This window comes from Equus asinus, chromosome 6 (assembly GCF_041296235.1).
Source record: "Equus asinus isolate D_3611 breed Donkey chromosome 6, EquAss-T2T_v2, whole genome shotgun sequence".
Classification (NCBI taxonomy): Eukaryota; Metazoa; Chordata; class Mammalia; order Perissodactyla; family Equidae; genus Equus; species Equus asinus.
Window position 1 is genome coordinate 91,826,200 of NC_091795.1, and position 72,089 is coordinate 91,898,288.

The 72,089-nt window shown below is 36.4% G+C and overlaps 1 pseudogene; it reads left to right on the top strand.

Moving 5' to 3' along the window:
• The first annotated feature begins 14,134 nt into the window (after positions 1-14,134).
• On the top strand, positions 14,135-55,877 carry LOC123286410 (Y-box-binding protein 1 pseudogene; annotated as a pseudogene).
• The last annotated feature ends 16,212 nt before the right edge of the window (positions 55,878-72,089 follow it).

Here is a 72,089-nt window from a genome sequence, read left to right on the forward strand (position 1 = left end):
ATTGGCTTTGTTAATTTTCCCTATATCATCGTGGGAATCAGATGCACTGGGAATACCAAATGAATCATGGTTTGATATTCCTTTGTGTAGTGCTCACCTCTTAAATCGAAGCTTTTCTTATGACTTACTGTTATGGCCTGAATGTTTGTGTCTTCCCCAAATTCGTGTGTTGAACTTATAACCCCCAATGTGATGGTTTTAGCAGGCCTTAAGGAGGTGATTAGGTCATGAGGGTAGAGACCTCATGAGGGCATTAGTGCCCTTAGAGACCCCAGAGAGTGCTCTCTCTCTCCCTCTGCCGTGTAAGGATACAGTGAGAAAAGGGCCTCTGCAACCCAGAAAAAAAGTCTTCACCAGAACCCAACCATGTTGGCACCCTAATCTCAGACTTCTAGCCTCTAGCACTGTGAAAAGCCACACAATCTGCAGTATTATAAGCCACCTAATCTACAGTATTCTTTTAGAGAAGCCTGAACTAAGACACTTTAAGAATAGAATATGGCAAAAATATTACTGTGCCAATTCTTACCTAAACTTTAAGAAGGTATATCTTCTTAAAGCTTCCATTCTGAACCCTTAGGAATCCTAAACTCTCATGTCAGAGTTCTAGAGGAGACCACATGAAGAAAAAATATGGAGAGCCCATGTGGACAGGGAGAGGCCTTGTGATTACATAGAGGAGAACTGCAAATCCAGGCATGAATCCAATTTAGCTCCCCCAGCCAGCCCTGAACCACTCGACACAGGACTAAACAAGCCATTGACAATTCTCCAGGCCTAGCAGCCATCAAGGTGAGAACAGATAAGTTCACTGCCCTCTGTGAAATCAGGAGAAACAGTAAAGTTTATTGCTATTTTAATATGCTAAGTTTTGAGGGTAGTTTGTTATGTGGAAGAAAAAAAGAGAACTTGGTGCCTAGAAGAGGGGTGCTACAGTAACAGAAACTCAAAATACAAAGCACTTGACTTTAGGATCAAGAAACAAGCATGAGCTAAAAGAATTTTGAGGAGACTGTTCATAATAGCTCCAGAGAAGGGGACCTTAATGAGGTACTGGCAGAAAGATTAGTAAAACTGCCACCTATAATTACATGGAAGATGGAAAATGCACCTGATGAGCTTGTGAATCTGGCTAAGGAAATTTCCAAGGAAAGTGGTAAAAGTGCCAATGGGCTTCTTTACTTTGCCTATGATAAAGAAAGTGAGAAGCTAGATGAGTAAAGGAGGAACCATTGAGTTTTTTCTCAAGTTCATCTCAGTCCATTCTAATTTAAATGCAGCATCTCAAGAGTTGTTGGTTGGTTTGAGGGAAATGGAAATAAGTGACAGGAAACCACCCAGGAGGAAATCACGGAACAAAATTAAAGGACAGAATTGCAGAAGTTATACATTTTCTAGCATCATTGTATCTTAACAAAGAAAGGGACTTTGGAGGTCTTTTAGCTTTTCAGAAACAGGTCCATTTTATACATATTTGACATATTAGAAACTAGTCCAGAGCAGAGGAATAAATTGCCCACTGTCACACAAACTGGTGAGTGGCAGAGCTGGAAATAAAATCTAGTTCTTCTGATATCCTTCTTGCTACACAGAATTGAAGCTTTCTTTCCTTTACAAAGTGAGACAGGCTAGCAGAAGAGACATCTGAAGGCTTAACTGTCAAACTGAATCCAGGCTACTTGGCAGTGTTGTGGGGAGAAATAATCTAATGGGCTGAAATGAAGAGAGGAAAATAGTTCTCAGCAAGTGGCATCAACCTACTCGCTATTTTTCTCTCCCTTTATCGTTACAGACATGTTAATGGCAAATCTGGAAAGATTTTTTTGTGAATCAGGTTAGGGCTACAATTGTTCAAAAAGCTCATTAGCAATTTATGAAGAGCAGCAAAACTCATTTTCCTTAATGTGAAATCACTTCAGCCTGTCACTAGAGGAAGAATAGTTGAAAAGTGAATTGACCACATACAGATTCATCCTTTCCTTAAAAAAAAAAAGTCATGCAAAGGAAAAATATCTTCTAGTAATAAGGCATATGTAACACTCAGTCAGAGTTAATCCCTGGTTAATACGGTTTTCTGAATTGGGCTACTTTTCTCATTTGCCTACTGCAGGTACCACTCAAGTAGACTTCATAAAGCGGACTTCTCTCTCTATTAAAGAGCAGCAGGGGCTCTTTGACTCAGAATTTCATTAAAACAACAAAAAGATTTGTTGCAAATGACCAAATCCACACTCTGGAATGAGAGATACATGGGTTTACTACATGCATATCCTGTGCAATGATTAAGGTGACCAGGATGGGTTCTGGTTTCAATTTCTGGTTCCTCCACCTTAAGAAATAAATAAAACTTGTTACCCAGAATGGCTGACGGGATAGGTCTGTGCTGGGGGAGATGATTTTTCTGTGTTCTGTGGGTGGTTCCTCTAGGCTTATCTCCTGCTCTCTCACTTGGGAGAGCTAGATCTTACGCCAGAGGCTTTCAAACTCTTATATTTTACACCAACGCATTTGGCCAAGGTTCAGCATATAAGCACTGTCTTCATCTGATACTTTCTGGGTTGCAAATTTCTGGCCATCTAATCCATTAACCTCAGGAGACTTGTGTGGCACTACACTTTCTGACTATTCTAGGCATGCCGTATCTGCATTTTCTCTGCCACGATCATCATTGTTCTGACCTCTCTTTCTTAATAAATGAGTTTGTGTATCCCCAGAGAAGTATGCTTGTTGGCATAGGAAGCAACTGTGCAGTCAACTCAATCCATTTAATCTTCATAAAGCAATAATTGTATATATTTTAAAAATTTTGTATTAAAATGATCATTAGTATTTCATAGAATAATAATGCCTACTTTTAAAAAAAGAGTAGAGACTTCAAAAAATATTTTTTGAAATGAGCCATTAACTCCTTTATCCACTGAGGCAATTCCATGAAAAAATATGAGAACCATCACAATCACAACAAAAGCAATAACTATCTGAACATTAAATTTTGAAAAATTTAAGTCCTGTAGCTTTCAATCCAAAATAATATTGCTCACTATATTTGTGAGTTATGGGCAGACAGATTTAGCATTTTTTGGTTTGTACCTTTTTCCATATCTATGAAAGTTTTATTTAGTTGAATGTTTCTGAGTGAAGTATCAGCATGTTAATATTTCACAAGGCCATGTAATTGAACACGACCCAATAATACTCAGGTGCTAATGCCTAAGATGTTTTTCCAGTATGACCACCACTCTACTTCCTAGGTATTTGTTGAAGATGAAAGTACTTGTCTTAGCCTGTTTGGATTGCTATAACAAAACCATAAACTGGATAGCTTATAAACAATAGAAATTTATTTCTTGCACTTCTGGAAGCTGGAACTCCAAGATCAGGGTGCCAGCATGAAAAGGTATAGGTTCTCTTCCTGGTTGCAAACTTCTCATTGCCTCCTCACATACAGGAAGTGGCTGGGGAGCTCTGTGGGATCTCTTTTATAAGAGCACAAATCCCATTTATGTGGGTTCTGCCCTCATGACAAAATCGCCTCTCAAAGGCCTCACCTACTAATACCATCACCTTTGGGGATTAGGATTTCAACATGAATTTGGGGAGGACACAGAATTCAAACCATAGCAGCACTACATATCTGCAGGGGAAGCTTTAGAAGTTTGCTACCAAGAGTAAAACAATGAGAACAGTGACCAGCAAGCTAGAATCCAGGAATTTCCAGAAATAGGTTTTTATCCCAGGCCTCAAGAGAGATCATTTTAAAAAGTAATGTGATAAAGCATGTTCTGCACTTGGTTGTCTAGAGTCCAATTTTAAGCCATTATACATTTTTGAAAAATGGTAAAACCATATAGAAAGGCATTTTATACAGTACCTGGTGGGTGTCTCATTTTATAGGTGAAGTGGCACGGCATAAAAAGACAGAAGATTCCGTCACATAGATTTGAGTCATGTTTTTACCAACTCATGAAGTCATATTGAGAACAACAAAGAAACCATTGTTATAGTAAAGTTATTATAATCTAGTGATTTCCAATTTCAATAGGATATAAAAAATAGTCCTAAGCCATTATTTGATCTCCACATTAGTTGAGGTGACCACGACCCAGCCATATATTTTTTAAAAACTTCCAAAGATGAAAAGTCAAAGCTTTAAGAGTGTCTCATTTTATAACTGTCTTCCCAAGAACTTGACTGGAGGAATAAGCTTTGTATCAAAAGTTCTCGACATAAATATTAATTCCCCAACCTACTAATTAAAGGATATCTGGAAGTTATCTAAATTCTTATATCTGTTTTGTTAGTAAAATGGGAATTATATGGTTTAATAAAGATTTGCAAAGAGTAAAGGTGATATATGTGAGGTCTGTATCTCAGTATTTGGTCTTTGTTTGTATTTTCAGAAAACATAAGGTTCATTTTCACCTCCAGAGTGTCTTCAAGTATACAATGCTATCTTATGATTTTTATCATTCCTTTTTGGAATTTCACAAAGTTCAATTTCATATTAAAACTATAAACCATGATAGTTGTCTTCTTCACTACCAAAGAGACGGTTTAGTTGGTATTACCTACTCACTCATCTCTGACTAAAGTGAAAACAGCAATTTGAGATCAAAATAATAATCCTTCTTTGGAATATTTGCATTTTACTGTTGTCAACCTAAATAAAGAGGTCAACAGAGGCAAACTCAAATTACCAGAAATTGAGTTTATTTGGGAATGGCAGAGGAATCGCAATTTGGGAAACACATGCTGTAGCAAGCTACAGGCGAGTCATTGAGGGTTTGGGGTGGGCTGTATTTATGGACAAGGAGTGCTGAGAGAGTGAACTCCAGCCAGAATCCAAGCAGTAAGTTCGTTGGCTTGAGGATGGGGAGAGATTCTTGGCAGATGTTCACTGGTCAGGAGAGAAGCCTCAGCCTTCTGTAAATCAGGCATTTATGGGAAATCAGTCTCTCAGTTCTTAAGTTCCATTCTTCTGAGTGTGCATGCATGAAATTCTCCATTTCATAGCCTCTGGTTCCATTTTAGATTGAAATCCTCTCACACTATGCAAGCATTTGAGCTTGAACCATAAAAATCAGTGATAGCCAAGACAGCTGTAAAGAATAAAATTTAAAAGAAGTCTTAGGAGTAACAGGATTCTCATACTTGTAGGTCAAGACACTCAGTGGTGGCAGGTAGAATCCCATATCTACCACTGAATTACTTTGACTTGTATGTACTATCTGAGGTGGCCAAATGTATAGACTGGGGCAATCAACAGAAGCAAAAACTGAAAGGATTCTGCTTCTGAATCAGGTGAAGGAAAGGTTGTTATCGCATGGGATTAAGCTTAAATGTTTACAAACCCAAGCAATAAGGTCTCTGATAGTCTGGAATAACCTCTACCAAAAGGGTGAATGTGTTGAGGCAAGGCTTATTAATGACTCATTGGTGTCCATGGCTTTTAGACCAATGGTTGACAAACTATAGCCCATGGGCCAAATGTGGCCTATGGCCTGTTTTTTCTAACGACACTGGAGCTAATAATGTTTTTTCCATTTCTAAATGGTCATTAAAAATTTTTAAATTAAAACCAGAAGAATACGCAGTAAAGACTATGTGCAGAAATTCTAAGTATTTACTATTTGTCCCTACAGAAGAAGTAGTCACAACCCTGGTTAAGTCCAAGTAAGGAAGAGTGGAGGACAAGCTATGTCATTCATTAATTCATTTAAGCCCTTATTGATGGCATCACCAACGTCACTGCTACATATAGAGTCATAGAAGTTAACAAATGAGATCCATTTTCTCTGGGACCTCAAAATCTAATTGAGGAGAGAGATGTGAAAAAGACAGCTGTTGTACATTTTGATACAGGCAGTGCTCAGCTGAAGTACAGGATGCAATGAGAGAAGGCACCATCCGACACAAGTTGGGGGTAAGGGACCATGAGACTAGCTAGGGGAGAGCATTCAGCAAGAAGTGATCCCAGTAGACTTCATACCAAAATACGGACAAGCCAATTAAATATAGCTCCTCTACAAATTTTAACAATGTCATCTGCAGATAGAAAAACATTACATATACGTAAGATACATCCATAGACATACATAGCACACAGACAGACACAGAGACCCTATAGGTTTCATTCCAAAATTTCAGCCCTGAACCAGGTACAACAATACAAAACTCACTAGTTTATAAATAACAGTTGAACTCAACTTGTGTCTCTGGAAAATGGGACAAGTTAAGGTTACACATTCAAATGGCTAAAGCTTTTGACTCTTTGTGGAGAAGACTTTTATTATTTGTATTTGCCCTTGATGAGTAATCTTATGGATACTGTGGACTAGATTTTGGGCAAAGGAGCTGCTATAGCAGTCTGTTATTTTTAAAAGCCTCTTTTTCTCTTTTTAAATTGTCAGCAGTGGTTTAGTTATCTCCTGGTGTGTTTACATTTCAAAGACAAAAGATTTACACCTTCAAGGGACAGAGAAAGAATGCAAGTTTTCTCCTAGGAGTTTTGAGATATATTTTTTTATTATCAGAAGTCTAGGGCAATTACTGTTTAAAATTTTCCTTTGTGTTAGAGGTCAGACATCATGGGGAGCTTTAGCTGTTTCACTGTCAATCATCACATTTTCCCCTTTGCCTTCTCCACTTTCCCAGGGATTCCACCTCTTAGCATGCTAATCAGGCTTCCTCACAAGCACTTGGACCTTAAACCTCAGCAGCTTGCACCCTCTCAGCTTTGCAAAACAGCACACTAAGGTCTCCAACTTATTATCCTGCTCTCCCACCTTGTCTCCTAGCCCTGAAGCAAGCAGAAAAGTAGACAACCTTCTATAACCTCAGCTCTTCTTCCAACTTTCTAACTTGAGCTTCAGCTTCTTCTTGGGCATCAGTGGCCAGCCCACTGGTTTCCTTTCTTTGCAGCAGTATGCTATGGGCAATTCTTTAAACACATTAAACCAGCCAGTCTTTTCAGAGTGTCACCATCCTCAGGCAGTGATTCACAAGCATCTAACATACAGGCCACCCCTTCCCACATACAGCTCAATGGCCAATGCCAGATTTCCCCCACAGATGCCTCCTTCCCAAGACCCATTTCTTTGGTCTCCTCGCTGGCACATCAATTGTTGATTCACAACCTCAGGAGCTTCACAGATGGAATCTGAAACTGGCCCCTGTACACAAAAGGCAGGGAGAGACCTAAGAAAGAGGCAGACCACTCTAGGTTGGTAGGTGGAAGGGTAATAAACAGGAGACTTACATACAAGGCTTGTCTTGGACGGCCATGAGGTGAATAGATCTCTGGACCTACTTATCAGAATCTTAAAAGTTTACACAGAAGCCTTAATGGGGTTTAGTCACATACGGTCCAGATGTCTCACGAACACTTTATTCTCTCAAGGTACATCCTTGAAGAAGCTGCTAGTATGTGAAGAATAGTTGGAACATACATTCCAAGGACAGGGGAGGGGTAAGGAGGCTCCAATTGCCTGGGTCCATCTCGCAGGTCAACCCGCTGTCATGCCCTCTTAATGACCTTCCCCAGCATTATCAAAATCCCATTGCCCAGAAATAGAGCCAAAATAGAAACGTTTTTACTCCTTGGTGAAGGACATTCTGGATATTTCTCTGTTTAGACACACTTATAAATAGATAAATAAAAGAATGATAAACTGATACAAACGATTTTGCTGGGGATTCTATGCCATACTACATTATTTTTATTTTTAGGATATTTAATTTAATACTAATTTAATTTAATGGAATAAAATGAACAAGAGGTAAAATTGTAGGATAAGTAAACTTTACTTAAATATTCCATCACAAGAGATTATAGTCCTAAAACAGATTTCTAAATTAGAAACAGCAACAATAACAACAACAAAACATACGAAGATGAAGAGTTTGGGATTGCTTTTTCTATGATTCAACTTTAAATAGTCATTTCAAATCCTTATTTAAGAGAAGACATGATATTTAATAGAAGACCTCTATTCTCCATATGGATATTTTTGGTTATGTTATAAAGCTTACATTGCCGATGCTTTAAAAAGTCATTCTCCCTTGAACTATAATTTACACAAATTCTGTTCTATTTTTAATTTTATTTCCATATTTATAGAGTTATCAGCATCATTTTACTAAATCTTCATATTCTTTGGTCCCTTATTTTAATTTCTGTGTGACTTGACTATCTCTCCTTATTCAGTAAGATTTCAAAGTAAAGCTCATGAGTATCCTGTTCTATTACATTTGCAAGAACACATGACTGGTTTCAGAATTCTAGGGTCACATTTCTTTCTGTCAGAATTTTGTAGTCATTGCCTCATTGCCTTTTGGCATTGAATGCTGCTGTGAGAGTTCTCCACCCCAGAGGCATCAATTTTGGCTGTTGCTGCTAAGATTATACTAAACTTCCAACTCTTCTTGGTGAATATTTTACTCTTGCAATTGTATTTCTTAATTTTCAAAAACTCTTATTTTTTATAGGTTTTCAACTATATAGATGCCATAGATTTTTCTCTCTCTCAAGATAACTGCATATCACTTTTTGAGATTTTCTTCTATTCCTCACATTGTCTTTTATTATGAATTTATAATTATTAAGATTATTGGTAAATGTTGTCCACCTATTCATATTTAAGGAGGGGATCGACAATGCTTATTGGATGTGGTGTGTGTGGGAGGTTACATGTCTGCTGGTGAATTTCTCTGTGGCTGAAGAAGTTACCAGGTGGTTTAAAATTTGATAAGCATAAATGTTAATATTTGGCATTTCAACAGTAGCATGGAGCTATAATATTGACCACTAATTTATGGAAGTTATGAGGGTGGATTACAATTAATGTCAATACACAGAGTAACCCTTCTGTTTTGCAGTCTAGCACCTTACTCCTGTGCTCTGTCCTCAAGTCTGGTACTTCCCTTATTAAATTCCTCCAGAGAGTAAATATCTAATCCTATGCATGTTTCTGAAAAGTATAGGCACTTGACTTCTTGAGGTGTGAGTGGGAAATGGAAGATATTTTTGCTCCTTAGCTGGGCTTTCACACCAACCACCACTACCCATAGCAGTGCTGGTGCCTCATTCCTAAGCATTGTTGATGCTGTAAGGCTTACTTACTTGTTTCTTGCTAGTATCTGAGGACATTTGAGATTGATTATCCTCTAATTGGCTAAATTAATTATGATTTTTCTCATCAGAGTTCTTCACTTATAAATTAGAGATTGAGTCTTCACCTATCTGTGGTTTTTGAAGGGAGAAAGAGGCCCAAAGTTCTTTGCCACCTTAGAGTCAGAAATCCTATTTTATTTGTTCTGCTATTTTCCTCAGACATATCAAATTTATAGCACACATTTTCTTTCTTGATTTGTTTTCTCTCTTCATTTTGTAATTTTTGGTAGACAGAATTCTAAAGTGACCTCCAAAGTCCCCATCCCCTGGTAGGCATGCCCTAAGCAATCCCCTCTCCTGAAGGTGGGCAGGACCTGTGAATAGGGGATAGTTATATCTGTGATTACATTGAGTTAAATAAGACTCCTAATAGGAGATCTAGTGAGATTCTCCTGCTGGCTTTGAATAAGCAAACAGCCAGGTTGTGAGAGGACAGCCTTTCAGAGCTGAGAATACCTCTGGCCAATAGCCGACAAGAAAACAGGAAGCTGTCTCACAGCCGTAAGGAACTGAATTCTGCCAACGACTGAATCGAACCACAGCTCTGCCTGAACTTCCGCTGCAGCCTGGAGAGATCCTGAAAGCAGAGGACCAAGTTGACCCATGCCTGGACTCTTGACTCAAAGAAATACTGATTTTTTTGGTGTTTTTTTGTAGGCACTACATTTGTGGTAATTTGTTGTCCAACAATAGAAAATGAATACTTTATTTTTTACATTTGGGGTTTTTATTTGCTTTTTAATTTGGTACTATGCCTCATGTCAGGACTGTTTCCAATTGCATATATTATGCCCTTTGTGGCTTTCCCCTGTGACTTTCATTTTGATGGTTATAATAATCTATTTTTGTCATCTCATCAAATTTACTATTCCTCAATTGTCTTATAATTTCTACTTTTAAACCTTACATCTTTTTTCTTCCAGTTTAAATTGGTATGATAATATCTTTATTTCTTTACAATCATGAGGGAGTATTTGTATGAATTTTTCTTTTGTTTCTGAGGTTATTTCCTTTTAGAATGTGTCCTCTTCATTAGCCTATTGATTAAGCCCCTTTCCTCATCACCACTATCACCAATCACTCCTCTCTTGGGCCCCTGTCCTCCCCATTTGCAGTATTTCAGAATGCGTCTTCTGATTTCTTTCTGATTTTTGCCTATCTTTAAACGGAATCAACCATCTAATTAAAAACAGTGTCTGAAGTGGTAGGAAATTGAGTTGAGGAAGTCCAGAACTTTAATTCAGCTTTTGCTCATTTTCATGGCTTTGCCTTTTTTTTATTTTTCATCAGTACAAAAACAATCTTGCCAAATCTTTTTTATTCTCTCCCATGAATGTACTTCTAATCTAAACTTTAGCATTCAGTTGTTTAATACATCCTACTTACAATCAAAAAGATTTTTTGCTATTGAACAAAAGTACCATGAATTTTCCTTTTTCTATTCCTTCGATACTAATATTCCATCCATCTGGGGGCCTCCAGTACAATGGCTGCATTAACAGTACTTAAAAATAATGTGCTATCATGAATTTTGTTTCTAAGTCTGTCTTTAATGATCTCACATAAAGAGGTAAACCTTTGAAGCATTTGAGGATTTCATACAAAAAATTCTGAAGGACAAACTTTCTCTCATTTCCTTGGGCACACTGATTCATCATTTTAGCTGACATCCAAAGGAATCCATGAAAAAGTACTTGTTATTATTTTTACCCACAGCAGCATAATTTAAATTCTAGTTATATAGGCTTGTAAAACAAATTTGTATAACCACAATGGGAAATAATCTTCCCAATGGTACAGCTAAACTAATAAAGCAATTATAGCAGGGATGAACAATTATAGTCTAAGCAATGTAAACTCAATTCCTATGTTTAAAAATACAGAGGCAAGAGGAATGTAGAATGTAGATAAGATCAGAGGAATAGGAGGTTACTGGGAGTCGTGTTTCCATACTCTCCTACAGACAGACATTATCTATCCACTTTCTCAGGAGCCCACTGTGGAAATGCTTTCTTTCAAACTCATTGTCATGAAAGATTTAACAATATTTTATGCAAAAAGTACCGTGTCCTTTTAAAATGTAGTAAAAAAAATTCTGAGACAGAGAGTGAATATGTGCTTCAGCGATATTTATTAATGATTTATAGATTTATTTACATGAAATCTAATCAGTGATCATTTTATGTCGCATTAGCTGAACTACGGTTGCTTCCATCCTAAGTCAAGCATCAAGGTTTAATTCATTTAACAACTTTCAACAAATATTTATGGAAGGACTCTTATGTTTCAGGGATAGCATTAGTTGCTAGGGATACAAAGTGAATAAATTCCAGTCCTTGCTTAAAAAGTATGGAATCTTTAAGGCTCACGATAATAAAGTCACATAGTCTTAGAGAATCAATTTATTTATTCATTCTTTTATTCAATAATTATTTGATATCTACTACTGTCTATATTTTGGTACATGCACAAATTCTATGACTCTGTGTATATGTGTTTTATATATCTATTTTTTAAATAAACTTTCATTTGTGTCTTAATATTATATAAGGATTATTTACACTATTAATCTTTGAAGTCACCACTCTTATCCATACTTTGCCAGTACTTTCTAATAAAGCTATTGGGGAAAGTCTTAGCATCTTTCTGAAAGCAACTTTGATCATACCTATATATACTACTTATCCTTCAAGACACAGCTCAGTAGTCACCTCCTCCTCCCACCATCATACTTATATATGTATACATCATCCAATTTGGAATAACCTCTCCCTCTTCCAAATGCTCTTAGCATCATCTCTGTGTCTCTAAAAGTTTGCCTTGTATAGAGTGCCTTATATATGTGCTGCTGCTGTCACCACCAACAGCAATGACAATAACACAGTGTTAACATTCACCAAAGAAACATTGCATTTCTGTAGGGTAGGGCTCATATTTGAGTATTTTTATGTTCCTGGAATTGGGAAAAGTTTTAGTATACGATAGAACCCTTTAGAAGCTTTTTGTACATAAATTTTGTGTATCTTTTACAGTTGAATTTATAGTGCCTTTCAAAATCCTTGGCCCACAAACTATATTCCTTATATACTTTAACAAAATTGAAATGAATTGAAAATGCATCTCTCTGATTATCCCCAGAATTGTCCCTTAGTTTCTCTCAGAGAAAATATTTGATGAGTAGACAAGTAGACTTACCGATTATAGCATTTCTGGACCACAAAAATCATAATGAGTGTGCTTAATCACTACAATTTTATAATGTAGAATCACGATCATTTCTTTGCTTTAGTTTTCTGATGAACCCCTTTAGTGTATTTTGCAGCTCGATTATCGTACTCTTCAGCTCTGTCACTTCTATTTGGTACTTTTTTATATTTTCCTTCTCTGTTGAAATTCTCACTGTGTTCATCCATTCTTCTCCCAAGTTCAATGAGCTTCTTTATGACTATCACTTTGAATTCTTTATCAGGTAAATTACCGATCTCCATCTCATTAAAGTTTTTTTCTGAAGTTTTATTTTGTTCTTTTATTTGGAACATATTCTTCTGTTTCTTTATTTTGCTTGACTCTCTGTGTTGGTTTCTATGCATCCGATGAAACAGCCAGCTTTCCCAGTCTTGAAGGAGTAACCTTGTGTAGGAAATGAACCTTATTGTTGAACCCTGCCCTAGCTCTTGGTTGTCTCTCAAATCTTTGTGCTTGTTCAAGCAGTCTACTGTGTGGGTTTTTTTGGTTTTTTTTTTTTTGCTGAGGAAGATTCACCCTGACCTAACGTCAGTGACAGTCTTCTTCTATTTTGTATGTGAGTTGCCACCACAGAATGGTTGCCAATGAGTGGTGTAGGTCCATGCCCAGGAACCAAACCCAGGTCACTAAAGCAGGACACACTGAACTTAACCACTAGGCCACAGGGCCAGCCCCAGCCTATTGTATTTTTAATAGCTCCCAGTGGTTCGGTGTGTGCCAAGACCTGTCAGTGTCTGAGAGGGGAGGTTCTCAGCACCTAGATTCAGGCTGATTGGAAGCCAGACCCTCAAGCAGCAGCTTTTAAAAGTATGCAAGTGTATACAGTCCTGTGGGACCACAATGGGAAGCCCTGCGGGTCACCAGAGCCAGGTGATCTGGAGGTGTCCCCTGGGTGGCAGTCACAAAAATCAGGGCTCCAGATGACTGTATAAGCTCTTTTCTGGGAGATGCCAGCAAGCTGGAGTAAGCCAGAAGGAGAGCAATAAGCTGGTGTCCACAGGCTGTGTTCCTTGAGAGCAGCTCTGTAGGCCACTAGGTGTGTCCCAGACCTGAGGCCTGTCCCTCAGGCCGAAGCTTCAGGACAAGAGGAGAGTCCTTCTGCACAGAGAGACTTGGGGTGTCCCCCAGTCTGCTGTCCAAGGAACGCCCTGGAGGTGGTAGCCCGCTGAGAACTGTTTCTCCAATTGCCACGGTCCTATGGGACTCAGGAATGCAAGCCCCCGTGGCCACCAGAGCCAGGCACTCAAGGGGTGTCCCTGGGCAGCAGCTGCAAACACCAGGGAACCAGATGGAAAAACCAGGCACCAGACTCAGGTAAAGCTCCCCTTTAGGGGACACTGGCACTCAGGAGTGTGGCAGAGGGAAAGCAGAAGATAGCGCCCTCTGAGGTCTCTGGAAAGGATGGCAGTCAGCCCCTGGTGGCGCGTTTAATTAGAAGCCTGCCCCTCAGGCCGCAGCCGCCACAGTGAGCTAACAGGTTGCCTTCACAGAAAGACTGAGCTCCTGGGTCTGTTGCCTCTTGCTGTGCTCTGGGGGTGGCAGCTGTTTAAGAACTCTTTCTCCATGAGTTACAGTCTTATGGGACCCGTGAGCTTAAGCCCTACTGGCCACCAGACCCGGGCACTGTAGAGGTGTCCCCTGGTAGCAGCTGTAAAAATCAGCGCACCAAACAAGGGTTTAAGCTCCTTTCTGGCTGACTCAGATAGTCACAGTCCCATGGCCAGGAAGGCAAGCTGCCCTCCAGAGCCAGGCGATCAAGAGGTGCCCCCTGTGTGGCAGCTGCAAAAGTCAGGGCACCAGACGCGTGTAAAAGCTCGCTTCCGGGAGACACTGGTGCTCTGGAGCCCGAGAAAGGGAGAGCGTGGAGATGGAGCCCTCCAGTCTCCATCCCAGGGGGTGTTCCAGCAACTCCTAGGTGTGCGTGTTAAATTAGCTGCCTGCTCCTCGGCACGGCGCTTTAATAGAAGCGGGTGAGCCTCCTTCACTCTAAGTCTGGGCGCCATGGCTGCCTCTAAGCTGGGTCCCGGGTGGGCGAACCCCAATGTGAGAGCCCTTTAGAGAGGTTTTCATCTGGCTACAATCTTGCAGGTCTCAGGACACCAGACTCGTTCCTTTCCCAAACTGGATGTTTGCGGGAGCTTGTCTTTCAGGTGCAGGTATTGAAAATTGAGGTGCCCAATGTGGGGTTTGAACCTTTGCTCTTCATGGAGAAGCTCCAGATTTTGAGTCCCTCCCAATTGTGGGTCACCCCCCTGGGGGAGGGGTTTATGGCGAGATTGTGTCCCAGACTGTCCTACCTGCCGCGGTGTGGTTTTCTTCTCCTTTGCCCCGTGTGTAGCCATCACTCAGCCAGCCTTGAGGTTTCTTAAGAGAAAATTGTTCCATATGGAGCTGTAGACTCTGTCCTTGGGAGGAGGTGAGTTCAGGGTCTTCCTGCTCACATCTTGAACCATTCTCCAAAAAAACAGTCGTTATATGATATTATAAACATCCAAAAACTGTTAGCTCAGAAAATTTTTGAGCAGTTTCATAATTTTAAAGTTAGTGTATAATTACTTCCGTATTTTGTGTTATTTGTAAATTTCTCACGAACAACGTTAGCATAAATATGGTACATTCAGACAAACCTAAATCTATACTAATATTCTTTCTCTGCATAACTTAATGTAAATTATTGGATGGGAGAAGGTTAATTTCAAAGCGGAGTCATAGATTATTAGATCTGCAACAGATTCTGGAGCTCAATCTGCGTAGTGCATTCTTCTGCTGGTACCGAGGAAAAACAGCAGCTCAGGGTGTTATGCACGGAAATAAAGTGACTCATGAATATCTCCGAGTAACCCGCCGAGCTCTTGGTTCATAATTCACTGTTAGTTTCAAAATATCCTGATGACACATAAACCCATGGGCATTCAGTTCCTACCTAACCATATTAGACATTCCTTTTTTTTTTTTTTTTTTGGTGGAGAAGATTGGTCCTGAGCTAATATCTGTTGCCAATTTTCCTCTTTTTGCTTGAGGAAGATTGCCATACTAGAATTGCTTAATCTTACTGAGATGTCTCTTTTTAAAAGCAAAGATACAATTTGTGTTTAAAATTTCAAAATAAAACATAAAAGTAAACATTGAGAAGAAGAAGTCAATGTAGTGGAAATATTATCTGTAATCATTTTATATATATATGATTGATCACATGATATCAATGGCAGAGTTAACTTACATATGTTAGCTTATTTTCCTATCCCAGGAAACATGAAGGATAAAGCTCTGTTGTGTTCCTTTATTTTCATATTTAAATACTTATTTTATAAAGCATTGAGTGGCAATTCTTTTTTATGAAATGATACTATATGTTCTACAAACAGAATTTTTCCTCCCTGAAAATATGATTAGGATTCCAGAATTATGGAAAAAGCTCTAGTCCAATTATTCTTTTCCTCTAATTCAGACCATTTACTTGAAAAAAAAATTAGGAAACAATTTTAAAGTTGGCATCAACTTTGGCAGTAGACACTAAATTTTCATAAAATAGTATTTCTTCTACCATATCTTCAACCCAAATATTTCAAATTTGTTTCAGATCTAGATTTTTCACAAAAAATTGTTTTTAAATTTTCCAAACATATAATTCAATATATTCCTTTAAACTATAAGTTCCATAATTTACTTTGGAATTGGAAAAATTACTGTTATTGAAAGTCTTCTCATTTTTCTTTAGAGATAATTTTGATATCACACAGAATGCAAATGATACCAGTTTCTTAACTGATGTAAGGTTATTACTTGGGATTCTTTATCATCTTAACTCTCTCACGCTTTTTAATAATTTGATAATATATTCTCATTTTATATAATCTTCTGTGATATAGATATTTCACTATGCAGAAAATCTCCACTTTCATTTTTAATAATATTTCTTGATATTTAACACAAATGCCTTTCAATCTGAGAAGGCTACATGAAATCTTTACTTGACACATACTAGACATTGATCACACTAAAGAATTTGCACATCACTCTTTACATTATATGAAGAAATACCTAATTTTTCTTGATTTTTTGCCACTGTCTTCAACTGCTTGAAACAAACCAACAAAAAAAGAACAAATGAGAGATTATGACAGTGCATTCTGTTGAATTTCTGCAGCAAGGAACCATGAGATGGTATTTGTTTCTTTGTTGATAATTTTAAGATCCTTTTATTTGCAAGTCACTGTAATAGGGATGTAATAGTCAAGGAAACAGCGTCTCCATCCTCAAGAATTGCATAGTTCTTCAACAACAAAATGTATATATTTAAATAATCTCCATGTGGATAAGATTGACTAATTCTTTGCGGTTTTGGGCCAAATATAAATGACCTGATCTTAAAAGCTTTTGGCTTCTAGTTTGCATGGTCTTTATTGAACTTATCCTCAATAATAGAAAAAAAGAGGCTACGTAAGAACAAGAATAACAAAGCGAAATTCAGAGCTCGTCTCATTTTCGAATGATAGTAGCAATAAAATTGTATTCATGTTTAACAAATGATGTTTGTTTTATAAGTAATATCTAATTTGTCACATTCAATTATAATAAAATCTACCAGCCATATTTTAGCAATTTGCTGCTTATAGATAACAAAGTAAATACAACATGAATCTAGTAAGCGTCCTCTTTATACATTTTCCTGTTTTAGTTGTTTCCTAACTCTATTTATGTTTAGTCCCTCATTCTACTAAAATACTTTTTAGCTTTGTTTTCTGCAATTTATATTTTTAAGGGAGATTTTACTTACAGATGAAAGAAAAGATCTTTTGAGGCATTCTGCACAAATATTTTTCAATACTTTTTTTTTAGCTTGCAAGAAATAAAGGGAATTGCCAGGGACAAGTATAATTATGAGTTGAAATTAGAATGGGAAGTAAGCATAAATGAAATCAGGGGTTGGGACTGAAAACAAGTGTCTCTTATCACCATTAAATCTGGAAATGATCCCTTTAGCCAGCTGCAAATCAGGGGAGCTGTAGCTGAAAACCCCAGATTAATCCAGGGACACTGGAAAACAGTAAAATATTTTAAGACAAAAATGTGAAAGTGCAAGAAGACTATTGAAAGAATAATGGATTTTTAAAAACAGCCATACACAAATTTAGAAATGTAAAGATATTTTTATAATATCTTAATGGTATAATAGGGAAGTACTAGAAAAGAAAACAATGACAGCAAAATATGGTTCTTTGAAAAGATCCATGAAAGTGATAAATGTCTAGTTAGGCTAACCAAGAAAAAAGAGAAATGAAAGATTGAGCATTGCTAGTGATTCCGTGGGTGATAAAGGCTAATAAATAAATCATAAAGGATAATAAAAATAATAAAAAATACTATGAATGAAATTATGCTCATTAAATTCTGTAATAGAGATGAAATGGATCTACTATTTGAGAGGTGCAAACTACCAAAACTCACACCAAGAGGACTAGATTATTTGGAGACATATATTTGAATCAATAATTAAGACTCTTCCAAAAAAGAAAGCCTGAGAATCAGATGGTTTCTCTGATGAACTGCTTTGGTCTGAATGTTTGTGTCCCCGAAAAATTCATATGTTGACGCCTAAGCTGCAAGGTGATAAAATAATTTTAATATGGAATGTGATTTTCAAAGTGACTCTATAGTTACCACAAAGAAAATGGTTTAAAACAAAAAGGCATCCCCTGTATTTAATTGAAAAATTTAAGAATAGTTGGCCTCCAATATAAAAAGAAATAGTAGCGAACACTTGTATGGACCAGATATGATTCTGAGTAGTTTATCTATACTATAGCTCATTCATTCCAACAATTACCACATGAGGTAGGTGACTATAATTGTCCTTGTTTTACAAATGAGGAAACTGAGGCACGGGGAAATTTCCCAATTCACACAATCAGGAAATGGCAGAGCTTAGATGCAAACTTGGGCAGGTGGCTCCCCAGTCCAAATTCTTAACAGCCCCAGAGAGGACAGGGTCTACACAGGAAGACAAAGCCAGTTAGAGAAAACCAAGAAAGTTATACCTTTACATACATGAACTGACGTGTATAATTTCTGGCCCCAGTATACTATTTTCTAGTAAGCTCACTGAAGAGAGTACGTTTCTTTTGGTCCCCTTTTTACCATTATGGCTTCATTCCATAACTTGAGATTATAAGTTTTGCTTAGTTTTAAATATTTTTCAATTTTCTTTTTATTTCCTTTTTAGTACATTAAGTGTTTAAAAATTTGTATTTACTGTCCAAAAGTGTAAACATTTTGTCTATCTTTTCTGTTTTTTGTTTTTTTAATGGCCAGTGAACTCCGGCTTCTCAAGCAGATTTGTATGGATCATTCACGTTGACATTTTGTTAGATGTCTAAGGTTTATGGTATCCACAGTGTCTTACTTTGATAGTTTTTCTGGGTGTGCATCATGCCTCTTGACCACAAAGAATTCTCTTTTATGTATTTGATAGTTACTAAGTATTCATTAACTTGAATTTAATATAACTTTTATATCATTTTTCTGGGTTTTGGTGAGACATGGGCAAATCCAGCATGTGTTCAGTCTATCTTCCAAAATCCAGACATTAGGAAAATTCTTTTAAGCCCATAGAAAGCAGAAAATGTCTTTCTGTTGCATTCATACAAGTGAATGACAACTTGGCAGGGCATAAAATTCTTGGAACATAAAGTTTTTCTCTAAAATCTCTATATGTGTTCCTAAAATCTGGCATCTAATTTCCTGACCAATTTTTCATCCTTTATAAATAGTCTTTTTTTTTTTGATGCTTGCAGTTTCTTTTTTCTTGATGTCAAGACATTCTTTGTGCTTTTTGTAGGTATAAAGTTTTCTGTATATTTTTAAAAAATCTATGCATTATTGTTTTCTGCTTGAAAATCAACAAATAAAAGGGACATGCTAATATTTCCAAAATCAGCTGGATTGGTAGATGTATCTCCTTACCTTATAGTAGATTATTGGAAAATAAAAACTCATGAATATTGTTTAAATATTAATTGTATATTTAGATTCATTGTCAAGCTAATATAAATCAACCCAGTTTGTGCTAGCTCATATTTTTACCTTTCCTTATATTTTTATGATATTCAATATTGTCACTCAAGCTTATTGTTTGATTTTTCCTGGTGTATCATTGTTCCACCGCGTTTATTTGTGTGAATGTTTTCTTTTAGCTGTACCTACTAAATCGGCATAGAGTTTCAGTGTAAGATTTCCTTTTGGACCAGCTTTATCAAATGTTTCGAGGCTCTCTAGTGAGCAAAATAGGAGCAGAATAGCAGAAAACCAATATTACAAGAGTCAATAACCAGTTAGATTTGGGTGTGTCAGATAAATGACTGCTTTTTACTTAGGGTAAGAATATGATTTTGCTAATTCTGAGTTTGGCTCTTTGTAGATATTTCCTTAAATAGAACAAGTACATGCACAGTTAGCTTGCCTAAATCCTTCCTGAATGATGATATAAGCTAAAGCATAACAAGACTGTGGCACGGCAACAATTAAGCATGTTGAAATCAGCAAGATCATCTTTGCACAAACTGTTAGTACCAGCTGCACATTTCCATTAGGGTCTCTGTGGAACCTTGGGAAACGCACCTGGGAGAAGCCAAATGTTTCTATTCTGTGTGGCCATACAGATTAGCTGCATTTCTAGATTCTTGGTTAAATAAATTGGGATGTAAATCTAACTTACAAATGGGCAGTCTGTATCTGGCTTCATCCCTGTTTTGGCAGAATTGTTCTCTTTGTACCGGGAATTCAGCCAAGAAAATTAGCCTATTTATCTGGGCATGGATAAAAAAGTAAAAGAATGAACACCATTTCCTCACCTCTCCACCTACCTGCTGCTCACAATCCTACATCACTTAGATCCTCCTTGTAATCCAGAAATTCTTTGTCTCAAGAATGATGTAACAAATCATGTGTATGTGTACGATGACTTCTTTGAGACGATAGCTTTGCAGTGCTTGATCCCATGGTGAGTGTCTATTTGGAAGGCATACTTGAGGAGTTGAGTTGTCAGCTGGTTTAAAGCAAAGAAGTGTGGTAAGGGACACGTGCTTGTGGAATACAATAATGGTCACAGTGTTAAAGAAAAAAGTTATTCTGACACTTCTCAAAAGAGTAAGAAAGACTTTATTCAGAACTATCACAATGTGGGTCAAGACAATTGCAATGGGGAGAGAGATGGAGCTCAACTATGGATACAAGAAGAACAAGTGGAGATTTATAGCCAACTAGTGGAGTAAGGGGGTCAGTGGACAGAAATTTACAACATCAGACATCAAGAGTAGGGGGATTCTTGCTGTAGGCAGGCCAGGGTGATCAGATATCACTTGGGTGATGGTGGGGATGAAGAATTTGATCAAATATGGAAGGTGATCAGACAGCGAGGCTGCCCTTTGAATTAACATTGTGAATTGTATCGCCCAGAGTTATGAAATAAGACAACCCTGTAGTTGAGAATATGTTCATATTTACTGACCGTATGTTTTTCTCTTATGAAGTGCTGATCAAATTTAATTTTTCCAATTTTCTGTTGTTCTTTAAAGTCTTTTGTTATTTAATTGTTGGAATTATTTATATATTCTGGATGCTTAAACTTCGTTGGTTATATATGTTGCAGATAACTTTGATTTTCACTCCATGTGGTACCTTTTGATGAATTGAATTTTTAATCTAGATATAGTTGATGATTTGTCTTTTCCTTTACGATTAATAATTTTTGTAGTTCATTTAGGGTTATGAAAAGATTCAGTTATGTTAATTTGTAAAAGCTTTATAGTTTTATCTATGTCTTTGATCTACTTATAATCATTTTTTATACTATGAAGTAATGATGCTATTATATTCTTTTCTCAATTGTCCTAGCATTTTGCATTTCTCACTGACTGCAATGCCGCTTCCATATATCATGTATATATGGAATTTTTTAAGCCTCTATATCATGTTCAATTTGTCGGTTTCTGCATTCCTTCACCAATACTACAGTCTTAAGTATTTTGATCTTTATGATGTCTTCATCTATTCTAAAGTAAATCCTTCCACTTTAGTCTTGTTCAAGAATATTGCTATTGTTTTTTTCATTTTTGCTCTGTTAATTATAAAATCATGCTTTAAAAAAAGTGGAATTGCATTGAACCTATAAATCAATATGAGGAGAATTGCATCTAAAATATATTGATTCCTTTAAACAAAGAACATATCTTACCTCTATATCCATTTAGGTTACTCATAATAAATTTTCTCCATCGATCTTCTGCATCTTATGTTTGATTGCTTCCTAAGTACTTCATAAATTTTGGTATTCTTTAAAAGTGTATGTTTAATCTTTATTTTCTAACTTTATTTCTAATATATCAAAAGCCAATGAATTTTAGACATTGATATTTCATCCCAAAATCTTACTAAATTCTTATTAACTCTAAAAATATATCTGTAAGATCTTATAGATTTTTCTATGCATATAATCATATTGGTTTACAAATAATCAGTTTTGTTTCTTCCTTTCTAATATTTTTTATTGCATCCTTTTACGCCAACTAGGAACCCTAGCCCAATATGGAATAGAACTAGTGATACTAGATATCTTTATCTTTTCTCTCTCAAAAGAAAAGTTAACATTTGTCATTAAGTATACTTGCTATAGGTTTTTATAAATATCTTTTATCAGGTGAAGGAAGTTACCTTCTCTTTCTAGGTTGGATAAACTTTTATCATAAATGGATCTTTAATATTATCAGCTGCATGAGTTCTTTATCTGTTGAGATAAGCTTATCATGTTTTTCTCCTGTAATGTGTTAATATGGAGAATGATACTGTTTTTCAGTGTTAAACACAATCCTTGCATGGAGGAAGGAGCACAGAAGGATTATATCCTTCTGAACCCAGTTTGTTAATAATCTGTTTAGATTATTTGTATCTATGTTCATGAATGAGATTGTTTTGCCGTTTTCCATTCTGCTACTGGCATTTATAGTTTCTAGTTTCAAATTATGTGAAGCTAATAAAAAAGTTTGGTTATTTTTCTTTTGTTTTATTGCTTCCCAAGCTTTTTTTTCTCAAGCAACAAATAAATACTTAGAGGTGATAATATTCATCCAAAAATAGCCCTTGATTAAGTTAACTAAAACCTTTTTGGTTTCTAACCTACAAATTTTAACTGACATGGAGAGTCTAGTTATCTTTGTTCCTTTAAGACAAACTGTAATTTTTGATTCCTGCATATTAAAGCATTTTCCCCTTTGACCTAAAATTAAAAATATAAATAGGATATTTTTGCCTGTGGTTTTCTGTTTATCATTTTTGCTGTTAACATAGTCAACCTTTTGTTGTTGTTTTGTTTTTTTTTTTGAGGAAGATTAGCCCTGAGCTAGCATCTGCTGCCAAGCCTCCTCTTTTTGCTGAGGAAGGCTGACCTGAGCTAACGTCTGCGCCCATCTTCCTCCACTTTATATGTGGGACGCCAACCATAGCATGGCTTGCCAAACGGTGCCATGTCCACACCCAGGGTCCGAACTGGCGAACCCAGGGCCCCTGAAGCAGCACCTGCGAACTTAACCACTGCGCCACCGGACTGGCGCCAATAGTCAACCATTTTGATCTCTATGCCCAGATATTGTTCCATATTCATAATTTTTCTAAATAGTGTTAATTTTGATTCTTGAATACAGATTTTTTTTTTCTTGTTGATGAACTACTCTAGTCACTAGATTAGATTTCTTTTTTGTGTCCTTCTGATCTGTCATCCAATCATTTTCAACTCTGTTTCTCTGGTTCTTAATGAGTTTATTAAATATGTGCTTCATATAATTTATTTGATGTTTTTTGAGATATTCTATTCATAAACCTTCATTAAAAATTTTAGTTCTGCTCTTGTATTTTAGGTTTATCTTTCCCATCTCTATGCTCATTTCATAATAATTTCAGTTTATTTCATCACTATAGATATCTACTTCTATTTGGTATTTATAATTTCTTCCATCCTATTGCAGATAGTGTGTCTCTTAAAATGTTATTCCAATTAAAATACTAAATCATTTTTTTCTAGAAGGCAGTTCTCTGAAATTTCTGGTTGATATCCTCTTTCTCTTTGCTATGATTCCTTTTTAATTTATTCTGTAAAGAGCTGCCTCTGAAATTCATGTTTTCTGAAACAAATAGGGCTGTGGCTCCATTCATAACCATTTTGTGTTTGGTTTTACTACTGTTCAGATCTACACTAGAGATCGGATTTGATATTTACATGCAAGTTCCACTCATAACACCTCACAAATTTTCACTGTTTACCACCTTATTATTACGAGTGGAATTTTTACTACATGCCACGATTAGGTTCTTAGGCCTCTGATTTCAGAAATTTTCCATTTTCTCATGATCCTTCTACATACATTTAAATCTTGATTTTTAACAGCTTTATTGGAATGTAGTTAGTTACACGAAATAAACTGCACATATGTAAAGTGTACAATGTGATAAGTTTTGCCATAGATGTGTATCCCCAAAAAATCACTGTAATCAAAATAATGAATATATATACCACCTCAAAATCTTTCTTTGTGCCCCTTGGTAATCCCTCCCTAGCTTTACCCCCATTCCCTGGCAAATTCTGATCTTAAGTCACTATTAGTTTGCCTCTTTTTTTATTTTTTGCACTTCATATAAATTCATGCATATATCTGTCAGTCTTCTTTCACTGAGAATAATTATTTAGAGATGCATCAGATTGTATTGTGTGTCAATACTTGTTTCCTTTTTATTGGTAAGTAGTATTCCATAGTATGGGCATATCATCATTTGTTCATTTATTCATATTTGGATAGATATTTGGACTGTCCTCAATTTGGAGGTATTTCGAATGAAGATGTTCAGTATCTTTAATAGATATGTTGTATTCAGGTTGTCTAGTTCTTCTTGAGTGAGCCTCGGCAGTTTGTGCAGTTCATGGAATTTGTCAATTTTATCTAGTTGTGAAATTTTGTTGGTACAAAGTTCATAATATTTTATTGTTTTTTTAAAATGATTTTATTGAGGTCACATTGGTTTATTAACATCCTGTAAATTTCAGATGTATATTATCATATTTCAGCTTCTGTAAGTTATAGATACAGAGAAAGAAAGAGGTCTTTTGATGGTTTTGTTTTTATTTTATAATCTGGTAAAAATCTCTGCCTTTTGATTAAGATGTTTAGACAATTAACATTTAATGTGATTACTGATATGGTTTTGTTTAAATCTATCATGTTTCTGTTTATTTTCTATTTGGCCCATCTGTTCTTGGTTCACTTTTCCTCTCTTTCTGCCTTCTTTTGAATTAACTCTGTTTTTTATGGTTTCATTTCATCTTGCTTTTTTGACTTATTTCCTTTGTTTTGTGTTTATTATTGATTTTTTATGAAGTTTACACTTTCACTTATATTTAACTTATGGCAGTCTATATTCTAGTGCTATATATGTTCACTTATAGTGTAAGAAACTTGCAATGCTATATTTCTTTTTCCTTTATTCCAGACTTTGTAGTATTGCCGACATACATTTGTTTTACATATGTTATATAGCCCTCACTACCATGTTCTTATTTTTAACATGATGATCTTTTAAAGAGTTTCAAATACCTCACAAAATTTTTATGTAAAAATTTTTAAGTAATAATCAATATTATTATATCACTTAAACATAGAACAGTTTGGTTATGATGAGGGTTTGTGGAGTTTTCTTGAAGTTTCTTACATTTGGAGATCATTGATTGTCTTGAAGCTGTATAGTTTTTGTTGAATTTAATAAATATTTAGCTATCATTTAAGTGTTTTTTCTGTCCTCAACCTTTCTTTTCTAGTATGCTTGAAGATTTTCCACAGCTCACTGATACTCTGGTCTTTTTGTTACATTTTTTCTCTCTCTCTGCGTTTTTTTCTTTTTATAATGTCTAGTCTACTTTTAATTCCACCTATGGTATTTTTTTATTTAATGCATTATAATTTCATCTCTGGAGGTTTAATTTTTGTCTTTTCTATGTTCTGTAACATACATATGTCTATTTAACTTTCTTAAACATATGGAATACAATTGTAATAACTTTTAATTTCCTTGTCTAATAATCCTAACATCTGTTAGATATGGGACAGTTTTAATCAATTGATTTTCCTCTTTATTATGATTCGCGTTTTCCTACCTTTTTTGCATGCCTGATAATTTTTAACTGGATGCCATACATTGTAAATTATGCATTGTAGAGTGCTGGGTATTTTTGTTTGCCTATAAAAATTCTTGATTTTTGTTCTTGGATGCAGTTATGTTATTTTAAAACAGTTTGATCTTTTCAGGACTTGATTTTAAGATTTTTAAATGGGAAGCGAACCATATTTAGCCTAGGACTAATTATTTTTCAATACTAAAGCAAGGATCTTCTGAGGACTCTAACCAATGCTAGACAAATCATGAAGTTTATCATTCTGACTAGTGGGAACAGGCACTATTTTTAACCCTGTGTCAACACAGGTATGATTCCTTCTCATTTGATCTGATGATTCTTTCCCCAGCCTTGAGTAGTTTACTCACATGCAATTGCTGATCTATACTCTACTAGATACCCCAGAACCGCTCTGTGCTGATGTCTGGAATTCTCAGTCTAGGCAGTTTTGTCATCTTTGGTACTTTGTGCTGCAAAGTCTAGCCACTGCGGTCTCCTGGACTCAGCTTCATTTCTTTAACTCGTAGTCAGCTGGACTCTGCTTGGATTCCTCTTCCCTGTACCACAGTTTGATAACTCTCATAAGGCAATAAGCTAGGTTATTTATATGACTAGCTTCATTTGTTTCTCGTATTTCAGGGATCAATGTCCTATATTGCCCACTTGCCAGCATCTTCAAAACTGCTGTGCTCGGGCCACCCCATGGCTGAGTGGTTAAGTTCGCTCGCTCTGCTTCGGCAGCCCAGGGATTCGCCAGTTCAGATCCTGGGCACGGACATGGCGCCGGCACTCATCAGGCCATGCTGAGACAGCGTCCCACATAGCACAACCAGAGGTGCTCACAACTAGAATATACAACTATGTACTGGGGGGCTTTGGGGATAATAAGAAAACAAAAAAGATTGGCAACAGTTGTTAACTCAGGTGCCAATCTTTAAAAAAAAAAAAAAAACTGTTGTGCCCTATATTTTGTCTTCGTTTGTGTGTTTTTCCTAGAGGTTAGATCAGATACCTATTACTTCATCTTGTCCAGAAGTGGAAGTCTAAACTCCTTTTAATATACTGAAATTTTAAAGTTTTTTCTTTTACCTTAAGTTTTAACCATACTAAAATTTATTTTTCTTAATGATGTGAGGCAGAAATCTAATATGACTTTTTCCATATGAATAAGCAATCATCAAAGCACATTTATGAAATATTCCATTCTCATTATTACACTGGCACCTGATATTTTATAGCCAATTTAAAGCCACAATACTCATTCATATATATTATTTCATTATATCCTTTATTTTAAATGAGGTGTTGTGAAGGTAAGTTTATCTTCTCCATAAAATAGCTGAGGGAATTAAGAATCATCATAGTTAATTTACTTGTCCAATATTATACTCAACTAAGTGACTGAATTTGGAATATAATTCATATGAAAGAACTCTGACTGAAACATTTGTCACTCCATTAATCTCTAGGCCCAATTTCCCTAATCTGGTTGATGAAGTGGTTACTCCCTTAATGTAAAACTATATAAAAGTGTGATCAGCTCTTAAAAGCAGGAAACACTCCTTCTTTGATCAAGGAAATTTTCTCCTAAGCCTTATAATACATTTATTACATTGTGCCATATTTTTTCTCACTTCCTGATTTACCAAATTCAATATATTGTATCCCATCAGTGAATGACATCGAATTACCTTGTAAATGATTAGTTCTGTCACTTGGATAACTCAATTCCCTAATATTGTTATGGCCGCTCCTTTCAAGTTAATTATAAATTGTAATGAGTAGTGAATTAATATATTCCAAATTCATTTCTAAAGCAAAGGCTTATTAACCACTTTTTGGAAGTTGTATACAACAATCTTGACTTTTAGACTTTTATTACATCTATACATTCTGTATGCTGGTATCTTGTATAACTGTTGTCTGTATATGCTTGTATATATGAAAAGTCAAAGACATATCAAACAGATATAAGCAAATTCAGCATTGCAATAATTGCATCAGATACAATAGCACTCTACTATGTGGCATCTTCTGTGTGTAACATATTTAAATATGGACCCTATTTGTATATTTCAATCTTACTGGAAGGTGCTATCTTTCTATTTTACATATATGAAACTTAGAAAGGGTAACTAACTTGACTGATGTCACGCAGCTGAAAGATGCTGTTGAAGAGACTCAAACGCACTCTTACTTGATTTTGTAACTCATGCTGTTCTTGCTTCACTGCATCCCAAGGTCATAGACTCTATTATTACATCTCAACCAAATATATATAGAGTACTAGTGGGTATAAAGCATAATAGTAGGTGCAGTTTGTAACCCGTTCACTTAAGTCCATGGTAGTTTCCTCTCATATTGTATGCTAGAGCAAAGCAAATTATCTCTACTTTGAGACAGCGTCACCTTTTCAACAACTTTAAGAATTTTATTTTTCTACCTCCTTGTGCTCCAGTATAATAAATGAGTTAGATTAGAAAGATGAGCCCACTTAGAGAAAAGCGTAAAGATCTACTTCTGGCATTATCTCCTAAGAACAAATGTTTCCACATTTCCTCACACTATCAAAACAAACACACAAGGAACACGCATGATCTTGAATAGCTGTCTTGGTGATTAAATCTTAGACATGACGGAGTGGTGAGACGCTACAAATGCAGGGACACTGAAAAACTACCAGGGGTGCCTAAGATGGTGAAGTGATTGAGAAGTCTACATATAGGCAGAATCATAGAAAGAACTGGAATATCTGGGTGTATTGTTGATTCAGGAGAGGCATTAGATATGCTTCCAAATCTCTGAATGGCTGTCATGTGGATGAGAAAATACCGAGTGCTGTCTTGTTCCATAAATCTCACGTGGAGAGAGATTATAGGAAGCAGGTGTTGATATAACATTGTAAAGAGTGAGGAGCTACCCCTGCTCCTCAAGATAGTCAAATGAAAGCTGGATAACCAAAATAAGTCAGAATCACATATTCAAGATTCTTCCCTTTTTTTTCTTTCTCCCCAAAGCCCCCCAGTACATAGTTGTATATTCTAGTTGTAGGTCCTTCTAGTTGTACTGATTCTTTACTTTTTAAAAGGCTGAATTTATAAGTGTTTTAGTTCCTTTCCACCTCTGGTATTCTGTGATTTTAAAGATAGGAGACTTTGCCGTTTTTATTTTTATTCCATATTCATCCACAAATTGCAAGATAGGTAATCCAGTCTGACTCCCTTACTAGACATTCCTTTGTCAATAAATCCCGAGACTCTCCTAAACTTCCAACATATGAGAAACACAATGACTTTACATCATCTAGAAATTACTTCTAGCATTCTGGGCATGAATAGACAGGCATGTGTATTAGTTGTCTTGGCAAATGCAAGACAGAGATGTGTGGGGAAAATAGAAACACAATTTTGACCCATAGTTTGAACTTTACATTGGTTAGAAACTAATGTCCAGTTAAAGCAACTTGGAGGCACTCTGGCTTTTGTGGCGATGGTTCTCTTGGAGCCCTTTCTTCAGATTTTACCTTTCACATGCATTTCCCAGTCTATTCCAGTGTTTCCTTTCTTCAGAATGTTTTCATTGCCTCTTATTGTTCAGGTACTTATAACTCGGATTTTAAAAAATGTTCTTATTTTCCACTGTTTGTCTCTCATCTGTCTCTAGGGACTCAGCTTGCATGCTCTTTTTTATGTTCTTTTTTTTCTGGCTACTTTACACAAAGACCTCACACTATAGTGTTCCATTTACTGGAACACCAATCTGCAGTCAACTTCCTTCCTCAGGGCATTTGTCAGGTCCATCCTGGATCCACGTGTGATAAGGACAAGATAATATACATCAATGTAAGGACAGATAAAATAAAGTTCACAAAAATCTGAAGGATACCTGGTGTTAATGGACAGTCATGCTTTCACTCTTTACTGTCTACTTCAGTATATCTTAAGTTCCCTGAAGACAGGGCGACCCTTTTTTTTCTTTATTCTTAATACTTTGGTTTGAATTTCTGCAGGAGAATTATAAAGTTCTGACAATCATTCCATCCCCAGAGAGAAGAATCTTTGCTGTGCATCAAAGGCAAAATGAAATGATAAAGAACATCCAGTGGGCTTACGGTATGAAAGAGGGCCTCTTTGGAATAGAGTTACAAAGGGCAAAGAGAACTTTTATTTATTTGTTTTCTAAACTAGCTTTCTCATGGAACACAAAGAAAACGATTTTGTCTGTCGACTTCTGTCTATCTATCATCATCAACTATCTATCCTTTCACTAATGGAGCGTTAAGAATCAGGGAGCTGGGATGGATCTGGGAAAGTACAGGAAAAAAGGGCAGAGCGGATTCTTCTGCTCCACTACTAGATTTGACCTGCTATTAAAACGACCCAAGAGGAATTTTCAAACTTTTTATGCAGCTTAGTTCAAATTACCAAAATTGGAGACTAGGAAGGATGTTGGCATGAATAGAAAGAGAATTTGAATGTGGGGTCTAGCATGCATTTGGGATTAGTACCAAAGGGAGAATCAGAAGCCTAAAATCTTTCTCCAAAAGGTTGGAGTAACCATGATCTAACCTGACATTAAAAAATAAATGCTCTATTCCATGTGAAATGTGAGGATGGGTATGGTTGCAGAAATATTGACAACAGCAGATATTCAAGTTCACAGGGATTAATTGCATGGTGACTCTGGGTAAAGAGCTTTTTGGCAGCAAAAGTACAGATGATAACTGGGGTTATAAAAGATAGGCATCTGCCTTTCTAGGTTATAGGAACAAACCTAAGCCAGGGACTGGGTGTCAGCCCTAATACAAGAACATGCATCTCAAGAAGGCAATGGTTATGCATGTAACCAAGAGAGAAGTCCAATCAATCTTGCCAAAAGGGCAATGCACAGTAGAGGATAAAGGCAAGGTGAGCACACTTCAACTCCTATGAAGACAGCATTAATTTGGGACCCAGCCTTTGTGGGACACACGGCTCCTAACATAATGCTTGCATTAGTCATGAATGATTCAAGAGCTGAGCTGAACCCAAAAGATGCAGATTTCAGGGGAGACAGCTGGAAAAAAGCAGGATCTGGAAGTACAGTTACTGGACTAAAGTGAAAGCCTGAAATTTAATTTGTAGATATGGACTGATAGTCACAGAGACTATAAAACCTACTTAATTTAAGAAATTAGTGTTGTTAGCAAGAAGTAAAAGAACAGCTTTGGACCAAGTCCTATATAAAATCACAGAATGTGTAGCATTAGCCCCAGAAATAGAACAACAAAAGATTATGCATTTTCTAACGGAAATCAAGAGGCAGAAACATGACTGATGACTCCTAGGTAAGACTTTCACCAATTCCCTAGTACTTAGTGAAGAATAATTAACAGTTAACATCATACCAAATATATATATAATTTTTGTTAGTCATTATTGAATTTTTCCTTCTGTGTTATGTCTTACTACACTACATATCCAGAGCTAAAGAGTAGATGAAACATAAATTCTAACGGGATTGAAGGAATCTAAATAAAGTTAGTTTTTAGAGTTTTCAAGGACTTTTTCAAATAAGTAGATATGTATTGGTATAGATAGATATATATAAATGAAATACATGAAAATTTAGATTGGCCCATTCTCTTTGTCATTATATTCAGAGAAATAGGTCTTATTTTAGAGTAAAGATTTATCCAGAATATGACCCAGAGAGAGAGAGATTACTTATTCTTTTAACCCTTATTTTTGTGACTCAGAAAAATATTAACCTCTTTTAGCCTTATATTCTTCTTTAAAAAACAGAAGAAAACGCTATTACCATCCAGCTCCCTGAGTTGTTGCGAGATTGATAATAGGTAGGTATAAATTGCGTCTGTAAAATGTTAATACGTGACTCTCTCAGGATCTTAGTTTGGCAGAAGCCTCTAACAGTTATGTAGGTGCCAGGTATCCTCATTACCTACAGCAAACTGCCAAAACACCTGTGCCTGACTTACAGTGAGCCAACTTCTAGATAATGCTCAAAAAGTTTCTTCTCTCTTACTTTCCTATTTCTGCCTTCCTTTATAAAAAGCAGGTATATTTGACCTTATTTCTGTTTCCTCCTCAGTCAATCGCTTTCTCTTGAAGCCAAACAGAAAAGATAACACCAAGAAAGTGCTATTTTCTTACGACTACGTTTAAATTCTTATTTGCTATTTTACCAGCAAACCATGTAAAGTGTCTGTGTTGAAAATAGAGACCTATGAATACCCAAGTTTCATCATTTTTGGTATTTTGCCAGTGGATGGTTTAGTGTCTTATTATGAGTCACAAAATTGCCAGCAACTTTGAGATTAAGAACATGGACATTATTAATTTGACGGCATAAAAACTCACAAAGCCATGCGAGCTATAACTTCCCTTTGTGGAAAATTTCTGAGATTAAGCCATGAGAATGTAAGGCACGAGAAATTCACCAATTAAAGCATCTTTAAATGTTGACATTGAAACCGCTTTTAGAGAATAATGCAGTTAATTGTCATTATTCTTACCATTTTCTTAGAAAGCTATTATAGTATAAGGAAGGAACTGCAAACTTTGAATTCAGAAAAACATAAATTTGGCACTTGATTACATTATGTGCCAAGTGTTTGACTTTGAACACATCATTTACTCCTCTGATTTTCAGATCTTTCATACATAGAAAGGGGAAAATGAAGTCTAATTTGAAGGCTGCTGTGAAGATTACTACTATATAATTATATTAGCCCTTGGCACAGGGACAGAGACTAGCTCTCATTATTAATCAAGGAGCTATGGCTTGGGAGATAGTAGTTTAACAAACCCTTAATTATACATAATTCTTTGTAGTTTCCAAAGCTCCTTTCACATACAACTTATTTTCCAACACGTAAATAGAAGCCATAATAACAGCAGCTCACCTTTCTTGACTGCTTGCGGTGTGATAGGGTCCCTGCTAATCACTTTACATCCATTATCTCATTTCATTCTAAAAACAACTCTTTGGTACATGCATTATTATGATCAATCCTGATTTAGAGATAAGGAAACTGAGGCTTACAGAGATTCAGTTGCTGGAGGTTACTGGTAAGTGACAAGCCAAAATTCAATATCTCATTTGACATCAGAGTCTGAGTTCATACGCACTGAACAATACTACCTGCTAAAAACTCTAACTGAATTAAACCAGAATATGTCTCAAATAAATAACACTGAATTTGGGTGACCTGAGTGATTTTTATTATTTTTTTCTGTGTAATGGGAAAGTTTTGAACAACTCAAAATATTTTCCCAGCATGCAATGACCTTTGGACTTTGGAAGCTGAAAAGGAATTGAACTCTTGTTCAATCAATTTTCAACATCCACATCATATTCATCATCAGACTGAGGGAGGCATATATGTTGATGCAGAATAGCTTTGCTGTGACTATGTGTAGTCTGATATATCTGAGAGAAATTTTTTAATAATATTAATATAACACGATTGCAAATATTAGGTTAAACAATTCTCTAAGCGTTTCTTAAATTATTCTTGTCTAGTAAAAATATAGATTATTTTCAGCATGATATATGGCTATGAATAGAGAAGGTATTTAATTTGAATTTCAATTTTTCAGCTTGTGATTCACTGAATTGCAATTCACTGACTTTGCATTTCCAAGTGCTGGTTCATAAAAAAGACTATTTCGTAAAAGATACCATTGCACAATACATACTTAAAGGTGATTATAATCTTATATTTATGGCATTTTGGTTGCCTGCTTAATATAGATTTTGTGGATATATTTCTTTTGGCTACTATTATTGTAGAGTTTTATGCAATTTTATAGTATGTAAAGACCTAAGTGCAACCAAGAAAACTTCCTTGCTTCAAAATCCCTCAATTTTTAAAGTATATTTATTGATTTCCAATGGCACTGGTTGGGTTCTCCAGGGAGAGAATATACAGAAAGTTTGCTGGACAGTAATCTAGTGATCAGCATCTGAGGTAGGGAGCTAAGGCGGAAAGTCTTTCTTGGCAGAAAGAGAAGACGCTGTGAAGCAGAAACAACAAAGATCCAGGAAATCCTACAGGGGTTTGGGAGATGGGAGAGCCCTGCAGAATTGTGCTGACTTGGGGCAAGGCGACTGGTCCCTCTCAACCGGTTATTGAATGAAGGCTGTCTCTAGGAAAGAGTCATGGCCTTGTTTGAGGGGTTCACAGCTGAAAGCAATTATTCCAGGGGCACATATAGGGGATGCCACTCAGGTACAAATGGCAGGTAGTCCTCAGCTGTCAGCTTTCTTTGGAGATTGCCTCATCTGAAAGGAACCAACTTTCTAAGGCCATGACACATTCCCAAGTGGCCTGCATTCAATGATTGATGGATGGGGAGTATAAAAGCCTGACACATTGATATGGTCTGAATTGTATTCTCTTAAAATGTATATGCTGAAGCCTTAATCCCCCATATGTCTGTATGGAAGATAGGGCCTTTAAGGAGGTGGCTAATGTTAAATGAGGCCATAAGGGCAAAGCCCTGATCTGGTAGAACTGGCATCTTTATAAACGATGAAGAGACACCAGAGCTTCCTCTTTCTCCATCATGTGAGGACACAGTGAGAAGACAGCCTTCTGCCAGCCAGGAAGAGAGACCTCACCAGAAAGCAAACCCTGCAAGAATCTTGATCTTGGACTTTCCAGCCTCCAGAACTGTGAGAAAATAAATTTCTGTAGTTCAAGCTAGCCAGCCTATGGTATTTTGTTATAGCAGCCTGAGCAGACTAAGACACCCTTTGAATCTAATTTCAAGAGTTCTGATTCTATTTCCCAGGGGACTCAATTTTGATGATTGGAACTGGCAGGGGTATAAGAAAGAAGCTATGGGATGAAATTTGGAACTGGAACATCTGTCACCCAGCTGCCAGGGAGATGACCCCATTGCAAGTGGTAAGTAAAACACATGTTGACTTTGGCACAAAGTGGCAATTCAATTGTTGAAACATCCCCACTGGTGAACTCAGATGGTATACCAGTGAAAGAAATTCATTGGCTGGTGTGATTTATCAAGGATTTGAGAAACCTGGGTGAAATGGCAGCTGTAAGAACAATATAAGATAATTATTGCTAAGGAAAAAAAGATGTTGAAAAAGTCGAGATCATTTAATTGGCAATTCAAAGCTAAATGTTAAATTCAGAGGGCTTCATTAATAGCATGTAAAGGGGCCCTCATCTCCTACAGTGATAGGGCAGAGAATGCTGAGTACCAGAACTTAATCTTAAGAATAAATGAGCCCAAAAGAGGTTTAAACTCTTAATACAGGCAGGTTTGCTATGCCAAGGTCAAGGCCTTGGCTGAGGTGGAATGGGATCCTGACAAACGAAATGAAAACATCAGACTGATTTTCCTGAAAATAATGTAATCCCAGTTTCCTAGAGACCCTCTGAGTCTGCAGAAGTGGCACATGGTGGCCACAAAGGATACGATATTTACCAAAGCAATATCTAATGCACTGGTGTAAGGGGCAATAGCATCACTTAGAAGTTCAGTGGTGGCTCTGCTCCGTAAGCCAAGGTTAACAGTAGGAGATGCTGCCATAGAACTGGACTTCTGTTGGCAGTGGGTCTGACAAGACCACTATAACAATAGAGGACAGGAGGTATCACTCAACCATCAGAAGCCACGTGGTCATAATTATTTCAGTGAGTGGCAGAATTGGAGGGGCAGCTGGGTGGCCTGACCTTAAAAATGTGAGAGATGATTAATAAAATATGGCATCCCTGGGATCAAAATATATGGGCAGCCAAGAAGGTATGACTCAATATGTACCATCAAAAGAAATCAAGGGTGGATAATCAAGAGGCTGAAAGCCATCATCCCAATAAAAAGTAAGATCCCTTTCTCAGTATCAAAATTTGAGTGAGATTTCAGACTCAGAATAGATAGATAACAGAAGAGACTGGATCACCAGGAGGAGAGAATCTGAAACATTGCACATGTACATGATATTCCTGCCTAGTTGTTACCACCAAGGAGCTATGATGATTTATTTGATGAACTGTACTTAGGTAAAGAGGAATACTGCAAACTTTTCAGCACTATTGAACACAGAAGCAATGTTGACCAAAGTATCATCAGGGCTGCTCTATTAGAAAGTTGGGGTCATTTTGGGGTCAAGTCATAAATGAAGTCCAGCCCAATGTTGGGCTCACAGTGGGTCCATTGAATTCTAGACCCATCCTCCGGTCATTTACACAATCCACAAATAGACATACTTGTTTATTAGCACAAACACCAAAGTGGCTCCTTAGTCTTTGGGATTAGCACTACAATATTGAGGAAGGCCAAGTGGAAGCCTCTAAATTGATTCTCCCCATTTCAGACAAGATGCAAAATACAAAACAGCATCACATCTCAGGTTAAATGGCAGGGGATTAAAACCTGTTTGTATTCACATGGAAGTGACAACAGTATATAATTCAACTTTTGCCCAGAGGTCTGTTAAGTCTCTTGAATTCTGTCATAATATAGTCCAAAGAGATCTAGACCTTCTATAGTCCCTTAACACAATATAGTGGTGCATTATATCAATGAAATTATATATTCATATATTCAGACCAAATGAGAAAGAAATGGCTAGCATGTTAGAGGTCTTGGTAAGACGTTTGTCCTCCAGAGGGTGCAAGATAAATGCTACCATGCTACCAGGTCTCAAGGACCTCCAATATCAATAAAATTTTTAGGGGGATCAGAGGTCTGAGTTATGCTAGAATATCCTCCAAAAGTAAAAGACACATTGTTCCTTGCGTATCCCACAAGAAGGAAGGAGACACAATTCCTGGTGGGTTGCTTTCAGTTTTTGATGTAGAATATTATATTTCACCCTGGAAATACTGTTTTGACCATATATTGGGTGATATAAAAGTTTCCCAGCTTTAAAAAGAGGTCAGAGAAGGAAAAAGGTTTTGCTGTAGATGCAGGCTATGGTACAAGTGGCCCTGATGCTTGGCCCATATGATCCAGTAGATGCCATGGTACTTACAAGTATCACTGGTGGGAAAGACGTTTTGAAGGATTTATTATAAGCACCAGTGGGAGAATCATAGCACACTACTAAAGTTCCTAGAACCCTAGTAAGATCATGACAACTGCATCGGAGATTATATTTGAAAATAGCTGTTGGCATGCTATCAGGTTCTACTAGAGTAAAAGGGCCTCACTTTGAGTCATCAAATGACCATGCAACTGTAAATGCCCATCATACGCTGAGCTTTGTGAGACCCACCAAGTCATAAAGTCAGTTAATCCCCACAACCGAGTGGACAAAATGACACAGCCATCAAAGTTCAACTAGTCTGTCTTGATCACCCCAGCGTTGTACAATGGACTTGTATATTAAGTAGCCATGGAAGCTATGTATAGGTCCAAGAATATGAACTCCCACTTATCAAGACTGATTAGCCACTGGTGTCACCAAATATCCAAGCTGCCTGGAGCAAAGACCAATACCGAATCCCCTAAACAACATTATCTTTCAAAAGACCAACAGGCTTCCTGTTGGCAAATTATTCACACAGGACATTTTCTGTGTTAGAAGAACCAGCATTTCACATATTCTGGGCATGGTTTTGCCTTTCCTGTCGTCGGGGCCTAGCTAGCACCACTATCTGAGGACTTGTAGGGCTTTTGTTCCATGTGAGCCCAGACAATATCACACCAGCCCAAAGGATGCGTTTTATAGCCACAGAGGTGCAGTGGGGCAGTAACTTGGACTCTGCTGATTATATCACATACCATACACACAGAAGCTGCTAGCCTGATGGAAAGTTGGATAAGGCCATTAAAGGCTCAGGTAAAGCACTGGTTTATAGGCAATACTTTACAAGAAAGGATGATATTTTCCAGAATATAGTACTTCTTTGTTTTTCAAGCTTTTTTGAAGCACGTCTGACAAATTGTATATATTTAAGGTGTACAGTGGTTGTTTTGATGTAGGTATACATTGCAAAATGATTGCCACAATCAAACTAATTAGCGTGTACATTATCTCACCTAGTTACCATGTTTTTGCATGTGGTAAGATCTATTCTTTTAGCAAATTTCAAGTATAAAACACACTACTAATGTACATGTTATTAGAAATAAAAGGAAAAATTCAGGTCATTGCTATAAGTGTAATTTAGGAGCTATTCTTCTAGGTATTTATAATAAAGTATCACCTTAATCTCTGATGTTAAGCAAAACATCTACGTCATTGATTTCCTTGGTAGTAGAATAAGGTGAAGGAAACTACCATGGCAGTCCTACTAAGACTTACTCTTTGGGAAGGGGCTAATTGCAGAAATACAGTTCTATGATTTCAGAGCTGTAAGGGGTCTTTGGAATCGTGTGGTATAATTTCAGTATTTTACATACTAGGAGACAGTCTCAGAGAAATCAGAGATGATTTCCTCACTTCTAGGGCCGTGCTATTTCCTCTCATCTCTATTCCTCCATAAGAAGACACACAGTGAGCAGCTGCTCAGCCTGCTAAGATTGTTTTTCTTAAAACAGGGTCTGGTTCCAATCAATCCGGATTACTGACTTTTCTGCTATTGAGTGTTTTTTATTGACTTGAAGAAGAAAACCATTGTACTCAGCTGCTACCTCGTATCAGCAATATCTTATCTTCTTCACCTTCTTGGCTCTCTAAATACCTCATCAATAGTTAATATCCTTTCCAGATTGCTCCATAAAACAGGCTAGGTCTTATAAGAAAAGCTGTTGAATACATGCCCAAACCAAATGATGGTTTATATCCTTTATTTCTGTATGAGTGAGTTTTGTTCTTCTGCAAATATCTTTTCCATGTAAAGATGACTGGCTCTCATAGTCTCCACCTCTTCTTACACTTTCGAGTCTCTTCAGTTCCCAGCCTAGCTGCCTTCCCTCCTGTTGGTCAGCTGCTCTATGAAGCTGAACATTAATGGACTATGTTGCTCTCAGTTGTGAGTAAAGGAAGTGTGCAAACTGAACAGGATCAGTTATGCACAATGCATGGCATAAGTTATTTTATTGAAGTTTCATGACAAGCTTGAAAGGATTTAAACAGTCAAAATAATTTTATAAGTGAGAAAATCAACAGTTTGAGAAAATTACAAAGAAATAGTAAATAAGGTTGCTTCATTGTATCCAGAGTGGATACTCATTTATTTAAAAGACATTTAATAGATTCTTACCATGTATTAGACGGTCTACTAGTTACTGTGTAAGACATATGTCAGATGTGTATCACTGACCTTAAGGAAATCACCTTCTCTTATTTGAGGCTGACTCTTAGTTGATTAGATTAAAGGTGATGTGAGAGAAAAGAGATGCAGAGACAGATGAGAAGAGAGCATGGATGGTATTCTGAGAAACTTTGATTTAATAGATTTAGTGGAATAAACAAAAGATAGAATACACAAAAGGATTTCAAGTGGAAGGCCCCGAGACAGTGGTTTCGTGGGAACCAAAGTGAAATTTCTGAAAAAGGATGGTGATCAGCAGGTGAGATGCCACTAAGGGAAAATACAAGGATTTGAAATCAAAGAGTTTATTGGGGCAGTCTAAGAGAAGAATTTCACTAAAAATTTAAGAATTTGTGAAGAAGAGAGAGGATGAAAGCTAGAGTGGGGCACTGACTAAAAGTAGTTGTGGTTGTTTTAGTCCTGGGCAGTGTTTTAAGAAGAAAAAGACCATACTGATCTGTAAATGCCTTTGGGAAGGATCAGTGGACGCTGAGAGGCAGAAGACAGAGGCTAGTAGAGCAGACAACTGACAAGGTAAGTTCTCTGTGAAACTGGGATAACAAGGAACCCGGAGCACAAGTCTTAGTTTGAAGAATGGATCTCTCTCCTTCTGCTAGGATAAAAGGAAGGGGCAGATGCAAATCTGCTAGGTGTGAGGAAATCAGAGAAAAGTCCACCTGGTAAAAGAAAGGGAGGATGCTGGGTAGTTAATTGGTCGATTAAATAATTGAAGAAGCAGGTTGAGAGGACAGAAGAGCAAAATTACTAGAAAAGAAAAGGAATTTGAGAGTGGGAACTTTAAGTCAGTGTTTGAGAAAGACCATAGATTTTTAATGACAACAATCAGAGTGGTTGGTTGTATGATTTATTTTTTCTTGAGATGCCTAGCACTCAGCGGTCTCATGGACAGAGTTTTCTAAGTGTTTTGGAAGAAAATGGAAACAAAAAATGTAAAGAGAAGTAAGAAGAAGTATAAGATAGGGAGATAAATTGGTTAGAATATCGGATTTACATCAAAATCACATATAGAGCTATTTAAAAAATAGACAAGCTATGATCAACCTTGTGGAAGAAGAGTCCTTATTCCCTGAGTAAGGAATCTCATGCAAACCTGTAATTAAAAAATAATTAAAGCATTGGATATGCAGTCAGGGCGTAGAACACTTTTAATGATCCCTGTAATCTAAGTACATTGGGAATGGAAGTGATGCAAGAGGAATTTGAGGAAAAAGTAGAGGGTAAAATGTTTAAATCACATTAAAACACAGTGTTTGTATTTGAGAGAAAGGAAAGGAAGAAGAGATCAGAGCCTTTATACAGCTTCAGAGTTTGAGTAGTTTAGGTAACGCCAATGCTCAGACTGAGCCCATGAAAATGAGGGGAGTAGGAGGAGTGAGAAAGAGGAGAAAGTCGTCCTAAGAGACCGGGCATTAAATGGGCCTTCCAATCTTACCTTGTTAGGAGTCAACTCGTTGGAGCTATTCAAATTTTCATCCTCAGTATCTTCATCTATAAAATGTGGGTTTGGATGATATCTATGATTAATTTCAGCTTTAAACATAGTATGAAATTATGAATATTATTCAAGTCCCTTTATGATCTATGTGCATACCAAAATATTTCAATGATAGCCAATCCCCGGAATTCCTTAGACCAGAAAACTTGATACATATATGTAATTTAATTCTGTCACCTGATTGTATTCATTGGCTTACAGAGAAAATTAAGAGATTTCAGGGGAAAAAAACCCTCTGTAGCTAACATATAAATGTTTGTTTGTGAGAGTTAGTTAGGCAGCAGTTAATACTCATCTAGCTGTTCTTACTGCATCGATCATAGAAATCACAAACATTCATACTTTCTATTTTTCTTGTATGTCTCTAAGATAATGTTTAAGGGGTTAATTTGAAGAACAACAACAACAAATGACTCATGAACACTGAAAAATTGGGGACAGGCCAATGCAGTTGAGATTTTTTTAAAAAAAGAGGAAGTGAATATATCAACTTTAAGAGCCAAAAAAACTTCAGTTTTTATGGTTTTAGAAAATTATATTTATTGAAAATAAAGCTTGCAAATAAGAAGACATTGAAAATTCTCTCTACAAAAGCAGGTAATAAGTTGAATAAATTTAATTTTGTGAGTGAAAATGATACAGAGGATTTCAGTTTTGAATTCTATATTGCATTTTGAAATGTATTGACTCTTAGAAACAATCTTCTGATGGAACTCTTATTTTTAAGAGTTAAGTTTATGTTCTGTATAGGTGTAAAATGAAAGTTAAAAAGCTAATGATCCTTCAAGGTGTAATTTGGTAGAACCTTTAAAAAAGTCATAGACACAACTATTTTGACAAGTTTTGTTTTATAAAAATATGTTCAGTGACAAACAAACACATAGCAACAGACATTGGATTGATGTTACCATAGGGGAAAGGGGGTGGGGAGAGGGCAAAAGGGGTGATTAGGCTGACATGTGTGGTAATGGACCATAATTCGTTTTTGGGTGGTGAACTTGATGTAATCTACAGAGAATTCCAAATATATTACGAAGGACATCTGAAAGCTGTATAATATTATAATCCAATGTTACTGCAATAAAAAAATGTTCAAAGAAAGATACACTGAATAGAAGCAAAAGTATAGTTTCCCTGAACATATTAGGAACTAAATATTTGTGTATATCTTACAAAGAATAATAGAATTGAGAATATCTTCTTTTAATAGAGTTTACTTTGAACTTACCAATTATCTCAGCACTTTAAGATAATATTTTCTCAATTAAGAATATGGCCTGCAGAGAAGCATACGCTGAAGGAGGAAAAAATATTATTTTTTCAATTAAGTGCAACTTTGAAGAAGATTGTAATTTTTTATGAAAAAAATGCTTAAATACTAAAACCATATGGAAAAAATGTACTTTGGCAATAAAATACCACTAACATGCAATTAATGACAGTTACGACTAAAAAACTGATTATAGTATGTTGAGTATGTTCCAAGACTATTACTGTTATATTACTGCCATGTTCTAAACAATACAAAGTTTATTTTTTAACTTGCTTTATTGTGGATACATTTTTGTTTACTTAAAATTAGTTTAAGAACAGAATTTGAATAGAGCTGTTTTTTAGGTTTGCTGTTTTGTCAATCAATAAGTACCTTTTTTTTAAACTGAGATATAATTGACATATAACATGCATTTTAGGTATACAACATAATGATTTGTAAGTATATCATTTAAATTGTTTTTATTACCCTTTTCATTCCCAAAATCTTCCAGTTTTGAAAACAGATTGTATGGTCACCCTACTCTGTTTTGGCATTGAGCAGTTTAGAACAGGTAACAGGGAACCATTGAGAAGTTCTGCGTAGGATGTTGCTTAATAATGTCTGTGCTTAGATGACTGCAGTCTATTCGTGAGGAAAAGGACAAGATCTAAGTCAGATTGTTGAGGGATTATAACAGATAGAAATGCTCTGCTTAAGCTTTTTCTTGAAAATTTTATAAGGGCACTCCAAGGAATTTTTAAAAACTACATGATATTCCTCAGCTGTAGAAGTGTTCTAATATTTTTTGTTTGCTCTGAAAATCTTTAGAGACACTTCTTGTTTTTTAGACTAAAAAGCATTTAGATCTTTTTTAGTGGGTGCTGCAAATAAATTATCTTTTGAAAGTATTCTAGCTGTATTTCACTTTATCCTAGTGTTGGAAAGCAAGAGCACAATGAATTTTAATAAGTCAAATAATTTTAAATCAACCAGGGAATAACATTTTAAAGGAAAGAATATCTTCAAAATGGAAAGAATACTTTTTTGCAAATTACAATGTATAACGTGTGTTTTGTAAATTTGGAGTTACGAAGTTTTTAACTAGCAGAGTGTATCAGTACTCGAAAATGAATATTTTTCCAGAATCTGTTTTTTAAAAAATTCACTTATGAAGGAAAGGGGAATGAATGTAAATTTAGTACTTTAGAATCACTGGCCTGAGCGGGCATGGTTTAGCGTTTGAGAAGGGAAGAACCTGCTCATTCTGAGGAGGGATAATGATGAATAAGGCATAATATTTATCCTTCAGTCGTTCGCAAAGTCAACAAGGAGGTGGACACAGGCTACGAAAAGCACCATAAAATGTTTTAGGTAAGTGCAAGCATAGCTAGAAGGGAAGAAAGAGGGAATTAATATTGCTGAATTCATTAATTTGGGATCTGAAATAGTCTCATGGAAAACATGAGATATAAGTAGGGTTGCCAGATAAAATATAGGAGGCACAGTTAAACCTGAAACTTAAATCATACAAATAATGTTTTAGTAGAGGTATGTTCCATATCATAATTAGGACTTACTTGTACTCACGGTTATTTGTTGTTTACCTAATTTTCAAATTTAACTGGGCATCCTCCATTTTTTATTTGCTAAATCTATCAACCCTAAATGTCAACTAGGTTTTGAAAAATAAAATCTTTCAAAATTAATAGCTCCGTTTATTAAGTGTGTAATATGACGTGGTAGACAGCCAAATGCATTATGTCGTGTAATTCTCAGCACAAAATATGAAAGTATTTTTTAAATTCCATTTATTGAAAGATGAAAAGGAGGCTTGATAAGGGTAAATAAGCCAGATCATACAACTAGCAAGAGGCTGAACTGGAATTTGAAGTGAAGTCTGAGTGAGGCAAGGTTTGTTTGGGTTTTTTTATAGATTAAATTATTTTTATTTATTTCCAGTTTTATTGAGGTATAATTAACAAATAAAAACTGTATGCATTTGAGGTGTACAACATAATGGTGTGATATGCATATTCATTGTGAAATGATTACCACAATCAAGCTATTTAACATATTCATCATCTCACATAGTTGCCTTTTATTTATCTGTTTTGGTGTAGTGAGAGCATATAAAATCTGCTGTCTTAGCAAATTTCAAATATGCAACACAGTATTGTTAACTATAGTCACCATGCTCTAAGATCCCCAGAACTCACTCATCTTATAACTCAAAGTTTGTACTCTTTGACCAACAATGATCCATTTCCCCGACTCCCCAGCCCCTGGTAACTACCGATGTACTTTACGTGTAGATCGACTTTTGATCTTTTGATGAGTTTTGGCTTTTATAGATTCCACATACAAGTGAGATCATACAGCATTTGTCTTTCTGTGTCTGGCTTATTTCACTTAGCATAATATCCTCCAGTTCATCTATGTTGTCACAAATGGCAGGGTTTCCTTCTTTTTTACGGCTGAATAATATTTGATTGTCATATGTATACATACGCATACATTCATACATACACACACATGCACATACACACATCACATTTTCTCTATTCATTTATCCTTGACAGATACTTAAGTTGTTTCTATATCTTGACAGTTGTGAACAATGCTGCAATGACCATAGGGGTGCAGACACCTTTTCATGATATTGGTTTCATTTCCTTTGGATATATACCCAGTAGTGGGATTACTGGGTTGTATGATAGTTCTATTTTTAATTTTTTGAGGAGCCTCCATCCTGTTTTCCATAAGGACTGAAACAATTTACATTCTCAACACAGTGTATAAGTGTTCTCTTTTCTTTACACTCTTGCTAATACTTATCTCTTGACTTTTTTAATAATAGTCATCCCAACAGTTATGAGGTGATCCCTCATTGTGGTTTTAATTTGCATTTCCCTGATGATTAGTAATGTTGAACACCTTTTCTTGTACCTGTTCGCTATTTGTACGTCTTTTTGAAAAAAAAAAATCCAGTAAGGTTCTTTGACCATTTTTAAATTGGATTATTATTATTATTACTAATTGTATTTGCCATGCAGTTCTATGAGTTCATTATATATTTTGGATCTTAACCCCTTGTCAGATATATCGTTTGCAAATATTTTATCCCATTGACTAATAATTTTGTTGCTGTGGCTAGAACTTCCAGTGCTATGTTGAAAAGTCTTGTTCCTAATCTTAGAGAAAAAGCTTCCAAACTTTCACTGTTGGAAACGATGTTAGCTCTAGGCTTATCACATATGGCTTTTATTATGTTGAATTATATTTCTCCCATACCTAATTCGTTGAGAGTTTTTATCATGAAAGGATGTTGAATTTTGTCAAATGCATCTATTGACAAGATTATATGATTTTTATCCTTCATTTTGTTGATGTAGTGTATTATGTTTATTGATTTGCAGATGTTGAATCATCCTTGCCTCCCAGGGATAAATCCCACTTGATCATGGTGAATGATCCTTTTAATGTGCTGTTGAATTTGGCTTGATAATATTGTGTTAAGGATTTTTGCATCTGTGTTCATCAGGGATATTGGCCCATAATTTTCTCTCCTTGTAGTGTCTTTATCTGGCTTTGGTATAAGGTTAATGCTGACCTTGTAAAATGAGTTTGGGGAGGTTTCTTTCTCTTCAGTTTTTTAGAAACGTTTGAGAAGGATTGCTGTTAATTCTTTAAGTGTTTGGTAGAATTCACCAGTGAAGCCATCTGGTCCTGGGATTGTCTTTGTTGGGAGGTTTCTGATGACTGCTTCCATTACCTTACTCATTAGTGATCTGTTCAGATTTTCTATTTCTTCATGATTCAGTGTTGGTAGGTTGTATGTTTCCAGGAATTTATCCATTTGTTTTAGATTATCCAACTGGTTGGCCTATTTTTATAGTAGTCTGTTATGAACTGTTGTATTTCTGTAGTGTCAGATATAATGTCTCCCTTTTCATTTATAATTTTATCAATTGGGTCTTCTTTTTCCTTTGTTAGTCTACCTAAAAATCTGTCAATTTTATTTATTGAAAAAAATTCTTAGCTTCATTTATCTTTTCTATTGTCTTTCTAGTCTCTATTTCATTACTTCTACTCTCATCTATATTATTTCCTTTCTTCTGCTAAAGATGGGCTATGTTTGTTCTTCTTTTTATGGTTCCTTGAGGTATAGTGTTAAGTTGTTTATTTGAGACCCTTACTTCTTCTTAATGTAGATGTTTATCACTATACACTGTCCTCTTAGAACTGCTTTTGTTCCATCTCGTAAGTTTGAGGGTATGGTGTTTCCATTTTTGTTAGTCTCAAGATACTTTGTTTTCCCTTTTGATTTCTTCTTTGACCCATTTGTTGTCCATTAAGTATGTTGTGAATTTTCCACTTTTGCGCCTGTATTGATTTCTAGTTTCATAGCATTGTGATTGGAAAAGTTACTTCATATGATTTCAATCTTCTTAAATTTTTTAAGACTTGCTTTGTGGCCCAATAGATGATCTATTTTGAAGAATGTTCCATATGTGCTTCAGAAGAATGTGTATTCTGCTGCTGTTGGATGGAATGAGCTGTATATGACTGTTAGGTATATTTGGTCTAAAATGTAATTCAAGTCCAGTGTTTCTTTATTGATTTTTCTGTCTGGATGGTTTATCCATTGATGAAATTGTGGTATTGAAGTCCCCTACTATTATTGTATTGCTATCTATTCCTCCCTTCAGTCCTGTTATATTTGTTCTATGTATTTAGATATTCCAATGTTAAATGCATGTATATTTACAATTATTATATTTTCTTGAGTTCAGCAGGCTTGTCTCCAGGGACTCCCAGACCATAGGGGGCTAGAGCTGGGTCACAGGCTACTTTAGAGTCCACAGTCAGGACTCAGTCTGTGTGCCTATTACCCAAGTCACAGGCAGGTGTGACTTTTCTTAAATCTCTTGGTGTATGGGGCTGCTGGTTGGACCCAAGCCAAATGGGGCTTTAGACAAGTCCAGAGGAGCGTGGAACTCTTTCTGTGTCTGTAGCCGGGACCACTGTCAGTGGGTCAGCTACCGGGGCATGGATCTGTCTGCTTGAAAAGGCCCTCCTCAGTCTTAGACTCCACTAGGTTTTCACATGTTTCCTACCTTTATTCCTAAGCTCCCACAAAATCACCTTTGTCTGTGAATGGCTCCCAAATTATTGTTACTGAGGGGTGACATGAGTGAGGAACCTCCTATTCCACCATCTTGCTGAGGCAAGGTTGGAGGAAGCTTATTTATAGTAAGGTAAGACAACTAGGATTTCAAACTCATGAAAGTAAGAAAAAAGCCTCTTACATGTAATCATATCTATGCTTCATATATATAACTTTGGATTTTTTAGCTACATAAAAACCCAAGTAGTTTTAGTCTTTTTTAAGAGATTATTTTGAGGACATTTTTCTACATAATCAATTGAAATGAATACTATCAGATATTTAGAGAAGACAAATCAAATTAATGTTCTTTGCAAATATGTCTAGAGGTATAGTTAAGGCAATGTTTACACTTAGTGATATTGAAAAAGTATTTTCCTAAATAAAAACTGAACAATGCCCTAATTATATGCCTATCACATACAAAGAGCTGTTTATTTATTCTAGTTAATGGAATCTGTTTACTAAATTCTAATAGTCTAGGTTGAAATATATAAACAATGCAAATCACATGTAAATTACATGATGTTATTAACTACTAATAAAAATGAAATTATTCTCATCACAAAAAAATATCTATCAATAGGAATACAAAGGCAGACTATTTGAATCATTATGCAAATAGGATTGGGGGACTTTTAGATAATTTAACTTTTTAACTTTCTTCATCTAGAATCTCATCTTACGCCCTCATTGTGGGGCACTGCTAGCTTATATGGTGCCTTTACATAAATTAGAATAAAAAGATGCCTATTCTAGGTGGACATTTTCAGACACAGACACACTCCTGCCAGAAAATCCCAGGGAAACACTTAATAAGAAAAACGTGGGTTAGATTTAAGCTTCCTTCACACTCGTGACCAAGCCCTCTTGGGAGAGCCACCATCTGTACAAGTGTATGGGTCAGCTAGGACTTGTTGGGTCTAAATCTTCCACTGACAATGCCCTTCTCCATCTATTCCAATGGAAGCAGATAGGCAAAGAGGTTGAATGGGAATGAGTAATTACAGAGGAATAGCACTATCTTATAAAAAGCCAGAATGGATCTAAGAGGTACATACACACACACACGCGCACACACTCCCTGACTACAAATTGTGAATTGGCAGCAATAAAAGTCAATTTTCACATGGCAATTTTCAAGTGACAAGAGAGACAGAATTGACATGAAGGCAGGCTAGCAAAGCAAAGGTTGCAATATTGGAAATGTGAGATGATTAGCACATTGAGGAGCCTTTTAGAAGTGGAGACACAAAGGTTTAACAGCACTGCATCTCTTCTCTTCTCTTCTTTTCTCATGATTGCTTTCTTGAAATCCTCTTAACCCAGAGCTAAGTGGATTGCAAAAACGATCCCCTGCTACTCACCAGAATAATGTTCCTCTGGCACTACATATTATTGGACACAAGGAATATTTAGGATTCAGACTTGCAGATGGATGAGAAAAAAGAGAAGATTACACATATGAAAAATTCAGAAAATAGCCACCAATAGTCTGCCTTATGATTTAAAAACTTGTATCTATCAATTAAAAAAAAACTTTCAAAGTAATTCATGAATGGAATTAGTATGCAAAAGTAAGCTAAGGTTCCTATAAATTTCAAATGATTTCTTTTGACATGATTATTATATAAAATTAAGAATAGCAAAGCAAGACTTTCACAGAAAGCAAACCAGATCTGTTAGCATTATCAGAAATGGCAAGCTTCTTAATAAAAGGACATCATTTATTTTCCTTCCTCTTGTGTTAAGCTCATTTTTCTCTAATCACTGTCTTCTGTTGAAATAAACTATTCCCAGGAACAGTTGACAGTTCAGTCGATAAAATCAGTGGAAGGAGGAAGCCAGAGTGGGGATCAAGGTTATCAGCTGGGACTAAGTGGAAAACAACCTGCAAAATGGGTGCTGACACTCATGCATGTCCATCATACGTCCCGCTGGGATGAAACCAATCAGCAGTAGGTAATTCTTCCTGATCCCTCGGCAAAAGTTTGATTGTGCCTCTTATAACCATAGGATCACGGGAAAGAGAAGGGTACTCACCTCTGCCAGTGCCCTTTGAAAGGGAAACTTGAAAAATGTGAACCTGAAACTGACAATGATAAATCAACCAACTCCCAATTTGATTAATAGTACATTCTTTTAGTCTCTTAATGGCTCATAATTGCCTGTTGAAAAGAATGAATAGAATAATTTTGGTCACATACAAATTTAGAATGAAACTTCCTGAAAGGAACTGCTTTATAAAAAATGATGACAAATTAGTTTTAGAAAAAGAAAAGCCTAATCAGAGTGTAGACAAGTCTATTACATTCAGTTCAATACAGCTCCACAAATATTAATTGAATGCCAACTGTTTTCAAGGCACTGTGGCTTCAAGTTTCTTGTCCCCCATGGACAGCTCCCCCGTGGACTTGGGTTAAGAATCACTGACGTTAGAAACTATCCTGTCTGAAAACCAATTCAGAATTTCAGGGGAGTTTTAGGTTTACTCCCTAAGATAAAGACAAATGTGTCTCTAGTCAGTACACTAAAAATGAAAAACCTCAGTAATATATACTCTCCAATATCCAACAATAGTATACTGTCCAAATTTGAGGACAAAGATAGAAATCATTACTTTTTTGCTATGGTGACTGTTTAAATCCTAAATAAAATATATAAAATAAGAGGTGTTAGTGTACTACATAATTAGATGTTAGCAAATGGGCACAGCATATGTCTCAAATATAATCATGGCCTCCAGGGTATCTTACCAGCCAGCAGACTAATAAGTCTTGAAAAATATGATCTATTTAAACATAATTTGAAAGGTCTTCAATGGTCCTTATCGCTTTGGTGGAAGTCTTGTGTCCACAAGAAGTCTAAAAATTACTATTCTAAATTTTGTATTGTCCATGGTGGCTCAAACATCTGGTGAAAAGGAGACAAGTCATCCAGTCTAAGGGGAAGCACTTTTCCCAGGAGAGGAAATAAATTGATTTATTTTTCCACATATTAATGTAAACAACACAAGCAGCATGAGCCAGGCACTAACAGGACCTTGGGAGAATCAGTAGAATAAGACATGAGTCTTGCCTTCAGGGGAATTAATTCACCTTATTGAAGGTAAGAGGGACAAGTTGATCAATAATTATGGAGCTAGCATAGAAGCATACCAGGCTGCTCTGGAAATGCAGAGGAGACACATCTAAATTAGACTTCCTGGGGCGTTACAGAAAATCTAATTTGAAGTACAAAAGACAAGCAAGAGTTACCTAGATGAAAATAAGGGAAGAAATTCAGACATGGAATGGCAAGGAAGGAGGATTTATCAAAGCCCCATAAATCCTGTTAGCATACCTTGAATAGGCTCATCTATTAAGCATTTCCAACATCATTGCTCTGATGCAGAATTCACCAACTAGCATTCATGCACCTATCAGTTTGTCCCTTAGCAATGTTTCCTAAAGTAGGGTTGAGATGTCAGTCTATAAACTGTTAACGTACAGTGATGAGATGAGACAGACATCAATAGTGTTTAGGATTTTAATAACCATTTTCGTTGCTGTGACATTCAAACACATGATCAATGGCCTTGTCTCCTTGAATGGGATATTGGAAAAAAAGATTTGCATGCAACTGCCATGGGTTGAATTATGTCCCCCCCCCCAAAATATGTTCCAAGTCCTAACCCTAGTACCTCAGTACTCAGTACCTACATCTTTGCAGATATAATCCGCCAAGATGAAGTCATTAGGCTGGGCCCTAATCCAATAGGACTAGTATCCTTATAAAAAGTAAAATTGAGCATGGGCAAACATAGAGAATGCCATATGAAGACAAAGTCACATGGGGAGAACACCACATGATGACAGTGGCAGCAATGGAAATGCTGCAGCTTCAAACCAAAGAATGCCAAGAATTGTCAACAGGCCACCAAAATTTGGAAGTATTTACTTCCAGAGGCTAGAAGAAACAAGAATTCCCCCGTACTGGTTTTAGGGAGAACATGGCTCTCCCAACACCTTAATTTTGGACTTCTAGTCTCCATAACTGTGAGACAATAAAGGAAACTAGTACACTTAATGAATTGGAAAACAAACAAACACTAGTCCTTCATCACAGATACCTTGAGAAGTGCTGCCCTAGTTGAGGGGAAAAATTAAATCAGCAGTGGCACAGACAGGGATCATAAATGACCCACAGATAAGAAGAGTCTAAGGAAAACTAATAAAAGCAACAGAATCAGACAAGCAATGGAATTGAGGAATTCCTCAAGCAAGGGGTAGTGAAGCAGAGAAGTGCTGCTCTGCCTGTGAGCGTTGGTTATCCATGAGATGTGCTTTACCACACCCTGTACCCCCTCCTGATCCCATAGACTTTTAAAGGTAACTTAATTTTACCCAGGACACCTGAGGACTTTCAGAAATGTTTGGGAGAGGAATACATGGAACCTACAAATCAATAAATGACAACTCTTGACTCTAAAATGTGAATTTAATAGTTATATTGTAGGTGGTAAGTAGAGATCACACACTTCACTCACTGTGCATTAGGCATAATCCCAAACCTTCACAAATATTCTCATGTAATGTCTACAGTGGTAAGTGATATTAATTTTTTCACTTTAAAATGAGAATAGATGAGTAACTTGCCCAAGATTAGACAATTAGGCAATGGAAGAGCCAAGCTCCAAATTCAGATGTTTCTGACCCCAGTGTTCCTGTTTTTAACCATAATCCTTTGTTATTTCCCCAGAAAAACTGAGTGAAGCATATTTTACCTGCTGGTGAAACTTGAAAACGTGTTTGTATCTATGCACGCATATAGTCTATTAGTAACCACCCTATAAATACCAGATACGGTAGCAGACAATTTCTTTTTATCAGTTCTAACTCCCCATTATTAACCCCATTCTACATATGGAGAAATAAACTATGGTCATTTCAACGTTTTTAAAAGAGAATTTAAACTCAGAATTGATTCTACCACTGAACCCCCTTCCACGGTCTCATCCCTTCTCTTTGTGCTAGGGTCGGGTAGCCTGGTGAAGGTACAAAAGTAGAACCCTCAGGAAGCCCTCCTTCATGGAGGTGGGGTGGCTTCTCCATCTGTCGTTTCTCTTTTGGTGCCTTCAAGTACATGCTTTCAAGTGGTTTGATGATGTTTAGAAGAAAAGACACAGGGACAATATGCGCATTTTCCCCTCAAACTGATAAATTCTGGGTTAATTACATCCCACACTATTTCTTCTGTGAGAGTAAACTATTTTCTCCTCAGAAACTGGGACAAACCAAGAGGCTCAGCTCTTCGGAAGGAGAGACCACAGATTACAGACTCATTGTCTACAGAGTAATTAACAAGTCAAAAATCTAGGAGCTGAGAATTAGTTTGGGGATTCTGAATAATAAAGGTCCTTATTAGAGGATCAAAATATACAGAAGTTAAGACTGTGGGCCCTACAGATAGAATTCTTAGGTTCAAATCCTGGGCTTATTAGCTACCTGTTATAATTTTGGGACAGTCTCTTAACCTATTTGTGTCTCAATTCTATTATCTGTAAAATGGTGATAATAATAATACCTCATCGGGTAACGCAATGTTGGCATGTAGTTCACATCATATAAACATTTGTTATATTAGGAACTGTTCTCTTGTATCAGTAGGAATTGATGTCTATGAAACAATTACACAATTTGTAGTAAAAATGAAAGAAAACTGTCTACCTGTCTGGAAATTAGTGTTTCTTAGTTGTGTCTCATCCAAATATTCCTATTTTTTACCTCCTCAAAACTGATCACCTCAGAAAACTGAAGCAGCTCAGTACGTGGGTTGCTTGAAAGTAGAACTGCATGTTATCTACACTTAATCCAGCCCTTATCTTTACAAACACGTCTATTCCTCTACCTTCTTTATGTTTCCCTTGACTTGCGCTTACAGCAGCAACAAAGATAGTGGTACATCTTTTAAGAACTGAGCCCCAGAAGACCCAAGTTCTACTTTTATTGTACATATTTCTGTAGTCACTATGATTCCATCAGCATGTTTCCTTGTGTGGAAATTGGATTGATAAATCCCTGCCCTGATTATTTCAGGGAGTTTTTATGAACGCAAAAGTGAAATTGCTTTGAAAAATTTGCAACAATAAATAGAGGAGATAAACCTAGAGAACTTATTTATTTAGTCATAAAGACCAAAATAATGCAGTTTTGCTGTAAATAAAATGATGTGTGTAAAAATTGAATGGTTTGAGGAAAGTGGAATGAATTTTAAAATGTATCTTAAAAGACACATAATACAATATGTACCATTCCAAGTATTTCTCTACCATAGCTATCTTATTATTATATTTTCATTAAGATAGAAGAAGAATATGGAAAGAATTCAAGAAGTCATTTTTTATGAACATCAAGTACACAACAAATGGTCAAATCTCTAATAGTATATTCGTCAAACAATTAACAAATTCCAAGGGCCTCCTCTCTGCGAGGCAGCATGAGAAAACAAACTAGGAGAAAGGGAATACGTGGTGAGAAAAAATTAGGTTGCAGGCACAGAGCAAAGTTCTTGCATTTGTTATCTTATATATCCTTAGTATTCCTTAAAACAATGTGAAGACATAGATGTTCTTTCAATTCTCTACGTAAGGAAGCAAGATAAGAGAAGTCCTATAACTTGCCCATGGTCACAGAGCTAATTCCAAGCACAAGCTGGATTCAAACCCAGGTCTCCATAAAGGCAAATCCACCACCTATTCCATCTCCTCACATGGGGCCCAGGTTTCCATGGGCTCTTCCTACTAGCTGGAGAGGAGTTGATATGTGTATAAAGTAACCAACCTTGAAAGTGTAAGTGATGTCAAAGAAATAATGTACTTGAAAGACCTTAAGGTCTTTGTAAACAGCAAAACTAAGTAAGAAATATGAGATGTTAGTGATAAAGGCCAAGAATATCCTTGTACTAAATGACAGCAATGCTCAGAGGAATGGCAAGACATGCCAGCAGTGGTGGGGGGACGTTGAAATACAGCTTGCAGTAGAGTAAGATAACTAGACATCAGTGGAGATTCCAAACATTTCCCACAGGGTTTAGAGGCATAGAATTGAGAAAGATCATAAAGTCCACGTGATGGCCTATTTGATGACATGTTATTTGAGATTTAATTGAAAATAGCAGTCAAAGCTGTGAGAATAATTTTGTTCTTATACTTTTCCTCTGTATAGCAATCTCCAGAGTCAGCAAAACCCAGTGATCTTTCATTTATCAACATATTAGAGTTTTTCCGTCTAAAAACCCTGTTTTTCTGCCTCAATGAGTAAGCAGTTGGAGCCTAAAATGGAAAAGATGCACTTATTTCTCATGAAACATACTCTAATGATGGGATGTTCTTAATAGACAAATTGGAAAGATCACCAGTATATAAGTTACCCTTGAGGAAAGATCACTGGAGTTGAATTGAGAAGATCGGATGCAAGCTTCACCTCTAATAAATATGCTATATGTTTGACCCTGGATAAGGTACTTAGCATCCAAACTTTTCTCGCTTAAAAAATATAATACAGGCCAGCCCCAGTGCTTAAGTTCAGCATACTCTGCTTCGGTAGCCTGGGTTGGGTTCCCAGGCACAGACCTACACCACTCTGTTAGTGGCCATGCTGTGCTGGCAGCCCACATACTGAAAAATAGAGGAAGATTGGCCCGGATGTTACCTTAGAGCAAATCTTTCTCAGCAAAAAAGGAAAATATATATATATATATATAATAGTAATAATAATATTAATTAATACTTAATCAGCACATACATTATTGCAGGAGTTGGCAAATGAAGGCCCTCCATCTGTTTTTGCAAGTGAAGTTTTCTTTATTTGCAGGAACATTAATTTGCAAGTTGTCTGTTGCTGCTTTCACGCTACAACAGCAGAGCTGAGCAGTCATTCACATATGGCATTACCTGAAAAACCTAAAGTATTTACTATCTAGCTCTTTACAGAAAAGGTTGGCCAATCTCTGATCTATATAGTACATAACTCTTTTATTCTTTACAACAACACTATAGGTAGTTACAGTTATTATCCACATTTTACAAATGAGGATGCTGAAGCATAGAGATATTTAGTAACACGGCCAAAGTTACAAAGCTACGGAGTGGAGGAGTTAGTATGAAAACAACTACCACACTAAAATTAAAGAATTCTGTTGTAGAGTTCTATCGGTAGTGGGAGCGGAGAGCGGACCTCGGACAGCCTTGAGCACCCCACCGCCGCCGCCGGCCTAGTTACCATCACACCCCGGGAGGAGCCGCAGCCGTGGCAGCCGGCCCCAGTCACCAACGCCACAACCGTGAGCAGCCAGGCAGAGACCCCCGCGCCCCGCGCAGGGAGCGGCGGCCCGGGTGGCTTCACGTCCGCAGCGCCTGCCAGCGGGGACAAGAAGGCCATCACAACGAAGGTTTTGGGAACAGTAAAATGGTTCAATGTAAGAAATGGATATGGTTTCCTTAACAGGAATGACATCAAGGAAGACATTTCTACACCAGGCTGCCATAAAGAAGAATAACCCCAGCGATGGAGAGACTGTGAAGTCTGATGTTGTTGAAGGAGAAAAAGGTGCGGAGGCGGCAAATGTTACAGGCCCTCTGGAGTTCCAGGGCAAGGCAGTAAATATGCTGCAGACGGGTAATCATTATAGACGCTATCCACGTCGCAGGGCTCCTCCACGCAATCACCAGCACAATTACCAGAATAGTGAGAGTGGGGAAAAGAACGCAGCATGTGCAAGGAGAAGTGATGGAGGGTGCTGACAAGCAGGGTGCAGGGAACAAGGTAGACCAGTGAGGCAGAATACGTATCGGGGTTCCAGCCCAGGATTCCACAGCGGCTCTCCTCGCCAAAGACAGCCTAGAGAGGACGGCAATGAAGAAAATAAGGAAAATCAAGGACGTGAGACCCAAGGTCAGCTGCCACCTCAACGTCTGTACCACCGGAACTTCAATTACCAACGCAGACGCCCAGAAAACCCTAAACCACAAGACGGCAGAGACAAAAGCAGCCGATCCACCATCTGTTCCCGAGGCTGAGAGGGGCGGGGCTGAGTAAATGCCAGCTTACCATCTCCCTGTTTAGTCATCCAACAATAAGAAATACATATGAAATTCCAGCTATAAGAAATGAACAAAAGACTGGAGCTGAAGACCTTAAGTGCTTGCTTTTTGCCTGTTGACCAGATAACTAGAACCATCTGCGTTATCTATGCAGCGTGGGGTTGTTATTATTTTTACCTAAAGATGTCTCCTTTTGGTAATGACAAACATGTCTAAGAAAAAAACAGTCTGGTTTTTCTCGATACACCTTTAAATGTTTTTAAATTGTTTCATAACTGGTCAAGTTGAGATGTTTAAGAACCTCATTTTTAATTTGTAATAAAAGATTACAACTTGATTTTTTTCAAAAAAGTCAACAAACTGCAAGCACCTGTTAACATAGGTCTTAAATTTTTAAAAAAGAATTCTATTGTAACATGTCGAAAAGTACATTGTGAAGCGTTAAAAATTCATGAATCATCTTTTGAGATGCAGTGTGCCCTTAAAATCAATTTTCAAAGCTACGTAGAAGTGGTTTCAAATTCTGGCTTCTCTCCTTTGGTCTCTGTGACTTTTTGCCAACTACTTAAACTGAGTCCCCATTACCTTATTTGTAAATTGCAGTACTTATACTTCAAATAATTTTGCTGTAACAATTAAAAAGCAAGTGAATGTCAGGCACATCATAAAGCATGGTACCCTGCGAGTGATGTTAGGAGGACCCTTCCACGGGCATACTAATCTTTGTTTTCATGATACTTTTGCTTACCTCCACTACAATATTTAACACTATGTTTTATCTCCTTGCCTAACTTCTTTTCTCCTTCGCTAAACTGAGCCTCTCAGAAGAAAGCAATCTTGCTTATTTGCTTCTTTGTCCCCAGATTTTTGCACAGAGTTTGGCACAAAATAGGAGTCAGTAAATACTCATTGACTAGTTTCTAAACACAAAGGTAGTGGACCTTGGCACACTCATTCCTTGCTGGCCACATTGGAGACAAAAATGTTCTTTTTCCATTCTAATGTTTTAGGATGTAAAGACGGGTGCTTCATTTGTTGATTTTGCATTATGACAAGGCCTGAGATTTATTCCTGCATTGGGTAGTCAGTTTGTTCCAGTCATTTTTATTCCTTCTTGGTAGAATCAATTAGGTAATCAAAATGAAACATGTCTATTATTGGATTCAGAAACATGCCATATTATTTCTTCAACGATACTCCTAAATCATCCATGAATATACAACCAACCAGAATGCTTAATTTGCTGAACTCTCATTCTTTTCACTGGGGAAGGAAACGAACACATGCTAAAGGTTGTTGGACGGCTCTGTAATACTTTCCCTGTGAAAATTTCTTAAACTGGTTTCTCCTCTATCACCTTAACCTACTTAATTCATTTAACAGTGACTGCTTTTTCATATGCCCTGAGGCCTTAGACCGGTACTTATTTTCTGGTCCACTTAACATCTGTCAGTGCTGGCGAGGTATCCTTATTCAGGTCTCGGCCATGCTTCCATCTGTGAAATGGGAGTCGTGATTCCTCCTTCACAGATTTATTAGGAAGATGAAGTGAAATTGTAAATGCAAGACAGCTGGGAGAGTGCCTGGAAAATTATCGTTCACAGTACATGGTGATTCCCTTCATCGCTTTCCTTTTTTTACCAAGAATGAGCACTGAGGTTTAATTAGTAGCATACAGATTACTCTTTCCAAGGAAACCAGACCAATAACAAAAAAAACAAACCAAATAAAACAGATGAGACCAAGTAAAGGCCATTTTAGATTTTATCTGATATACCTGATATATGTGTGTGTATATATAGATACATCCATATATCTATCTATATATATATATACATAAATATGCAATTATATATATATATATTGATTTCTGTTACTCATATCTTTCTCAGATCAGACTGCTCATATTAAAGTCCTCACCCTAATCTCTAATAATGGCTAGCCCTGTGATATCAGTTGCTATTCAAGGAAAGTTATATAATAAGCACTCAGTAATTGTTATCTCGTGTTATTAATATATTTACAGTATTGCTGACTCAAGCTGAGGATTTTCTTTTCCTTTTTTGATTATTTTCCATCCATTTCTATCTCATTTCAAAAATATTTTATTTGCAACTTATATGTGTCCAGCACTGTGCTAGAACTGGAGATACCAAATGATCATATAATTCTTGACCTCAAAAGATATGAAAGTTAGTCACCTCAAATACAGTGCATCTTGGACAATAGCAGAAGTAAGCCTAGATAAGAAAATAAATAAATGAATCATGATGTAGGCTACTTAGTAGACAAAACAATGATTTTTTTCTTAATAAATGTATAAAAGGTAATGATAGCATATAGGTAGCAATAAAATAATTTACCTGGAAGAATACAGGAAGACTTCAAAATTCAAAGACTTTTGATCTGAGACTTGAAACTTGAAAAAGACATTTTTTTTTCTGAGATGTACAAACCTGAAGATGGAATTCTGAGCAGAGGAAGAAACGTGAGCAAAATCCAAGATGTGTGAAAAATACTATCATGTTTTTGAAAAAGTAGCTTAATATTGCTGTAAACTGTAGATTAAGAGTTAAGTGGCAAGAGTTAGTATTAGTTAGGTAAGCAGGATCTTTATTTGTCCAACCAATGAATTTAAGGCCTGATCCTGTTAATGGAGTTATTTAATAATTGTAGGCAATGTTGTGGCATGATTATATTTGCATGATGGAAAGATTATTTCAACAATAGGAAATTTGGTAACAGGTATTTGAAATATTTAAGGATAAAAACAGGGTGATCAGTGTTATGATTTTTGTAATAACCTAGTTAAGAGTCAATGATGACCTGAAGGAAATGATAAATGGACAAGGAGTTAGGTACCTATACTACCAGAACTGTGTGTGTTTGTGTTTATTTAGTGAACAAATATTGATAGAACCTGTTGCCTAATTTGATGCAGGAGTTAATAAAAATAAGGTCGACTTTCTGCATCCTATTCATGTCATCATTTAGCACCAAAGATCCTATCCACTTAAGGAATAAAATGAATCCCATTGATTTTTTAACTTTCTTAGTCTTAACTCTTCTGTTGTTATATAAGGCCACATGTTGAAAGTTTCTTTAGGGTTTAGAATGTAATATTTTACAATGAAAGTTTTGCATCATCAACATATCTAATTAAGGCAAAAATTAATGCTTCATGTAATCGTTTCTGACATCCTTCTTTGTGGTCAAAGCAGTGAAAAATGAATCACTTCTTGTAGTGCTTTAAGAACATATTCATTGTTATTCATCATTTCATTCAATGAATATTTAAGATTATTGTTAGTTTTATAAGGAATAATAATTGTGTTCTAATTAAACCAGTTAGACTGCCCCACCCAACTTAAATCTGCATTTATTCATAGAACTCATCACTGTGAAATCAAGGAAAATTGCACTGAAATAATTAAAATAGAAACAAGATATTTAGCATTTTCAAAGTACTTCACAAACGCTTGTTCATTTTTATCATGAGCCTTAAAATAACACCATGAGTATTATGTAACTAGAAGATTTCTATTGGAGATAACTTTGACGGTGTAGTGATTCATTCGCCCAATTCGTATACTTGGTAACTGTTGGACCTTACACTTGAAGAGACCCAGGCTCTATAATGTGTTCTTTTCATTCATTATGCAGCTTCTTGGTAGAAACCACTTGTCTATTGGAAATTGTTCTGTAGGATTATTAACTGGAAATACCATTTGGCTCCTCTGATAATAATTAATCACAAATTTAAATTCATTACTTATCTTCACTGTGTTGCTATTCTTAAAAATTTTGATGAATGTGTCTAGCTTCATTGCACTGATATAATTTGACATGAAGTACATATAGGAGTCCTAAAATCACCAAAGTGTAGCAGTATTTCAGTGAGGAATTGAGAGAAGTTTGAGAGGAACTGCCATTAATATGCGATGTTAAGCAATGTTAGGTGCAAAAAAGATGAGACCCTCTGGAATGGCCTAAAGAAAGAGCAATTCATGTAAAAATCTATCCTTGTTTTAAAGAAAAATGCAGAGCAAATCAGGAGAGAGAGTTGGGGATTCCACCTTTCATTCAAAATCTAGTAATTTCAAAAATAACTTCTAAAAGTTAGTTGAATCATAAACTTAGAATTTTCCTATAAGAAAAAATGCCTGGTAAACTTGTTTTGAAATAAACAGTTGTACTTCCAAAGTGTAGATATGTAACCTTTATATCCTGAACTTGGGGTGAGAGGATCATGCCTCACATTTTTATAGCCACTATAGTTAGGACCACAGCATCTGGCAATTGATAGGTATTGATAAATGCTCAACGAATGAATGATGTTACACTACTTCTAGGTTTCTGGAGCAACCACATTCCCATTCTACTCCCTACATGCACATTCACACTCAAACACAACATTACCCAATCTAATCAATGAAAATCAACACACAGGTTTATCCAAAAGCTCATATCAATTCAGCTAAATAAGCAGTTCCTACACGGTATTGAAAATGCCCAAATGGACATATACAGAGAAAACAGGGAACATCTATAAAGCAGTACAGCCTCCAATCTCATGTTAACCTAGCAAAATATGCTTGATGAGGACTAAGGAAAATCCCAGAACATACTTGGGATTTTTTAATGTTATGAAATGATCACAGGTATTTTTCAAAAAGAGCATTATTTTCAAGAAAGACAGGCACTGTTAGTGGAAAAATAATACTCTTAATGGCTTACTCAAGAAAGAAGAAGAATGGCTAAAAGTTGATGATAAGAGCAGAGGAGGAAAATGAAAGAGAGAGAGTGGGAGAGAGAGAGAAAAAGAATGAAATATAGTAGAAATCTTCAAACTGTTTGTAATGATAGGCTTCCTCTCTCTAGATTATACTTTCATTATCTGCAGTATAATTTTCAGGTCTATTCCTGATCCATTTTTTTTATGAACTATGATTTTTCTGAAATTAGCCATTCTTCTGGTGCATTGTTAGAATGAGGATACTTCAGGATACAGAAAGATCTGCTCTGATGAATAATTTTCATTATAAGAATTTGATATGAGAGCCTGTGTAGTAAAGAACTTAACCTTGCCTCAAAGGAGATCTAGCCTTTGCCCTTTATCCCTGGGAGGTAATCTTTGTTTGCTTGGGGTCCTTGGGGTAGCCAGATAATAACACTATGGTGGGAGCTGGCCATATCTTAGGGTGAGGGCTAGATATGCCAGAAATAGCAACAAGATGATTTATAGTGGGGGTAATGAAGTATTAATCAATCTAGAGACTGAGATCAACCACATGGACATCAATCAATCAATCAACCATGCCTACATAATGGAGCCCCAGTAAAAATTCTGAAATCAAGGCTCAAGTGATCTTCCCTAGTTGGCAATACTCTGTGAGTATTGCCACCCGTCAATGCCAGGAGAATAGCAGGGGAATGACAGCAAAAATTCTGTGTTAGTCTGTCTCCTGGACTCTGCCTCATGTGTCTCTTCCTTTGCCTGTAATAAACCATAACTGTGAGTATAACAGCTTTCAGTGAGTTCTATGAGTCTTTCTAGTGAATTATCAAATCCGAGAGTAGTCTTGACCTCAAACTTGCTGGTGTCAAAAGTGAGGGTGATCTTTTGTGGACAACTGTGGACTGTGGTTCCTCTACCTCTGTAATTAGAGAATTCTCACAGTTAGCCTAAACTCTTGCAGGACGACAATAGAAAGAGACATCTTTGAGTTCACTGCTATTCAAATTAACAATGTCTTAATACCTACTATCTGGAAGGTCCAGTACTATAGGTTATGGGTGATATAAAGGAGGATAAAAATTAATAGCTCTCTAGGATCTCAAAATCTAGTAAAAGAGACAAGCATGCACTATAATTTTAATGCAGCACATAATGTAGAGCGATGTGTTGAAACAGACAGAGAAGAGAAAAGAAAAGCAGCCCCTGACAGCGGGGAGTTCGTTTGGCACTGACAGCTAGCCTTTGGGTTGCTGGAATCTGGCCTGGCACTCTTAGCTCAGCCATGCTTTTCTCCTTTTGTACATGAAGAATTTTATAGAACAGCAACATCAAACAAGGCCACCCTGTGACATGATAGAGTAGGACAAAAACAAGACCATTCTATAATCATTTCAGAGTATAAAGACAATACCAAGAACACTATCCAAAACCCCAAAATGACCAAACATCCTCTTTCATGTCTCACATGGGCAACTAAAAAAAAATGAGCTGTTCTTTTTAACAATTATCGCTTTTGATTTGTTTTGTTTCTCTCGCCTTCAAATATGATTTAATAAAAATGCATAAGCATAAAATAGTCCTTGCTTCCAGAACATACCCAATTAAGAGCAAAACTGTCCTATCTTAAACTGTGCCCCAAATCTAAGACTTCCCCAAGCCCTTTAAGTCCTCCCTTTTAAAATCCTTTTCTGAGAAGCCCACATTTCCAACGGCATGTCTTCCCCCTCATTGCAACAAGTCCAGTAAACCCAACTTTGTTGGACTACAGCTGTGTTTCTGGCAGTCTTTGACTGATAGGCATAACAAAGTTGCGGTATGTGTATGATTTTGAAAGAAAGAGACAGTATTCAGAACAATGACTATCAGTTTTAACAATACTACTGTTGCTGTGGTGTTGGTTGTTCCTGGATGAGGGGGCTTGGCAAAGTTCCCACAGCTGGTTGGTGACTGAACTGAGATGATAACTGTCATCTTCTGTCTTCCAGAGCTATGCCCTATGTGTTGTACTATTCTGTTTTTGTTTTTATTTTCCTTGTTCTTTAGGCAATACAGTTGAAAACTAGAATAAAATTTAAACTAATGCAATGTAAAATGCCATGATGTTCAGTAATTAAACGTACGATAAAAATGAAATTTAAAAGGGGCCTGCCGGGTGGTGCAGTAGTTAAGGTTGCACATTCCACTTCGGCAGACCAGGGTTCACCGGTTCAAATCCTGGGTGTGGACATGGCATGACTTGTCAAGTCATGCTGTGGCAGGCGTCCCGCATAGAAAGTAGAGGAAGATGGGCACGGATGTTAGCTCAGGGCCAGTCTTCCTCAGCAAAAAAGAGGAAGATTGGTGGCAGATGTTAGCTCAGGGCTAATCTTCCTCAAAAAAAAAGAGTGAGAAAAAAATGAAATTTGAAAAACCTTGTCTTCCTGATTACAAAGTAGAAATTTAAGACTACTGATATTCTTTCATCAGAATGTCAAAGCTGGAAGGACAGCTTACATCAGTTTTAGTGTAGTCTTGTTTCAAACTGTATGCTTACTTTATCATATCAATCCAAACCATGCAATTTTTATGTTTTACACAATTAAAGATTATATATATAGAAAGCATGCATGTGTATACAGCATATGTGATATATGTATCCACATATGTATATACAGTTAATATATATGTAATATAATTGCTTATATATATCTTTCAAATTTGTTAACAGTAAGAATATTATCTTTTCTGATTTTTTTCTTCTGTGACTGTACACCAAATAAGAAATGAACCACAGTAAAGGATATTTTTAATAAAAAATCAACATTTCTCAAATATAGTTAGATTTGTATATTAAATGAAAAAGGAGGATAAATAATCAATACATAAAGGAAATGCTGGGTCATTTAGCAGGATATTTCTCAGAGCCTTTAAGTTATGAATGTCTATTGTGACTATCAAGGATGAGAACACAATGCGGGATGCTTTCATAAAGTGTCTCACAGTTCTTCCTGTGTGCCCTGTCCCGCCCACCTCCTGCCCATCCCCACCACGAAGCTTGGTGTGGGACCAGCAGTTTTCAGAACAAAATTTGAAACATAGTGACCAATTTATTTCTTTTATTTGCTTATTTGTTAATTATTTTCTTACTTTTATTTTTCTTCTACAAATATTTACTGAGCACTCATTATGCCAGGCTTTAGGTGGAGGCTGGGGGGTCGGGGTGTGCCAAATAGGTAATACAAAAATGAAGCACACTATGTTCTTGACCAGAGGAAATTTATAATCTAAATGGGCTAAAAGAATGAAAAAATGATTATTAAAAACACTATATAATTTCTCAGTATTCACAATTGCTATTTGGGTGAAGAGAGAAAAACTGACATCTGACGTTGTTGGAAGATTGATTACAAAGGGAAAAAATACTGAAGGGTTGTGAAAAGAGAAAAATAAGGGAGATAGGAAGCATTGAGGAGGAGAGAAAATGTTTGAAAAGTCATTGGGGGAGCTGTCTATGTCAGATGAAAAGGGAGAGAGGGTGAAAAAAGAGGGTAAGTGGTTTGGCAGGATCCTACAAGGAATAGTTTTGATAATTTACTTGTGATGATAAATGAAAAATAATCTCATTATATAAAAATTGGAATATTAAAATTATTTTAAAATCATGATAAATATAAGTCCATTCCTCATGAAAACTGTTCTTACAGAAATTGGTGCGTTAGTTTTGCAATTATTTCTTAGATTTGTCATTAAAATTTTCTGATTTTGCTTGCTTATTTTGAAGGAAGTGGTTTTGAACAACGATTTGTCTATTTCTCTTCAACAATTCTGCCTCTGCTCAAGACTATGAAGTCTTTGAGTAGCAAGAATTGTGAAAGATTCACTTTTGTGGATACAGTACCCATCACAGCATCTGAGTAGTAATAAATAAATATGTGCCCTAAGGAAAGAACAAATGAATTGCTAATTGGATTGATCTTTCAGGAAGATCAAGATTCAGGGAGATGAAATATTACAATGGTACAATTAAATAGCAATAATAACGATAATTTGAGTGCTTATTTTATGTAAGGTGGTATGCAGAGAAAATTAATTTATATGCATTTACTCCTCATAACATTCATGATGTAGGCATAATGATTACCACATTTATTGACAAGGGAACTTCAGCACAGAATGGTTGAATAATTTGCCCAACTTGAAATTAGTAAAACCTTCATTTGAAGATACTTCGGTTGCAGAGTGTGGTCAATTACCCGCTATGCAAACATCACTGTCCACCATTAGGAGATACTGAGGTCTTAAAGCAGAAAGCAAGGAGTAAGGTGTGGCTGCAGGAATGTACATAAAGGGCAATATAAGGACAGGGCTAACGGGACTTAAATCCAGTGGAATGACAATTTGAGAAAAACTTTAAAAAGGATTAAAAGGCATATAGTTTGAAATTTTCTATTTAAAATATTTCTTGGTCGCCTATGATATACCCAACACTTTGCTAAGTGCTGAAATCTACCTTCTAATAAGAAGACTTCTGAATAAGGCGGGTAGCACCAAGGGTCCAATTACAGAATATAGACACAAAAGGAAAAAGAGAGAGAAAAGGACAAGTTGACTATTGGATTCATTATAATTTTTGAAGTATAGTAAAACATCTTTTTGACATTTTATTCAGGAAAGCTTCAGTTTTATTTACCTCCAAATACTAATAATATTACCACGGATTGGGCAATCACTTTGTGTATGACAGCATGCGATGCAATTTACATATGGTGTCTATTTAATTCGTAAAACACTTTAGGATACAGATTCAACAGAAAAGGAATCTGAGGCTTAGAAATTAAGAGATTTTGCTAACAACTGTGCTTTGTAAACAAAAGAGCTAAAAACTGTGAGACTTAAACCCTGTGTTCTTAATCTATAATCATTACCCTGGGAATATGATTCATTCAATTCTATATTTCCATAAAAATTTACCTTTAATCATTCAGATGTCACCTTTAAATTCAAGATTCAGGAGACTATGGGCATCTAAAATCGGATAGCATTAAGATAGAAGATATCGTAAGTTGTAACTCTTCCTTGCTGTCAAAATTGAGAAAAATTTATTTCGCCACAATCACATTCTCTTAGATCCTAAATAACTCTAATTGTTTGATAGCAAAAACGTCGTTTTGAAGTCTATGAACATTTCATAAAATTTGAATGCCACTCCATTAATTTACATGCCACATTAATTTGGCCTACTTTAATCAATAATTTTAAAGCAAAATGGATCACATGCTGTTGGGAAATATTGTAAGTCACAGGAAGCTATAATAAATGGCAAAGATCTAACAGGTCGCCTAACTCAAGTGAACAGTGCAGCCGGATGAGAAAGAAAAGTTAGAGAGGAAGATAATAATTCTTCACTGTCTTGAAGTTCATTAAATTGAACAATGAGCATTTGGCAATTATCTCATTTAATATTACTCTGTCTAGGTTTCACTATAAATGGCCAAGTTTTAGTATTTAAAATGGGAATATGATAAAGTTCAAAGACCACAGAAGTAGAGACGAAAATAGAAGTCTCTTTTCAGTCCTGTCCCTGTTACTAACTTTATATGTATTGTGAGCAAATTGGTTAACCTCTGACCATAGATTGTGTGTCTGGGAAAGCAGAGGGAAGAGTGTTAGGTAGGCGCTTTTTGTCAGTAAGTATTTGCCCCATATTCTCTACATTCAAGGGAAGACTATTAAGAAGAATGTTGAAATCAACCAGTCAGGCAAGAGACATAAGCAGTAGTAGTGATGATGGTGAAAAATAAGATTCTGAATATGTTTCAAAGTTAGAGCTGGTAGGACTATTCGATACTTTTGATAAGAGGAAAAACACATTCTGATGACTGCAAGAGATTTAGTTTGAGCAATAGATAGGATAGAATTGGCATTTCCTGAGATGGGGAAAATTTTGAGAAAAGCAGCTTTTGAGTGAGGGAAGGAATTAAGTGTTTGGTTTTGAATATAGCCCCTTTGAAAGGTCTTTTAGATATCCAAATAGAAATGTTCAGTAAGCAGTGAAGACATGTGTTTAGAGTGATACACTTCTAAGATTATAGGTAAAATAACATTTGCAGTGTTTATTTAGTCACATGATAAAACACAGGAACTTAACTTATTCAAGCAGATTAAACAAACCTGATGAGTACAATAAGATTAGGAGAATGTGAAAATTATAAAGATAGGTCAGGAGAAAAAGAGCTTAGGATGAAAAGCACCAAAATAATAACAGCTGTTCCTGGAGTGGAAGTGTGTGTGTTTCTGTTTTCTATAATGTAATGATTTGCTAATTTAAAAACCACAATTATACCTTAACAGAAATACCATCTCTCCCTAAATAACATTCCCTCCATTGTTTTTGCCCAGTTCTAATCTGTAACCCATGTGGAAAGAAAACAATACTTTAAAAAGGAAGAAAAAAATCTGACCAAGCTTCTTCCAGCTCAACTCTTCACACACTACTCTGTGTCAAACTTTCAACTGCTCTTGTATCAAATCCAAAATCTTTGATGTGGTCAAAAAGCTCCTTTGTCTGTTCCCTCTCTCTGACCACTTGCACTCGGTGCATCTCCCCGACTCCCTCTCTGGTATCTCTGGTTTCCTTCACCATCTTCCATTCCTCTACTGCCTCAAGACTATCCTCCCTTCTCAAGGACCTTGAACCCAAGGTCTTTCGTGTGCTTCTTCACCAGGCTTCCTCTATCCTACTGTTAACTTTCAAGTCCTCCAAAATGTCACTCCCTCAGAGTATTTCCCTCACTACTTACTCTAAAGTTTAGTCCATCCTTCAGGTACAAAATTTGGCGTCACTCTGCATTCTTATTTTATAGATCCTACTATAATTATAGCTAAGTAATCACTTATGTAATAATCTACATGAATACTATTTACCCTGTGAGATGGCCAGGTCCATGAGGATAGGATGTACACACTCTTTTAGATCCTGCTTTGCATGGAATAAGTGCCTGATAGTATGGAATACACTCACAAGAAAAAGAGGACAAACAAACTATTTCAATGGAATGTCAAGAACTGATGGAAGTGGGAGGATTCTAGAGATTAAGACACAGGTGGGGAGCTTCCAGATGTCTCAGTCTAAGGCAATGGAGACAAGTAGGGATGAATCTTTCATTACGTTTATTGAAGTTACACTGAGAATGACAGTGATTCTTACAGAGAATGAACAGTGGTAACAACCACATTGTGTTTTCATGTTTCTATTGGTCCTAATTTAGTCCTAATTTAAAGGTTTTAGAAAACATGAATATTTTTATTACTTTTATTAAAGCTACTTTATTCGATATGTTTTGGGAGAAAAAAGTCAATGGAAATAGTTTTGTGCTAAGATCACAGATTTCAGTCTGTGATTTTGTTCCCAGCAATATCATAAGAACACTCATATTTAGATTATCTTAATTTTGGCTTTTCCTATCTACAAACTAAAGAAAATAGGTTTTAAATATATTTCCCAAGTGCTTTCAAAATTAAAATCTCAGGATTTGAATTGTTCTTATCTCTCGTTCAGTCAACCCTTGATATCTGGCATTTTACATGTTAGTGCTATTCTTTCCAGTAGTTAATTTGTAGTACTATTTACTCCTAGTCTTTTTTTTCATATTGTAATCTGAATAGAAATGTCTAAATAAAGAAATATAAAACAATCTATTGATATTCCTGTGTAAATATAAAAAGTCCACAGTTATAGCTTGAAGGATAGAATGATTAGTGAATTAAACTAAAAGGGAATTTAAGGATTGTTCATTAAAATACATTAATATCTGTGAATTCTGTTAATTACATTAATATCTATGAATGTGACTGAGTCCATTGTACTTCTTAGTATTGATATCCAGTTCAAAGGGAAATAAATAAGACTAAATTAAATTGATAATCTAAACAAAGTTTAATAATTTTGAATTTTACAAGAGTGAAATAAATAGAGAACAAGAAATAAAATAGATAAAATATAAGAAATTATGGGAAGAATTAGGAAATTTTATAAATTGTCAAAGTGAAAATCATACTGGACAAAGTTAAAAAGACAAAGGACTTTATTCAAGGCTACGACAATAGGGGAGAGGCGCCAGAATGCAGTCTTAATCAACTCAGCTGAGAAGAAGGGGCGGGAGGGGACAATTTTTAAGAGCTGAGGTGGGGGGGTCACAGGTCACCTGTGTTTGCTAATAGGCGTTACTCAAAGAAAAAGTAAACTTTCTCCTATCTTCATGATGGAAGATAGTTTTACAACTTGGAGGAGGTGCCTGTGGAAGTTAGGCTCCTACCCAACCACAGAAACTGAGAGAGGGGCATATCATCTTTGATGACTGCATTGCAAAGAGATGGCTCCTAGGTCCTTGAGAAAGAGTCCTAAGGTAATAAAACTGGCAAGAAGATGTTTAAAAGATTTACATTTCAAAGAGATAGAGAAAGAATTTGCAATTCCAAGTTTTCTAAAATAAATGATCTAAAAAAAGGGAAGAGAGGGATCTCTGTCCTTAGACCATGTAGATTCCTTAGGAGCAAGTGTGAGAGGGAGGTCAGTGGCCCAGAGGCAGGAAGAAGCAGTGTGTTTAAAGTTCCTCAAGCTGAGGAAAACATACGGCCATCTTGGCCAAGATCTGTGATTGAGAAGACTGTGGAGAAGAGATTGTTTTATTTTACGTGAAGGTGATGTAACAAAATGTTTCAATGCTAATAATGAAAGGTAGATTCAGAAAATAGATGTAGAAACCACTGAATTCTCTTGGGTATTGAGAATGTTAATCATTTTAAGGTGCCACTTAACGCATGTAGAAGGCATATAACATTTTTGCAGAATTTTAAAAAATTACATTTTAAAGGGAAAGTAGACATCATTGAAAGCTAATTTTTGATTAAATAAATAGCTTTGCAAAGAGTACTATAATGATGACAGAAATTCACTTATAGAGTCCTGAAATTGGGAAAAACAATTCTCTAAAAAATTCAGTGATACTAAGTGAATGAAAAATAGAAATAGATGGCAGGATAAATCTATCTATCTGTCTATCATCTCCCTTCAGGAATTTCTTTTTCTCCTAGGTTCAGCTTTGGTAATCTCTTTCAAAAATCTTCAGAGGAAACATTAATTCATTCAAAATGGTTGACTACATAGTACTTGTTACCAGGTTTTCACAGACATCATTTTTCCCCACCTCTACTAAAAGTTGTAGTGAAGTGGGTTAGGTTGTTTTACAGTTTGTTAAGTGGAGAAGATGTTGTGGTGGACCGATCATACCTCCATTTCAAAATTGAGGCACTCATTCTCCTAGCTTCTTGGGATGTTGACTGACTGACAGCTGTCAGTTGAAATCTTCTCCAGGAATGGCCCTCTCCCTAGTAAACCACCTCACCCAAGATCAAGATCCATTCCTGGGGACATGCTAAATCCACCAACCAGTCCATGATGGAGAAGGTCAGGAGTAATAGCCTCTTGCTTAAAGTGGGACAACTGTGAAGGCCAGTCACAGCTCCAGCGCATCCTGGAGTCGGCTGTGGTCTTTTTAGTAAATGCTTTTCAGTTCGACTTCTCTCTTTGACCCTACTTCTCTTATTCCTTCACGGTGAAGTACCTCCAGTACACAAATATCAACCTGAGTTTGTTATCCTGGGAACTCAACCTATGGTAGTTGGTTCCAGAACTAAGGAAGCCAACTCTAAAAGGATATTTTATTATATTTTTTATTTTTTTATTTTTTTTGAGGAAGATTAGCCCTGAGCTAACATCTGCTGCCAATCCCCCTCTTTTTGCTGAGGAAGACTCGCCCTGAGCTAACATCTATGTCCATCTTCCTCTACTTTATATGTGGGATGCCTACCACAGCATGGCTTGCCTAGCAGTGCCATGTTCACACCCAGGATCCGAACCTGCAAACCCTGGGCCACCGAAGGAGAATGTGTGCACTTAACTGCTGCGCCACTGGGCTGGCTGCTACAGGGATATTTTAGAGCTGAATCACCCGCCTGCCGGCTGGCAATGAGGGTCCCTTAACTCCTGCTGGGAGTATTGATAGTCCCTGATATGTTGTAGGTTTGCAATTGTTAAAGTTTTCACCAGTGATGAACCAGGTTGGGACACAGGTAGAAAGGAATGCACTGGCCAGTGGCATATCTCAGACTTTTGAAAGATTAAAGGAAAGTACTAATTATAAGGGAAATGCAATCTGATGGCTATTACTGAGTTCCATTAATGAACTGCAAAAAGACAAGGCAAAGCTAAGCATGCTTTCAACAGTTGAAGAGGACTTCCTTAGTAGAATATGAAGAAAGTTCTATCTCATGTCAGAGAGCAGGAAAAGCTAAAGATGAGGTCCAGATGTTAATTATGCCAGTAACAGAGTTGCATAGAAAGTTAAATTCTCAGCCAGAGTGAGTCTGTAATGTCAACTTAAGGCCCTTGTTGGGAAGGGTGAATCTGAGACTTTAAATTAGGACATGTGGATTGATAAACGTGAAAACCTTGAAGCCTGCGATCCCTCTGAATCCTCTAGGCCTGCCAAAGTGGCCCACTCCTTTCTGTTGGAAGCATATACTCACCCATTTCATGAAGATGATGTGGAGGCTACCACAATGCAAGGCAACATATGAAACCATTATGATCTTCTTTTCTGGAGAACAGATCAATAACTATGATCAAGTCACAACATAATCTGACAAGGTTTCTGCTATGTGTACTAAAGGAAGAAAGGAATTTTATTGCAAGGAGCTGTAGGACCCGGGCAAACTGTGCTGGCATAGCTGAAAGAGGACTGATTCTTGAGGATGGTGGATCCAGGATTCTGTCATTTGATGGTAAAATGTAAAGAAATTGTCTGACTGTAGAGTTTATTTCTAATGGAAAATTTTTCAACTCATTTATTTATTTATTTTTGTAAATAAGTATGATCTCTATGAACCTCTGACTTTTCAATGGTAAATTCTATGTAGGGTTGGCCAATTTGACAATAAACTTCTAGCAAAGTTTTGTTACAAAGAAGTTGATCTTAAAATCTACTTACATAGATGTGATCACCAAGTATTTACAAAGAAAAAAATTTAAGATAATTAAGATATTGCACAGATAAATTTGACGTTAAGCCCTGTCACAAATTGTTTTAGTGAAAAGCCATATCTCAGTTGTTTCTATGCAGAAATTTTTGACATGACTGAATTTTTTTGAAATGTATAAATTTATGGCTACAGAGATGTCAAAGACAGGTAAAGCCTCAGGAAAGGTAATCATAAATAAGATTTTTTCCCCCTGCTAACCCAGCGATGAACTAGTTTCTGAATGACTGATTTATGCCACACATTGTCAGTGTTTACTCATTTATAAACCAGCATGCCAATTGATTTACATTTGGGGATGCATCAAGCTAGGGAAAATAAAATCTCGTCATGTCATTTCTGGCCAAAAACACTCATTGCTTTCCAATAACCTTAGGGTAAAATCCACCCTTC